At 39.4% G+C, this 72,089-nt stretch overlaps 2 protein-coding genes, 1 long non-coding RNA gene and 1 pseudogene across 11 annotated transcripts; 2 read left to right on the top strand and 2 right to left on the bottom strand.

Annotated features, from left to right (window-relative positions):
• Positions 1–38,099: 38,099 nt before the first annotated feature.
• LOC145798622 (uncharacterized) lies at positions 38,100–38,749 on the bottom strand. Its single transcript, XR_014339788.1, has 2 exons — positions 38,616–38,749; positions 38,100–38,533 (listed from the first exon to the last, which is right to left on the bottom strand). It is a non-coding gene; the product is annotated as an uncharacterized LOC145798622 (long non-coding RNA).
• Positions 38,750–39,209: 460 nt separating this feature from the next.
• Positions 39,210–48,980, top strand: LOC114263575 (ankyrin repeat domain-containing protein EMB506, chloroplastic-like; annotated as a pseudogene). The gene is made up of 9 exons (XR_014339787.1): positions 39,210–41,903; positions 46,091–46,211; positions 47,081–47,160; positions 47,412–47,510; positions 47,611–47,708; positions 47,792–47,890; positions 47,974–48,072; positions 48,528–48,622; positions 48,711–48,980. The product of XR_014339787.1 is annotated as an ankyrin repeat domain-containing protein EMB506, chloroplastic-like (transcript).
• On the top strand, positions 48,774–51,318 carry LOC114263566 (xyloglucan glycosyltransferase 4-like; the record flags this gene model as incomplete). The annotated part of the gene is made up of 4 exons (XM_082889073.1): positions 48,774–49,156; positions 49,549–49,858; positions 49,949–50,350; positions 50,469–51,318. Coding segments are annotated over 4 exons (1,470 nt in total), but the record flags the coding sequence as incomplete, so codon positions are not given.
• An 8,463-nt stretch (positions 51,319–59,781) lies between these two features.
• On the bottom strand, positions 59,782–69,866 carry LOC114263576 (chaperone protein ClpB1). Of its 8 annotated transcripts, none has more exons than XR_014339785.1 (13): positions 69,732–69,859; positions 69,410–69,553; positions 69,054–69,286; positions 68,031–68,327; positions 67,603–67,931; positions 67,167–67,503; positions 66,707–66,910; positions 64,002–64,415; positions 62,404–62,780; positions 62,231–62,318; positions 61,851–62,124; positions 60,699–60,887; positions 59,782–60,087 (listed from the first exon to the last, which is right to left on the bottom strand). XR_014339785.1 is itself a non-coding variant. In XM_028204134.2 (12 exons), the coding sequence occupies exons 2-12, from the start codon at positions 69,549–69,551 to the stop codon at positions 59,977–59,979; spliced, it is 2,910 nt and encodes a 969-aa protein (XP_028059935.2). In that variant the 5' UTR covers positions 69,552–69,563; positions 69,732–69,866; the 3' UTR covers positions 59,782–59,976. The 8 variants fall into 8 exon arrangements, 5 of the variants coding, with proteins under 5 accessions (XP_028059935.2, XP_082743015.1, XP_028059934.2 ...); XR_014339783.1 differs by having other exon boundaries at positions 61,851–62,127; positions 62,231–62,313; XR_014339784.1 differs by having other exon boundaries at positions 62,231–62,313.
• Between the last annotated feature and the right edge of the window lie 2,223 nt (positions 69,867–72,089).

Here is a 72,089-nt window from a genome sequence, read left to right as displayed (position 1 = left end):
AGCTAAAGCTAAAAATAATACAGCTTGAGGTTGGCTGCATTCCATGGCCGGGGTATTCTTCTACCATCCAAGTCCTCCAGGTGATATGCCCCCTTGCCCGCCAGACCGGTTATCTTGTAGGGTCCTTCCCAATTTGTCCCTAGTTTGCCTTCGCCTGGCACCAAGGTATAGCCCATGACCTTCCTCAAGACCCAATCACCTACTTTGAACGGTCTGACATGCACGGATTTGTTGTATTTCCTTGAAAGCTCTTGCTGGTAGGCGGCCACATGGATAAGAGCCTTTTCTCGATGCTCTTCCACTAGATCTAGTTCAAGAGCAATGGCTTCGGCGTTCAACTCGGGTTCAAAACCTTCACGTCTGAGGGTGGGCATGCCGACTTCCAAAGGTATGACTGCCTCCATGCCATAAGCCAAAGCAAATGGAGTTTCCCGGGTAGATCGCCGCGGGGTTGTCCGGTATGTCCAAAGGATGCTGGGGAGCTCCTCAGCCCACTTTCCCTTGGCTTTTTCCAGCCGTTTCTTCAACCCATCAAGTATGATCTTGTTCGACACATCGGCTTGTCTGTTGGACTGTGGGTAAGCCGGAGTAGAGTTGTAGAATTCGATCTTTAGATCTTCACAGAACCCCCTAAACAGGCGGCCGTCAAATTGAGTGCCGTTATTAGAGATCAGAATTTTGGGGACGCCAAACCACGTGACCACATTCTGCCAGACAAACCGCTTCACGTCTTTCTCCTTGATTGTTGCCAAGGGCTCCGCTTTAACCCATTTGGTGAAGTAGTCCGTGGCCGCGATGAAGAACTTCCTGTTGCCTGGTGCGGTTGGTAGCGGCCCCACTATATCTAGCCCCCACATCGCGAAGGGCCAAGGGCTAGTGAGGGGAAGAAGTTCCCTGGCCAGCTGGTGTATCTGGTGGGTAAACTTCTGGCATTTCTCATACTTGCGAACATATTTCTGGGCGTCGGCTTGCATGCACGGCCACCAATAACTCTGCGAAATAGCTCGGTAGGCCAAGGACCTGCCCCCTATATGACTACCACAGATGCCTTCGTGAATTTCGTAAAGGAAGGCTTCCACACTGCTCGGGTGCACACACTTCAGGTAGGGACCGGAGAAAGACTTCTTGTATAAAGCACCGGATGGAGAGAGCCAAAATCGCTCAGACTTTACCCGCACTTTATGTGCTTCCTTCTTGTCGGCTGGAAAGGTCCGTTCTCTGAGAAAGAGGATTATGGGATCCATCCAAGAAGGACCTAGCTCGGCGCAGAGTACTTCTGTCTGCCCGGTTTCCTCAATGCTGGGCCTCGGAAGGAATTCAATCAAAAGAAGGTTGGGAGAGGCGCTGTCGACCATAGAAGCAAGGCCAGCCAACTCATCTGCTCGGCCGTTTTCTTCTCAGCCAATCTGTTGGACCCTGATCGTCTGAAATCGCTTGATGTGGTCTCTGACTAGAGCTTGGTACTTCATCATTCTGTCATCCTTTGCCTCGTAAACCCCGGAAACTTGGTTAACCACAAGCTGGGAATCACTGTAAACCATGAGTTCGGATGCTTGCATCTGAAGCGCGCTCTTGAGACCGGCCAATAGAGCCTCATACTCGGCCTCATTGTTGGATGCTGGGAAGCCAAGGGTGATAGAATGTTCTATAGTCAGTCCGCCTGGCGAAATTAGAACTATACCCAGCCCGGCACCGTGACGGTTCGAGGCTCCATCAACAAAAAGTTTCCACATTTTGCCAACAAAGAGCTTCCAACACTCTGAGGGGTCCTGAGAAGCTTGAAGGTTGATGGGATCACGGTTTCTCGGCTGTTCGACTTCCAGTCCCGTGCTGAGCGGTTCCACTTCAGCCCCCCTTGGTGATTCGACACCGGACTCGGCAAGTTGATCCATAATGCTTAAGTCCGTAGGCGAATCGCCAGGTTACGGTATTATGCCGGCCGCAGGCTTTGTGCTGAGTGGTTCCATTTCTATCCTCCTCGGTGATGGGGTGTCGGACAAAGCGGGTTGGTCAATGACAGCCAACTCGGCCATCGCATCACCGGGTTGTAGTACCGTATTAACTGAAGGGGCTTTGGCGGGGCGCGCAAGCTCCGCATCGCCAATGCCGCCAAGCTGTGGTATGTCGGTCGAGCTTGCATTCATTTCTTCATCTGCCACGGCAATATTGACCGGGTACGCCGGGTGAGTTTCAGGTGAGAACTCAGCAACAAAATCGGCCAGAGTCTGGGCTTTTATGGCTGTGTGCAGCTGGAACTTCACATCAAACTGTCCCAGTTCGACCGCCCACTTAAGAATCCGACCGGAGAAGTCTGGCCGTTCGAACAAAGCTTTGAGAGGGAACTCGGTCAAGACGACGATGGTATGGGCATGGAAATAGTATGCCAACTTCCTTGAAGCCATCATCAATGCTAACGCAAGTTTTTCCAGCGGCAAGTACCTTGACTCTGCCGGTAGCAAGGTTTTGCTGACGTAGAAGATGGGTAGATGTTTGATTCCTTCCGACCGGACAAGCACTGCACTGACTGCATGCTACGATACGGCCAGATAAAGGTAAAGTTCTTCTCCGGATTTTGGTGTGACCAACAATGGCGCGGAAGACAAATACTCCTTGAGCTCGGTCAAAGCCCGATCACACTCTTCATCCCATGAGAACTTTGATTTCAAGGCTTGAAAAAAAGGGCGGCAGTGATTTGATGACCGGCTTATGAATCGGTTAAGCGCGGCGGCCATTCCGGCTAGATGCTGCACATCCTTAGCCGAGCTAGGCTGTTTCAATTCTTGCACGGCTTGGATTTGTGTAGGGTCTGCTTCGATACCTCGGTTCATGACTAGGAAACCCAAAAATTTTCCGGATCCCACGCCGAAGGCACACTTAGACGCATTTAGCCGTAGCTTGTGCTTTTTGAGAATGGCGAACACCTCGGCCAGGTCGGACAAATGGTCTGCTTGATACCGGCTCTTAACCACCATATTGTCAATATAAGCCTCTATTGACCGGCCTAGCAGAGGAGCGAACATCTTGGTCACCATCCTTTGAAAAGTTGCCCCGGCGTTCTTCAAACCAAAAGGCATGACTCGGTAGCAGAATAGTCCCCTTGGTGTAGTAAACAAGGTGGTCTCTCTGTCAGGCCTATGCATGGCAATCTAATAGTAGCCGCGGTAGGCGTCCAAGAAGCTGAGCTTGTTTTGTCCAGCCGTTAAGTCCACAAGTTGGTCTATTCTAGGCAGAGGGAAGTTGTCTTTCAGACAAGCTCGGTTGATGGTCTTGTAGTCAACACAAACTCGCCACTTTCCATTCTTCTTGGGCACCACGACCGTGTTTGAAATCTACCGAGGGTAGTGTACTTCCTGAATTGCTCGCATCTCAAGCAAGTTCTTCACTTCCTCCGCAACGACCTCGGCGTGATGCAGCGCCGATCTCCTTGTGCGCTGAATGACCGGCTTTGCCCCGGGAAAGACATTGAGATGATGGCATATAAAGCTTTGATCGATACCGGGCATGTCGTAAGGTGTCCATGCGAAGACTTCAATGTTGGCCATCAAGAACTCAACCGTGTCGGTTCTTTCTTGGGCTGTAAGGCTTGAGCCGAGCAAGAAGAACTTGTCCGGATGCTCGGTATCAATGCGCACTTCCACCAATTCCTCGACAGCTTTGTCCTCGGCCTTGGTGCCCACATCGTCGAGGACTCCCCAGTCTTCCGGTCCCTCAATCATTTGAACGAAGCCTTTGGCAGCTCGGCTCCCGTTGACTGCCACGAAGCACTACTTCGACATGACTTGATCACTCCAAATTTCCTCGATTGCCCCCATAACCAAGGGGAATCTCATCACCTAATGATAGGTCGATGCTACAGCTTGCATAGCATGAAGCCATCCCCTTCCTAGGATCGAATTATAAGTGGATGGCACCTGCAACACCCAGAACTCCACTTGTTTGACCACGGATCCCGCTTTGACCGGCAGGATAATCTTTCCCAAAGGCCACTCCGGTTGTGAGTTGAAACCAACCAGTGGCGAAGTTGCTGGGGCCAAATCTGTATCCCGGAGCTTGAGCTGTTTGAAAGCGTCGTAGTACATGATCTCGACCGAGCTTCCCTGATTGATCAAGATCCGTTTGACATCAAATTCTTTGACGCGGAGTGTAACCACCAGGGCATCGTTGTGCGGCATCTGGATGCGCTCTAAGTCTCTTGAAGAGAAACTGATCACTTCTTTCTCTTTGGTCTTCCCCCTTTTGATCGCAGGCTGAACCGACAAAACTTCCCTCATGTGTTCTGCCTTCTTGATCATACCTCGGAGCTCGCATACACGCGCCGGTTCCACTATGCCGTGGATGACATTAACCACCCCTTGTGGAGGTGCATCTCGATCATCCGGTCCCCGCGGATCAACCGGAGCTTAATTGGACTTCACGCCACCATCAATGTAAAGGTCCAAGTGTCCGGCTGCGACTAGCTCTTCCAAGTGTTGCCTCAAAGGCAAACAATCCTCTGTCCGATGGCCTCGTTCCTGGTGAAACGTGCAACGGTACCGCGGATTGAAGCCCTTCTGTCCGTCGCCTAACTTAGCAGGAAACCGGACATACTTCTCGTCACGGATTTCACTAAGTATGCGATAGATTGGAATCTTAAAGACCGTAGTGATGCCTGTCCTTGCTTTCAACCTTCTGTTAGCATCGGCTACGTCATCCCGGGGGTAGTCATCCTGGTCATTCCGATGTCCCCGATCGCAGTTTTTGCGATTAGTGCCACAGTCCGAGTCCTCAGCGCGGTCGCTGGATCGGCCGACCTCCTGCCCAACCGCGTGCACTTTGCCAGCTGACCGTTTGTCTGTTACTACCGGAGTTGCCTTCACGGTAGATGCTGACGCATCATCCTCTACTCAGATGTGCTCATTGATGCGCTACATTAGCTGTCCCATGGATGTCGGCTGGTGCATGGTAAGCGAGTCCCGCAGTCTATGTCCGACCGGGAGACCTCACTTGTATTATGTGATTGCAAGGTTGGTCGGGCAATCCAAAATCTCGTTGAAGGTCTCCCAATATCTGGAGTTGTATGCCTTCAACGTGTCGCTCGGTTCTATCTTGATACTCAGGAGGTGATCAACTTCCTTTGGTGTTTTGGTGTTGGTTTTGAAGCGCGTCACAAAGGCTTCGGCCAACTGCTGCCACCTTTCAATGCTCCCCTCCGGTAGCCTCTCGAACCATTTCAAACCCATCTCGCCCAAACTCGACGGGAAGATCAAGCACATAAAAGCGTCATTCTGCCTATGTCCAGCCATGACCTGTCGGAAATGACTTACATGCATATACGGGTCGGTTTTTCCGTCATAGAGTGTGAACTTTGGCTGGTGGAAGCCCGCCGGAAGCGGTGCGGTCTCAATATCCACGGAGAATGTGGTGGCACTCAGCCTTGCCAAGTCTGTATCTACAAGGAGAGGCACGGCTGGGCGAGGTAGAGGCATTCTGACCTCCTCGCTGGCGTGAACCCCATAGGATGGCCGCTGGAACGCCGGCACTCTTTGAGTCTCCCACCGGCGAGCCCGCTCCTTCAAAACTGCCCGCAAATCTTCCGAATGAGCAGAATAAGAATACCTCGACGTCGTCGCCGGACGTGAGGGTTGGTAGGTACTATCTTGCGTGCTGGATTTCTCTTCGTGCGCGTCAAAATCTCCAACCTTGTAACTTCTGGTGATTGAGATGGACGGTGTACGCTGCTGGCTCTGACTGTTTGAACGGCGGGGTTGGGTGCGCTCACTGTGGTCTCCCTCTCCAGCTACACTCTTTCCTTTGACATGCCGCTTTAGCTCCTCCATCTCCGCCGCCATTCGCCGGATGACGGCGTCCTGGTCCCTTAACTTGTGTTCCAGACGTCTGGCATGTGATTCTCTTCGCCGCCGATGACTGTTTGGACTCCGTGAATGACCATAACTTCTTCCGCGCTTATCCCGCGCATCTCTTGAATGTCCTCCTGGAGAAATCTCCAGGTCCGCCATCGGAGGAATGATGGTGGGGTGTCCTTCTCTCCGTCTGCCCGACTCCGGGGTAACTCCGTCGACAGCGGACAGTGAAATCTCCTCGATGTTCGCCATGGATGGCGATCAGATGAGCCTGGAAGACAAGGTTTTGTCTGTCGACTTCCCACAGACGGCGCCAATTGTGCGGGGAGCAAATATTCAGGCAAGCCCGCACTCCTTTCTTCCAAGCTCCTGTCTGTCCGACCGACCTGCGAGCACAACGGCGGTGAGCTACCCAGCGGTGTGTGGCCGGAAAACCCCTCCGACGATCAAATTAGACACACACGAGGATAGAGAGAGAGAGAGGACTGAGTTGTATTTAGTGTTTATCTTACCAAAATGTCATCTGCCTCAGCATGGGGGGCGCAGACTTACTTATATACCTTCTGCGCGCCAAATCCACTCCCATTCGTCTCTCAACACGTGGTGCTACTATTCCAATTGTCAGCACAAATCTTGCTGAATCATCACCTAACTCGACTGTCAGCCCACTCTACTGGGAGCTCGGCAGCCGGGCTGCATCATCTCGGCTGTAGATGGCCGTGTTGTATAGCTGGCCAGGGCGCCGCGCTCGCCGCGCTCCGCTTCGACCGAGCTCGGGCACATCCCGGTATCGCCGAGCTCGGGACAGCTACGCTTGTTTGCCGTGGGCCTTACTGCCGAGCAAACACATGTAGCTCGGTCCAAACTTGTCTTTCCAGGCGCCGGACAACCCATTTGACAGGCTTTGATAACAAGAAGCTATGTAGCTCGGTCAAACCACGCCTTGCATTAACCGAGCAGGATCTTTCAAGACAGGGTCGTATTACCTCGGCCTAACCCTTGTTCGGCCCAAACCCGTCCGGCCCAATTCCAGATCATAAATCTCCCTCTCATTTAGAAATAATTTTCTACAAAAAAAAATATGAAAAGAAGAAGAAGAAGAAGAAAGAATAATAATGAATTTTTGACTTTTTTATATGACTTCTTGATTTTTTTTGAGAGGGGGGCCTAAATTTGCCTATTACTAAATAATCTCTCTTGTATGATATGAGTTTCGATATTGCGATTCATTTATGTATAAATAAAAAAAGAAAACGATTATATATATCACTAGTTTTTAGTGGATGTCATATGTTTTAGTTATTTTTTAATAATTATTTTTAAGTAAAATAATTAATTATGAATATTCATGTAGTGATAAATATACATTTTTAATAAAAAAATTGTGTTTAATATGGTGATTGTATAATTTTATATAGGGTAAATTACATTTACATCTCCTAAGCGTTGAGTTTAGGAGTTGTTTGGGGTGTCATAAATAAATGTACTTTTGTTTTTTTGGACTAAAAAGTTGAGGAAAAAAATATGGATGTTTGGGTTAATTTTTTGACTTTTTATGAAAAAATATGTAGTAAAAAATTGTATAAAGAAGTGTGTAGGAGAAGATTGTGTAGTACGCCGTACGGATTGGCAGATGGCTTGGTGAATATATGGGAAAAGATTGTCTCCTTTTTGGGCTTTGATTGGATGGTATTGTTCGGCCCGTGAGGGCCACCACGGGTCTCGTTTTTCTAATCGAAACCGTTGAATGTGTAGAACTCGTCGACTACTATATGTTTGTAAAAAATCATGTTGATTAGATATCGATAGTTATATGATTGTGTTAGTTTTTGTTGTCAACTGTTAACTATAACACCATTCAATTTTTATACAAAACTAATTTGATCATATAGTTAGCGATATCCGATAGACGTGATTTTTTTACAGGCATATAGTACTAGACGAGTTCTACATTTTGAACGGTTCGGATTATCAAAACAGGACCCATGGTGAGCTTCAACGGGCTCAACTTTACCATTCACATTGATTGAATGTACACATGCAATTTTTTTTTCCTTTTCCTTCACTGAAGCTGGCCTGACGTCAGTTCATTGATTTAACAAAAAATTGATTTATATTTAATATTTGTATATTAATTTTTTTATATTTTTTTGGTGAATAAAGATAACTTTTTAACTTTTTTGATAACTTTTTGACTTTTTGACTTTTTTTACACTTGCCAAACCAGCCCTCAATACATATCACTCCTTAACGTTTGAAAAATTGCACTAATCCTTTGCCATTGTAATTATTTAAACAGAATAAAGATATTGAACTTATGTACTCTTTCTTTTCTTACTTATTTTATTTTCTCTTTTTTTTTTCTTTCTTTCCTTTGTTTTACTTTTTTTTTTTAAATATAATTTTTAAAAATTTTATGAAATGAGATTATTAACCATAAAGATAAAAATATAAATTTTAAAATGTCATAAGATGAAATATAGGCCCTGTTTGGTAGAGTTGTGGGAAAGTAGTTATAACTTATAGCTAAACAGCTTATAACTTATACCTGTGAACATAAGCTGATTTTTAACTTATAAATTAAGCTTCTCCTCCCTCTCTTAAAGAATAAGTTGATTTTTGACTTATAAAAAAGTATAAGCTGTATTATTAACCTGAACTAAATATATTAAAATAACTTAAATTAAATTAAAAGATAAAATAAATTGAAAATAAATCCTACCAAAATAGGGTTATAATTAGATCATATTTTAAAAGTATCAAGTAATTTATCCTTTTATATATTTATGTCATACTTGTTCTGTGTTGGAGTAGGAGCAGGAGTAAGTAGGACCATAGGATTAAGAAGTTGGTGGCCCATGATGGGTCACGTGCGTGGGTGTGATATTTGTTCTTGTATTAGACAGACATTCATAAAATTTTGACACTCCACCTAAATTAATGATTGAGAACGGGATTATTAAGTACAATTAATATGATCCATGTACTAATTGATAGATCTTATAACACCAGAAATAAGAGTGTGTTTGATTGGAGATGGTTTATTATTCGGATTATAATTTGGAGAAATTTTTTTATACGGTGTTTGTTTTTTTAATTTGTTAGATATGGAGTTCGGTCGGACTCTTTATCCTCTTTACGAGGGACTCTCATATCTTAGGGAGGTGTGAGACAATTTTCATCGGATTATTTACTGTTGGGATTAGGTGGTGAAATGATCATTTTGACCCTCTATTGTTGGAAGAGTTCTTTTTTTTTTTTTTTTTTTAAATTTAAATTTATTACCTTTTATATATTTTTTGAAATTCTTAAAAATATTAAATAATCTATTGATTTTTTTTTTAAAAAAAAAAATTTTAACATTAAAAAAAATGGATTAAATAAGCTTTGCAAATAAGTATCAAATAATAAAAAGAATGACGCTGATCCAGAGTAATAAGACATTTACTTAAAAAGAAATGATAAGTTATTTTATGGAAAATGCGTGAGAGCTCGAATGCGTAGAGTTCGAATGGCCCGAATGGTATGGAAAATATTATCTTACCGGTAATAGAATAAAAAAAAAATCTTAAAACGACGTCGTTTTGGAATTTCGAACCATTCGAGCTGTTGATATTTCGAGCTACGTAGCGGAATTGTTATTTTATATAATTAAATAAGTGAGTGATATAATTATGAACCGTAATTATTCACATTCTTCATATTCGTCTATCATTTCTAATAAATCAATGAAATAATTTTCTTAATTCATTAACAACAAAGAATTTATTTGATTGATACTATTGTTTAAGAAAATGGTTAATGTGATTATATATAGAAAAAAAAATGTTATTTATTATCAAATTATATCTTATTGGACCATTTGGTGGAATTTAATATTAATTATCTCTTACTGAATCATACATTAAAATTTGAAATTATGATACTCTTGGGGTTGAAATGGAGCGGGGTTCATTATATAATCAATAACTATGAAAGAGGTATATTGATAAATTTTTACTTTGAATTTAAAAATAATTAGACCTTTTGATTTTTAATTTTAACGCCTGTGCTAATTTCATATAATGAAATAGATATTTTATTATTTCAATCATGTGATGGAGAGGATATAAATAGGCCTCGTTTGGGAAGTTAGCTATTTTAGTATGTCATTTTAGTTGGCTAAAATTTTTATATTTAGAAAGAGAATTGAATTTTTTTGTAGTTAGATGTGATGTTTGTGAGAGAAAAAGTGAAATGATTATGGATTTTGTACGAGCACAGAATAATATTTTCGTATAATCCTGTTGATTAGGTTTGCACCCCTCCAAACGTCGTCGCTTTACCACCTAAAGATGCAAACGTGAGCTAGCCGGCGGGTGTGTGCCGGAAACCTCTCCGATGCCTAAGTCAGTACAATAGACAATAGACACAAAAAGCTCTGCGTATTTGAGAATAAGAATAGTGATACCTGTACATAGGTTCTATCATGAGCTTTTATAAATTCCGATTGGTACAATCCTAGTGAACTCTATTTATTCTCAGCATAGTCCTCCTAGGAATCTCATTCCCAAGGATAATGCCTATCCTGATAACACCATACTTACTATCAACCAAGTGAGATGATCTTAGCTCTTTTACCTCAACTGTTAGTTCGGTCAACCAAACTAACCTGACCTTTCCCTATGAGGGACAAAAATCGAGATAGTATCCGACCGGGCTAGAAAATAGCCCGGCTCTCTGCACTGGTGAACTTTAATATGTCATTGGACTTCATCCAGACACCATGGTTTAGGCCATGGCTCAATATCTGCATGGCCCAAAGCCGAGCTACACAAGCTCTTACTTCGGCCCGTAACTCGGCCCAATTTAATCACATAAATAACCCTCTCAATTGTCCCTTAATTCCATTTGCAAAGCATGATTGAGATTAGTCTTCTTAAGTCATGCTAAGATATTCAAACCAACTGAATCAAAATATTCAACCCAACCGAGCTAAAATGTGTCCACCAGAAGGTAGCTCAGTTTCCAGAAACCGCACCGGTCGTACAACCTGTCGTCCCATGTAACTGACATCGTGTCCTTACCGGGACACGTGGCATGCGCCCATTGCCCCTTCGTACTGTAATAGCCGTCTCACACTTACTAAAAATTTGAAAAGGCCCGTCGTTTTGCCTCCATTATAAACACAGCCCCTTAATTTTGAACAGTCATCGTCTGCTGTTCATCTTCTAACTTCCCCAATCTTGGCAATCAAAACTCTAATCCTACACTTGTCTGTATTCAAGCCCTGGTACCATTGTTTTCGTCATCAAATCAGACCCAACACTGTTGCTGTAATGCCATTTGCGGATCTGTGTCTCCACTCAAAAACTCGTAAGTTTCATATTCTTTCGTGTACTCTTTATGACTCTTTATGTTCTTGGATTGTAAATCCATCGATGATACTATAATAGTATTTTTAGCACTTGTTACGTGTAAAAACGGACTTAGAACTACATTAGCTCCCAAAAAATCCACACCATAGGAAAAACTCCCCCTCACTTGGAACTGAAATCCAACAAGAATTTTGGATTTGATCCAAAATCGTTCTGAAATTGAGTTACAAACTTGTTTGTGCTCATTTAGACGTGTTTCACCGAACTAGGAAAACATCATCTAAACATGACCGTGCTTCCACCCAGCTCTATACATAGACCGTGCTAAAATCTCACATTTTCTCAGGATGAGGCTAAAACCTTGCCTCAATTTTTAGCTGAGCAGACTAATTTACACTGATGCCTTAGCCTGGTCACTAGTTGGCCATAACACATTCTATGTTCTTCACTGTGCAGACTTTGACTAGGTTTTATCCAGGCACACCATTTACCACAACGCCGGACTAAGGAGCCGAGCAGATATTTATAAACAAACTAAGGACACACCCATGGGAAAATACCGGTTCCTCGTGAGTTTGCCCAGTGCCATAGCCGAGTTCCGAAGGGAATACAACATCCCTAACGATGTACAATTCGAGCTAGCCGAACTGGACTCTACGCCCTGGGGCAAACTTGGCTTCGTCTCTTTTACCCTTATATCCATCGTAGAGGCTGGGCTTCGGTTCCCCGTCCAGCCCCTTATCTGCGAGTTTGTTAGGCAAACCAAATTGTGTCCCACCCAATTATCCACAAACACATACAGAATAATAAATAGAATCGCCGAACTAAACCGCCGTCTCGATTTCAACCTTGGATTGGCCAAGCTATTTTATCAATACTCGCTTGGCCAAAATGATGATGATTGGGTTCATTACCTATGTATCAGAAAGTGCTGAAAGAAAATCGTCAAGCACACGCCAGACAAGGATCTGAACGACGACGATTTTCTTTGGGTCTTTGGTAATTTTAAAGATCAGGATGCCCAAATATCGAGCTACAATATCAACTGGAATAAAGGAACCCCTGGTGACCATAGCTCGATTGTTCTAAAAATTTGTATCGTTACATAGCCGTGCTAACACTTGGTTCTTTTTTGTAGATCTGAGTCGGTTGAAAACAGACTACGCTTACGCTAACCAAGCAGTGCTACGAGCTACCCTACGGTATCGCCACCATGACTGGACCGACTTTTTAGGAGTAGTACCGTCATATCGTTATAGTGGCAAAAGAAAAACCAGAGTTACAGACTTCTTGCTTGAGTCTTTGCCTGAACCAAATCCCAACCTACCTCAGATCAACCTTATTCCCCTCACTGAAGAGTAAGAGATGGCCAAAAGAAGGGCTGTAATAACCCACATTCATGTCTTAGTCATGTTCATGAGCATTTGCATGATTTTGTCTTGTTAAGCTTGCATTTGTAGACTTTGACTTGTTTTGCCTAAGTAAAGGTCCTTGTCTTGTTTTGTGCTTATGTGATTTGCCTAAGTGTTGTATGCATGCTTTGTTCCTTCCTTGCTGTCTCAAGCCTAGGTCATGCCAAGCCTAGGTCATGTTAAGCCTAGGTCACGCCAAGCCTAGGTCATGTTAAGCCTAGGTCATGCCAAACCTAAGTCATCTTAAGCCTAGGTCACACCTTTGAACCTCTTACACCTAAGACCATCTTGGAACCACTTTGGTTGACCTCCACCTTCACCTTGGCATATTGGCCGAGATGTCATCATCTAGGCTGAGGTGTGCATCACCTAGGCCGAGATGTGCATCATCTAGGCATCCTAGATCCTTGATCCTTGCACCTAGTGATCTTGTTCCTGGACTGGTATGACCTAGACCGAGGTGTAGCACATCTAGGCCGAGGTGTGGCACGGCTAGGTCAAGTGTTATCTTTCCTAGCCGAGATCATTGAAACCTGCTTGCCGAAGCCTATGTCCTAATTCGAGATCATTACCTGTTGGAGTGCCCATGTCATCTTACTTGTTGTATATACTTTGTCATGCTCTTGTCTTGTTAATCAGTCAGTCACTTTTTTAAGGAGAGCCAACCAGCCGTTGCCACGTGTCCCAGCAGAAGGTTAAGTCAGCCGGCAGAGAGGGAAAACATATCATTTGTCATATCTTTGTCCTAGGAAGAGAGAGAAGCTCTAGGAAGAGGAAGAGAAGTTCTTAGAGAGAGAACTAGATTTCCAAGCTTGATCTTCACACCTTGAACCGTTAGATCTGTGTTTTGAAGTTAGATTCTTGATCTACTCTTGTTATTCTTTATGTTGATTCGATCACTAGGAATGGCAACGGGGCGGGGCGGGGCGGGACTGGGGATCACACTCTCCGTCCCTGATCCCTGACGGTGGAAATTTCCCCGTCCCTGGCCCCGATCCCCGGTGGGGAACCTATTGCTGCCACTGCCCCCGTCACCTAACGGGGATCGGGTTTTCCCGACCCCGCAAATTCCCCAGTGAAAAAAAAAAATTCAGCAACAACAGATCTGCTATTTAACAACACCACCAACAGATTCAATAACAAAAAAAAAATAGCAACAACAGATCTAGCAGATTCAATAACAACCACACCAGCAGATTCAATAACAACAACCACCCAACAAATTAAAAAAATAAAGAGAGAGAGTAGAATAGAAATGGCGAGAAAGAGAAAGAGGGAAAAGGAGCTTCGATGGTGGAATAGCCAGAGGTGGTGTCGTTCTGCGTCGATGATCGGGATGATCCCTCTCTCACCGACTCTCTGCGTCGATGATCGGGATGATTGACTCTCTGGCAGATCGTCTCTGCGATCGTCTCTCGTCTGCGTTCGACTCTCATTGACGATTGGGTTTGAGAGATAAGGGTTTCGAATGTGAGAGAGAGGGAGAGAATAACATAGGTCAAAAAGAGAGAAAGATCCAAATTTAAGAGTAATGTCTAAATCTGAGAGGGATATGTAGGTATATATATATATATATGAAAGGATGAGGGGTATAAAAGTAATTTTACTTCGGGGTAAATTGGGCGGGGCCGGGGACGGGGACCGGGACCGGGACGGGGCCGGATCCGGGGCTGTGAGAGCTATCCCCGTCCCCGGCCCGAAATTGATTGGGGATGCATTTTCGAATACCATCCCCGGCCCGTGGGGAGTATTTTTGGGAAAAAAACCATTCTAATCGGGGACGGGGGGTCGGCTCCCCGTCAGGCCGGGTTCAAATTGCCATCCCTACCGATCACATTGCATGATCTAGCATGATTCATAAGCCATGCATTAATTTAAAGCTTGTTTTAGAAAGAGAAAATGATGTTCTTGTGTTCTTGTGTTCTTGAAAGAAAACCATGTTTTGATCCGAAAGTTTGTATCAAGATACATGTTTTTGTGTTTGTTTTCATAAGATCTTCAAGTTTGGGTACCCAAGTCCATGTTTTCAAATTCATCTCACGAAATCTCAAATTTTGGAATAAAAGTTATGAATCTAGCATTCATGTTCTTCATGTTCTTCAAGGGAGGAAACCCAGATTTCCAGACTTTATTTCCCTAGGTGTGATCACCGAGACTACTCTTGCCTAGATCTCACACCTAGGCCAAGCATCGTATCTCACCTTGGCCTACCTTGCATGATCACTTGCACCTTAGTCTATCTTGCATGCACACCTCGGTAGGCAGCTGCACACTGAAGCCTAGGTAACCACACCTCGGCCAAGAGGTGTGGGACCTCGGCTAAGACCTCCCAGGTTCTCCCAGTTAGGTCATTTTTGCCTAGATCATTTCTGTACATTCATTCTAAGACCTGGTTGGTACCCAGCATGCTTTTCCAAGAAGAAAAAGAGTATTTTGACTTCCAGCACATGTTTTACTTTGTCTTGACTTAGTTTTAGAAAGAAATGCCGGGATCATTTGCACTCATGAAAAGCTTGTTTTAAGAATGCATTTCGCATCCATCTTTGAGCATCTCTTCTTATCTTCTTGAAGTGCATTCAGTAGACTTTATTATGTATTTGTAGGTCTTGGATCCTTGCCTTAATCCCTACACCCGATGAGCTATGTGAGTGGTATTTTTAATAAAGCTATGTTATAAAGTTTTGCTAAAGCTTTGTTTCGTTTTGAAAAATTATTTGATCAAGCATGAATGATTGTCCTCTAATTTTTGTATCAAGTATTATCTTGTTTTGATGACATTGTTGGAAAGTTCTCCCATGCTAGGGGACTTTAAGCCCATGTAGCACCATGTTTGAGAGATCTCTGCCATCGACGGTCTTGTACGGATGGCCCCACCGACGGCCTTGTGCGGGTGGATTTGTCTAATCGATTCCAGGTCGATTATTCCTTTGTTTTGTCCGGAATGTCATCCCCAATGTATTATATAGATGTTATTAAACATTGCAAGAAGATTTGAAAGATTTGATTGATGAACTTGATTCATCCCATGTTTTGTTACAAGCTACGATATGTATTGTTTTGATAAAGATCTCGGATATAATTCATTCAAACCTTTATTAATTATATCATTCACTGAATATCCAAGCTCATCCTTCCCTTTATATATATGTTGGTGGCGAGCAAGAAGGCGGTGACACCTAGATGTTATTTGCAAGTTGTTTTGGATTCATTTTGCTAACCTCTTGAAGATTATGTTTCTTAGTTTTAATTCACTTCTTTTGTATATGTCGGTTTGAGAAGCCTTTTAATCAAGATGTGATATGTACTTTATTTTATTTGTATCCAAGTTGTAAAGCATGTTAAAATGTATGTCATTTCATTTGATCTATGCACAGCTCTTATGGACTAATTAGATTTAAATATATTGCTTCCGCACATGTAAGCCCCATATGTATACTCTGATTGTGAGTGAACCTTTGTAAGTTGGCCTTTGGTAATCTCGGATTACTGGCCATCACGACACCATTCTACTAGGGGTGGAATGGGGTTGTGATAAGGGTCGTGCAACTCTTATCATCGAACAGTCCTCCACTGAAGTCCAAATCGAACAAGCATCCTCCGGTCAACCGCGCGAGACAGTCGTCGCCCTTCTAACCACCAGGGCAACCACGTCTCAACAAAATAAGCGCGAGCGCACCTTGTCGACCGAACAACAACGTTTGGTGGATGAGGAAGAAACTGTGCGTCCTAATCTCGTGCTGCCAAACCTAGAGCCTGTCTCGTTCTAGCCAAGCAAGCCCTTCTTCCTCTCCTGCATGGGCAGTAGCAATGTCCTACAAAAATCGCGATATGTCCACCAAGGATTCAGTGGTTGCTGAGAAGGACCACATGCTCACTTTTAACCTTTCAAAAAGCCTCTGTCTTCTAGTGGACATAGAGTATCACGAACAATTGACCGAACTCAAGGCCATTCAGTCGACTGCTAAGTCCATGGTGCTAGTAAATCCTCAACTCGCTAATTTAAGTCTATTGTGTTCAACCATTTGCTCGATTTGCATCCTAACACCTCTTTATTTAAATTGCAAGCTGTGCAAAAAAGCCACGTAGCCTATAAACGTGTGCTTGAATTGCGAAAGACTGCGCGGTCGACCGTGTTAATTCAAACGCCAAAGCTACTGAGCTGAAAGGGGTAAAGGCAAAACTGGCCGAAGTGGCTACTAAAAGTGAACGAATGACCGAGCTAGTCAACACAGTCGAGGCTGACAAGCAAAAAGCCTTGGCCCAGAAAAAATACCGCTATTTGCGTGAGGTCACCAAGCTAGAAAAGAAAAAGAACGCCGAGATTTAGAAGTGGAAGAAGAAGACGGAGGATGCAGAGGACGAGGGTTTCAAGGAGGGTGAAGAAACCTACATCCAATAGTGTGAAGCAGCCAAAGACATATTCTTTAAATGCGGCTGGAAGGCTGTGGCTGAAAAGCTCGGCCAGGGACGTGACTTCAAAATTTTCCTGAACACTCCTCTCTATTTCATACTGAGTTATATGACAGACTATGCAAACGCAGTCCAGCAGAAGTTCTTCAAGAAGGGGAGGAGAAAGAGAAGGTCCTTGACTCATTAATGCTCTTCCTGCCAACACTAAACTCGGTCTCCAGTCTTCATTACCTGCTCGAGTGGATCTACTCAACCAAACCGTGCCAAGCACGATTGACGGAGTGCCCGTGATTAATCTAACATAGGAAGCAGAAGCCGAAACCAGCCTGCCTAGTGGTGAAGTCCATAGTGACCTAGATGCTGATCTTGATGACATTTTTGCCTGACTAGGATAGAATACGCATTTTTTCTTTTTTTTTTTGTTTGTTTGTTTTCTATTCTTTGTTATGTAACCGGGGCTATATGCCCCACCCCTTGTAATCATCTTTCAATCAATGAATTGCTCGGTCACTACGCTTTTCCTTCATTGTAGTGTATCATTTCAACTGCATACTTGGCTGGGCTCACCAGCTCTGCTTTATCCTGCCAACCTTCCTTAGCCGAGATCCTTATCTCAACTGAAGAGTGAAAAAACTGTTGGTCAAACCTTCCAATTTTCTTAAGCCTAGATCCTTATCTCGGCGAGAGAGTGCAAACCGTTGGTCAAACCTGTCAACTTTCTTAAGCCTAAATCTTTACCTCGATTAAAGAGTGCAAATCGTTAGTCAAATCTGCCAGCCTTCTTAAGCCTTGATCCTTAGCTCGGCTAAAGAATGAAAAGGTGTTGGTCAAACCTGCCAACCTTCTTGAGCCTAGATCTTTATCTCGGCTAAAGAATGAAAAAAGTGTTGGTCAAACCTGCTAACATTCTTAAGCTTAGATCCTTATTTCAACTAAAGAATGAAAAGCATGTTGGTTAAACCTGCCAACCTTCTTAATTGCTTCCCCCAGTCGAGCAATGAGTACGAACAATTTTACAAGCAGGGGAAAGAATTTTTACAGAAAAAATGTTTACTTGTTTTATTGAATATAAAAAAGAAAAAATTACAAGTGTTTAAGAAAAAATAAAAAATAAAATACTTTGAGATTGGCTATATTCTATGGCCTTGGAATAGCTCGGCTGTCCACATCTTCTAAGTGATATGCCCATTTTCTTACCAAACCAATCACTCTGTACAGTCTTTCCCAATTAGGTCCTAATTTGCCATCTCCAGGCACCAAAGTGTTTCCCATTACTTTGCACAGCACCCAATCTCCAATCTTGAATTGCCTTGGGTACGCCACTTTATTATATTTCCTGGATAACTCCTGTTAATACAAGGCAATGTGTACCAATACCCTTTTTCTTCTCTTTTCTGCAAGGTCTAATTCTAGGGCTATGGCCTCTCCATTCAAGTTTGGATCAAAGTTTTGGCTTCTAATAGTGGGGAGGCCAACTTCTAAAGGGATTAATGCCTCCACATAAGCCAAGGAAAAAGGTGTTTTGCCAGTCGACCGCCAAGGTATAGTTCGATAAACCCATAAGACGTAGGAAAGTTCCTCAGCCCATTTACTTTTTGTTTTTTCCAGCCTCTTTTTCAGACCATTTAAGACTACCTTGTTAGAAGCTTCATCATTGGCTTGGGGGTACGTCGGCGTAGAGTTATAAAATTCTATCTTGTATTCTTCGCAAAAACCCCTAAAGATTTTTCCATCAAACTGAGTGTTGTTGTTAGATATCAAAGCCTTGGGAATTCTAAACCGGGTTATGATGTTCTGCTAGACAAACATCTTGACGCCTTTTTTTTTTTATGGATGCGAGTGCTTCTGCTTCCACCTACTTTGTGAAGTAGTCTGTTGCTGCGAGAAAGAACTTCCTGTTGCCCGGCACGGTTGAGAGTGGTCCTACTATATCCAAGCCCTACATTGCAAAGGGCCAAGAGCTAGTCAAAGGTAGGAGCTCTCTAGCTAATTGATGTATTTGATGTGCGAACTTCTGATATTTCTCACACTTCTTGACATACTTCTCTGCATTTGTTTGTATGTATGGCCATCAATACCCTTGTGAAATAACTCAGTAGGCCAGGTTCGCCCTCCATGATAGCTCCCACACACGCCTTCGTGAATTTCTAACAAGAATGCCTCGACCTTGCTAAGATGGACACACATCAAGTATGGTCCTATGAAAGACTTCTTACACAACACCAGGGATGGGGAAAGCCAAAATCGCTGTGATTTGGCAGGAATTTTGTTGGCTTCCTTTTTTTCTTCAGGTAAAATGCCGTATTTTAAAAACACTATGATGGGGTTTATCTAGGAAGGACCTAGATTGGCGCAGTATGCTGTGGCTGCTTCAGGCTCTTCAATATTTGGTCTTGGAAAGAATTCTATTAACAATGGGTGTGGGATAGACGTATCTGCCATTAACGCAAAACCAGCTAGCTCATCTGCTTTACTATTTTTCTCTTAGCCAATTTGCTCTATCACAACCACTTCAAATTTCATGATCTCCTTTCTGACTAACTCTTGGTATTTGGCCATTATATCATCATTTACTTCGTAGTTGCCTAAAATTTGGTTGACTACAAGTTGGGAGTCATTGTATACCATTAGCTCGGTGGCCTCCATGCGAAATGCTGACTTCAAACCAACTAATAATGCTTCATACTCTGCCTCGTTGTTAGATGCTGGAAATCCAAGGTTGATTGCCTGTTCAATGGTTAAGCCATCTAGTGAGATAAGGACTATGCCGAGTCCCACACCGTGCCTGTTGGACATTCAATCTATGAAGAGTTTCCACATCTCTCCTACAAATAACTTCCAACAAATTGAGGGATCTGATGACGTCTTCGGATTAAGGGCGTTAATGCTGACGCTGTCTTCTTCTAAGTTGTTGTCCGTCGTTATAATCTGGTCCTCATTTCCTGGCTGTCTTAGGACCTCACTTTCAATCGAGTCCTTGCTTGTCGTAGTGCAGTCAGCTTCTTCTTATCTTTCTACAAGGCTGAGTGGTTTGCTGCGCAGTTGAGCGACTTGCTACGGGGGCTATGCTGTCCCGACGGCACTTTCTCTCTTTCGTTCAGTTGCCTCGGTCAAGTCGACTAGGCAAACATGATGACTTCCTGGAGTAAACTCGGCCACAAAGTTTGCCAAGGCTTGGGCTTTTATTACGGTTCTTGGTTGAAACTTAATGTCGAACTGTCCTAACTCTACGACCCACTTTAAAATTTGCCCAGAAAAGTCCGCCCTTTCGAACAAGGCTTTTAAGGGGAAGGCTGTTGAGACGATCACTGTGTGGGCATGGAAGTAGTGCGGCAATTTTCTTGAGGCCATCATCAAAGCTAAAGCTAACTTCTCTAATGGCAGGTACCTCGTTTTGGCGCCCAATAATGTCTTGTTGATGTAAAAGACAGGCAAGTGTTGTATTTCCTCCGCTCGTACCAACACTGCACTAACTGCGTGCTAGGAGACTGTTAAGTATAGAAGAAGTTGTAATGATTCAGAATTTTTCCCTCTGCTTGAACAGGGGAGTTGACGCTCGAGCAGACTTGAGAGGTTCTCAGTATTTTTACAGACGGTCTGAAATTCTGAGAGTTGTGAATTTTCGCTCGAGCGTAGTAGTGGTCGCTCAAGCGGACGACTTTGTTGGTCTGCGCGCTCGAGCGTGGGAAGCGACACTCGAGCATGGAAAGTGAGATTGCCCTTAACATTTTTATTAGTGTATTTGGAACCTCCTTATTTTATTTTGGGTTATTGATTAAGGTGGTAACATGACGGTAAAGTAAGATTGGACCAAAAACTTTAATTCAAATACCTTATCTACGATTCGCCGTCACTCTTTTGCCCTTTTCTTTTTCCACACTTTGAATTTGGATGTGAGGATAGAATCATTGGAAAGCTTGTTTCCGGGGCTTCAATTTGGACACAAGAACGACCAAAAATGGAGTTTGGATGAGAGAGTTACGTCTGTTTGAAGTTTTGAAATCTGTGTTGGAAGTAGGTATGCTCGAGCGGAAAAAGCGACGCTCTAGCGGACTGCGCGAATTCAGCGACTTAAAAAGTGATTTTCTAGATCATTCTTTACACTTTATTTCTCCCTTTTCCTTCCTCTCATCCTAGGTCCGAAAACCTAGCCCTCAAAACCTTGATTTCATCCATTTTTACCAACAAATCCATCATGGACCTTGCATCAAGGATGAAGAACAAGAGAAGCTCAACATATTCAACTGATTGGAATTCAGATTTGTGAAGGATTTTTCTCAAAGCTTTGCTCCTTGCTTGATTCTTGAGGTAAGGGTCCTAGTTCTTCTTCAATACTTGCATTAATAGATAGATTTGTGGTATTTTGATTATATAACTACAAAATCTCCATTTTTGGTGCATGTAGTGTACATCATGAGATTTGGGGGTTTAGGGTTTGAAGTGTTGGGGGTTCAATTGTTGGGTTAATATGGTGGATTATGGACCTTAGGTGTATAATCAAGGGGAAAATTGAAATTAAAAATAGTTGTGAGAGAAGTTTCAATTTTTCTTGAAATTCTTGATTTTTCTTGAAAACCCTAAGTTGATTCATGATGATAATTAATGATTTTGCCCAAATTCAAAGTAGAATCATGAAATTGAGGTATTGAATTATATATATACAAGTTTAATTGTATTTTGGAAATGTTTGAAAATTATGTTAAAATTAGTGATTGAACTTTTATTATGGATAATATAAATCATGCTATAACATGAAATGAAATTTGGGGGAAAAGATGTGTTAATGATATGGATGACATAAAATTGGTTATGGAATGTTGAAATGGGATTCAAGAATTTTTCTTGAATTATGTTGAATTACAAATAGTGTTGTTGAATTAAGTTGTGTTGACTTAAGTTGAATTCAGTTGTATTGAGTAATGTTGAATTGAATTGTGTTGAACTATGATGAATTGTATTTGAATAAAGTTGAATTGTGTTTGAATCAAGTTGAATGGTGTCGAGTTGAGTTGTGTTGGGTGTGTTGAGTTTGAGTTGAGTTGTGTTTGGTCGTGTTCAGTTTGGGTTAAGTTGTGCTGGGTGGTGTTGTGTTGGTACCCATGCGGGAAGTTAAAAAATGGTTTTTCAGTATCTACGACTGTTCGTATAATAGCCAGTAAATGTGGGGGATGGTTTTAAAAATTGAAGAAAAAGGTTTTTCTGGAGGCCTACGTCCCGCCGTATAGTAGCCGGCAAATGTGGGGGTGGTTTGAATTAAAGGTGCCAAATTGCCCTGTTTAGGCTTATCGTTGGACGAATGTGGGAAAATGTTTTTGGGTGTCGGCACAGTCCTGTCGTATAGTAGACGGCGAAAGTGGAAAAATGATTTTTGGGCGTCCACACAGTCCTGCCGTACTGTAGGCGACAAAAGTAAAAAAATTGATGGTTTTCGAAAATGTTTTGGATGCCCACATCCTGCCATATAGTAGTCGGTAAATGTGGGGAATGGTTTTAAAAAGTTGAAAAATGGTTTTTGGAAGAAAATGACTTTTGAGAAAATGGTTTTTGGGAGTTCACTTCCCGCCGTATAGTAGCCGGCGAAAGGTGGAAGTGTTATGAATTGGGTGCCCGCTGTCCCGCCGTAGTAAGTCGGCAAAAGGTGGATTGTGTTGATCTATGTATAAAGAAGTGTGTTGAATTGATGATGTTATTTGTGACTTGTGATGAATTTGTGAAATTGCATATTGATATGTAATTTGGTTTAAAGAGGAAATGTGCACAGACTTTATTTGTAAAGAATGGAAACCAAAAATGGGTTTGAGGATTATAGACTGTGATGGTAAACTTAATGAAGTGGTTATGGCAATAAAAGTAAATTGTGAGCGTTTCTGTGATTACATAAATGATTGAATTGAAAGGGGTTTATTAATTTTGCGTTATCTTGAAATGAAATTTTGAGTGCGTAATTAACGGTGTGAATTGAGTATAAGAGAATTATTAGCGAGTCAAAAAGAAACTTGAACTTGAAGTTATGGGGTTCTAAATTAAATTAATGAGTAGGAAAGAACCATGAAAGACAAAGAGGAATATTAAAAATGGAAATTAAATGAGAAATATTTTGAGAATTCATTAATAACTTTTAAATGGATATTGTTTCTTAAATATGTTTGTTTCATAAGGATCTATGGTTTTTTAAAGTTAAGGAATGATTTTTAATGGCTGAAGGTTTTTCTTAAAAAGTGTTTAAATAGTTTTTGAGAAAAAAGTACCCTACTTATGATATTTTGAAATTATAAAATGTCACCCTTCTATATGGTATCACCCTGCATGCATAATCATTTCTATCTATGTGTTGGCTATTAATTTAGAACTATGAGATTCCTACTGGGCATTAGTGCTCACCCCGTTGTTGTTTTATCTTTTTACAAGAAGAATGTTTGGATTCTTTGATTGAAGATTTATGGAGTTCTTGAGTCCCTTTGTATAACTTCATAGTAGATGTAAAGGAAATTGATTTTGTGTTTGTATTTATTTATTTATAGCACAGTAAGAGATTGACTTGTATTGTTGTTATTATTGTATTCATTGAGAGAGAGAGAACGTGTATCATTGTATTTCTATTACTCAAGGGTAATGGATAAAAGTACAAAAAAAAAATGGACCTAATTTAAAGGCTTTGGTAATGTTTCCTAGTAATTAAAAATTGGGGCGTGACAGAAGTTCTTCTCCGGGAACCGGGGTAGTCAACAACGGTGAAGAGGTCATATAGTCTTTCAGGCTTTGCAGAGCTCGATCGCACTCGTTATCCCACTCAAACTTGGCCTTCATTACTTGGAAGAACGATAGAAATCTGTCAGACGACTGACTTATGAATCAGTTAAGGGCAACAGCCAGGCCTGTGAAATGTTGTACTCCTTCGACTGTGTTGGGCCTTTCCAGCTCTTGAATGTCTTTGATGTGTGACGGATCAGCTTCTATTCCACAGTTTGTCACTAGAAAGCCCAAAAACTTTCCTGATCCCACGCCAAACGCGCACTTGGCTGCGTTTAGTCGCAATTTGTTGATTTTCAAAATTCGAAACATCTCAGCTAGGTCTTTGAGATGGTTTCCTTCATTCTTGTTCTTGATCACTATGTTGTCTATATAAGCTTACATTGTTCTGCCTAGCAATGGCTCGAACATTTTGGTGATCATTCATTGAAATGTTGCCCCTGCATTTTTTAGGCTAAAGGGCATGACCTTGTAGCAATATAATCCCCTGGGTGTTATGATGGATGTGACCTCCTGGTCTGGTTCATACATAGCAATTTGATGGTAACCGCAATATGCGTCAAGAAAGTTAAGTCGGTTGTGTCCTACAGTTAGGTCCACCAGTTGGTCTATCCATGGCAAAGGAAAGTTGTCTTTTGGGCATGCTTTGTTAACCGTTTTGTGATCCACGCAAACGTGCCACTTGCCGTTCTTCTTTGATACCACCATGGTGTTGGAGATTCACTTGGGATAGTGAACCTCTTTGATTGCCCTTGCTTCCAGTAGGTTTCCCACTTCCTCAGCCACTACCTCGGCATGGTGGAGTACTGATCAGCGAGCTCATTGTATAATTGGTTTGGCAGTTGGGTGAACATTGAGTCTATGGCAAATGAAGTTAGGTTCGATGACCGGCATATCGTACGGCATCCAAGCAAACACCTCTATATTAGAGATCAAGAACTTTATGATCTCTATTCTTTTGGTGTTGGACAAAGATGAACCAAGCATAAAGAATTGCTTTAGGTCCTTTTAGTCTATTCTGACCTCTACCAGATCCTCTACTGTCTTTTGTTCGGCTGCCTTACTGACGTTTGCGAATAACTCGTTGCTTTCAGGCTCCTCCACTATTTGTACGAACCCTTTGGTAGCTCGACTGCCATTTATAGTTTCAAAGCATTGTTTGGATTGATCTCCTAAGACCTCTTCAATCACTCCAGCTTCATTAGGGAACCGTATCACCTGATGGTAGGTTTATGCTATCGCTCGCATGGCATGCAACCATGCTCTTCCCAAGAATATGTTGTAAGTGGAAGGGACTTTCAACACCTAGAACTCCACTAGTTTCGCCATTGTTCCAGCTTTCACCGGTAGAATTATCTTACCAACCAACCATTCTGTCATTGAGTTGAAACCGACCAAGGGAGATGTCACGGGCACTAAATCTTTGTCCTCCAATTTAAGTTGCTTGAAGGTCTCATAATACATTATCTCGCACGAGCTCCCTTGGTCAATCAGAATCTGTTTGATGTCAAAATTCTTGACACGCAATGTAACCACTAGTGTGTCGTTGTGAGCGCTTTGTAACCTTACTAAGTCCTTGTCAGAAAAGGTGATGATGTTAGTCTCCTCCATTTTCCTTTTTTTCACGACAGGCTGTGCACTTTGTACCTCCCTTATGTGCTCAGCCTTTTTGTTCACGCCCCTGAGCTCACATACTCGTTCAAGCTCAATGATCCCATGTATCACATCGATTATGCCTTGGGGCAAACCGTCGATTGGCATTCCATCTAGCCTGTTGCGGTTCTGGGGGGCTGGTTGAGCTCCCCCCTTAATATACTGGTCCAGGTGGCTTGTGGCCACTAACTCTTCCAGATGTTACCTTAAGGGAGTACAATTTTCAAGTCAGTGCCCCGCTTCATTATGGAAGGTGCACCGATACCTAGCGTTATAACGGCTTTGGGCTTTTCCCAACTTGGTTGGCCGCCAAACGAAGGGTTTATCTCGTATCTTTCTAAGAATTTGGTAGATAGGTTTATTGAACACCGTGGTGATGGCGGTGCGGACTCTCAACCTCCTCACCTGGATGTCCTTGTCGCTTGGTCGCCTGCCTCGACCATTCTTGTTTGGTTGGTCATCACGGCCAATTATGTTAACCTTTGCAGTGGGCTTTTTGTCCGACATTGCTGTTGTGCCGAGCTTTGAATTGGCACGAGTGCCATCTTCATTTACCCTGATATGCTGATGCACTCTTTCCATTAGGGCTTCCATTGTAAAGGGTGGCGTCATTGTCATTGAATCCCTCAATTGATTGTCCACTGGTAAACCCCGTTTGTATTGTGTAATAGCTAAGTTTACGGGGTAATCTCCAATCTGATTAAAAGTCTCCCAATATCGGTTGTTGTAAGACTTTAGTGTTTCTTTCTTGCCCATGTCGATGGAGAACAGTTGGTCTATCTCCACCGGTGTCTTGGTGTTTGTCTTAAACCTGGTAACAAATGCCTTTACAAGTTGCGCCCATGAAGCTATGTTGCCTTCTAGCAACCTTTCAAACCATGTCAAGCTTAAGTCACCTAGGCTTGAGGGAAACAAGATATACATTAGAGCCTTATTCCGTCGGTATATAGCCATGACCTGGCGGAAGTGGCTCAAGTGCATGTAGGGGTCTAACTTCCCCTCATAAGTGGTGAACTTGGGGCTGATGGAATCCTAAGGGTAACAGTGCGTTCTCAATTGCCGGAATGAATGACGAGCTTTGCAACCTTGCTAACGCTTTGTCTGCTAGCTCGTAAGCAAGGCGCGGAACTGACATTGCAACCTCAACACTTCCATGTGTCATAGGAGCTAACCGTTGCAAAGCAGAGACGCTTTGGGGGTCACGTGCCTGGGCTTCTTCTCTCCTTTGAGCTCTCTTTTCCTGTACTGTCCGTAAGTGCACCGACCTAGGCAATTCAATGTGCCTAGATGTCATTTGGTGTGTATGCGAGGGTTGATAACTACTTCCATCTGTACAAGACCTTTCAGTCCTCGTTCTCTCAGACCTGGAGAAACGAGTCCTGGAAGTCCTTGATTGTGTCTCGCCTGTCTTGAGGCTTCTGCTTTCAGTCTGGGATGGTGTGACTTGCCTGCCACGATCTCTTGAGTGGTAAGAACGCGTTCTACCTTTGTGAATCTCTTCTCCTGCCATCCATTTACCCTTTATTTGGCACTTCATAGTATCTATGTCAACCGCCATTCTCTTTATTAATTCGTCTTGCTCCCTTACGCTATCTTCCAAAACCTGAGAATTAATCCTCCGCAATTGCCCATCAGGGCTTTGAGAGCGACGAGGACTAATGCCTCGCCTCGTTTGCTTGTCTCTCCGTGAGTTCCGTTGCTGGGGGTCCAACTCTGCCATGGGTGGAACAAAGGGCAAACCTTCGCGCCTCGTGCCCCCCTTTGGGGTATGTCCATCAATAACAGTTTGTGGCAAGTCGTCATTGTGAGCTATTTAGTTGAAGGAAAATCTGATCAAAAGGTTCGTTCTTTGTCGTACTTCCTGCAGACGGCGCCAATTGTACAAGCGTAAAATAATCTTCTCGTATAATCCTGTTGATCAGGTTTGCACTCCTCCAAACGTCGTCACTTTACCACCTGAAGACACAAACGTGAGCTAGCCGGCGAGTGTGTGTCGGAAACCTCTTCGATACCTAAGTCAATGCAATAGATAATAGACACAAAAAGCTCTGTGTATTTGAGAATACGAATAGTGATACCTGTACATAGGTTCTATCATGAGTTTTTATAGATTCATCGTGGCACAATCCTAGCAAGACTCTATTTCTTCTCAGTAGAGTCCTGCTAGGAGTCTCATTCCCAAAGATAATGCCTATCTTGATAACACCATACTTTTTTTTTTGGTAAGTAGATAACGCCATACTTACTACCAACTAAGTGAGATGGTCTTAGCTCTTTTACCTCGTTTGTTAGTTCGGTCAATCGAACTATCCTGACCCTGCCCTATGAAGGACAAAAACTGAGATAGTATCCTACCAGGCTAGAAAACAGCCCGACTCTCTGCACTGGTGAACTTTAATCTGTCATTGGACTACATCCAGACACCAAGGTTCAGGCCATGGCTTAATATATGCAAGGCCCAAAGCCAAGCTACACAAGCTCTTACTTCGGCCCATAACTCGGCCCAATTTAATTACATAAATTACCCTATTAGATTTGATATGACATTTTATCTTATTAATTATTTTAATCTATTTTAATTTTTTTGTAAATTTTAACCCAAAAAAAAAAAAAAAAAAAAAGAGCCAAAACCTAACTTGCCAAACAAGAGCATAGAGTCATCTAGGGATGTAAAAATGACCCGTGATCCGAGGTTGGCCCGACCCCAACCTGAGCCCTTGGGCCATCATTTTGAAGCCTGGCTCGGCCCATGGCCCGACCCACTTAAGACCCACTCAAGACCCAGCCCACCTGAGGCCTAATTTTTTTTTAGTGAAAAATAATAAAATTTTGGTAGAAAAAATAAAAAAAACAAACAAAAAAAATGTTTAGCCTCGCCCAAGCTCGAGCCCGGGCTTAGGCCCACCCAGGGCCCGAATACCCCCTGTGTCTGTGCCTATGCCCGTGCCCGTGCCCGTGCCTAATTGTTTGGCCTGTGAACCGGTCTAACTCGAATTTTAATGGAAGCATGCGAGACCCAACATGGGTCACGCCAAATTTACACCCCATCATCTATATTTAAAATATGAACACTTAAAACGACCAAACCACCATTTTAACTCCTCATACTATGTATATCATTTTGTGTGTCACTATGATACATAAAAATATAATTATGTTAATATTATTTTTGTAGAATAATATATAGGAAAATAATAGGATTCAAACCATTCCCTCAACTTTTTATTTATTTAAAATCACAGTTTACATGTAATAAAAAAAATATAAAAAATCTTCAGGTGGGTTCAACTGACGCCATTGGACGGTGAGTAGCGCCGCCCTTGGTTTTTTTTTTTTTTTTTTTTGAACTGCGCCGCCCTTGGTTAAGATATCAAAAAGAACACGACGTGTATTGTAACAAATGGATTGCTAATGTGTTTGAATTTTTTCAAGTTAGATCATTTTAATTTCAAAGACGATTTGTGTTTAAGAAGTTTATTTTGAAATTGTTGACCTGGATCGTTTATTAACATTATTGGGGACAATATTTATATAAAATATTAATAAGAATAAAGCTTCCTCGCTCGAATTTCTCTCCCCCTAATCCCCCGAATGCCCAAAACGACCTCGCTCGAATTTCTCTCCCCCTAATCCCCCGAATGCCCAAAACGACGTCGTTTTGGGCATTCTTTTTTTTTTTTTTTTTTCCTTTTTCTTGTTCTTCTTCAACAAGTCTGAGACAGAGGGAGAGGGAGAGGGAGGGAGAGGAAGAGAAAGAGGGAGAGGGAGAGAAGAGAGGGGAGCAGCAGCTCCGACCGCCGTCGTCGCAGCAGCAGCTTCGATCGCCGATCGTCAGCTCGTCGCAGCCGGTTCGTCGCAACAACAGCCCGTTGCCCGTCGCAGCCCGTCAGCTCGTCGCAGCTCCGGCCCTGCCTTCGCCTCCTCCTCCCCCTGTGGTTATGGCCCCCTCCAGTCCTCCTCCTCCCTCCTCCTTCCTCCTCCTCCTCCTTCCTTCTCTTCTCTTCTCCTTCTCTGCTTTTGAAAAAAAAAAAAAAAAATTAGGGGGATTCGGGGGAGCTCATTTTCGAGCTCCCTAGCATTACTCTATTAATAAATCAGATATAAATAGTTATGTGTTTCAATCATATTTATATGATAAAAAAATAAACAGTTACTCTTGAAATTATAATTATTATCTATCTTTTTAAAATAAATATGATTCAAATATATAAATACTAATATTTGATTATTTTAATTTTTTGTATAAATATTATATTCTCAATGAGTCTTAAAAAGTAAACAGTCTATTTCATTACATTTAGTTCAAATTATTTTTTTGTGTTTCAATAAATTATACCAGTGACATAATTACTAAAATACTTCTAATAATAATATTCACATTACAGTGACTCCATTATATATTGCCGTCCAAACTAGAAATAGTGACATAGCAAAAGTTTCACTAGTCAATGGTGCAGACATTCACTTATTTTGCAGATTGTTTAAGTCGGAAATTCTCATGCTAGGATCATCTAGGTAAATTTTATCTTCTTTCGTGCCTTGAGGAACAGATGAACTTTCAGATTTTAAGCTTATTGGCTGACCTTCATTTAAGTCTCTGTTATTATGTGTTTTTATGAAAAACCAAATTATTGTCAAGTTGTCATTCTAACAAATTGTACACTTCACTGGAACTCCCACTTTTAACCCTTACATTTTATCATCAAATTATCATTAGTTGTCATTATTGCAATGACTTGGTATTGGGACAGTTTTTTCATTTTTTTTCATTAAAAAAAAATAAAATAAATAAATAAAATAAAAACTGAATGATTGATGCAAATGTCTTTGAATTGTAAACTAATTTGTTTCATAGAATATTGCGGAATATTACATTTCTTCTTCCAACTCTCGGGAAAGTGGATTTGACATTATCACCTCATTATGTTTCAGGATGGAAAAACACTCCTTGATCTAGCCTTTTCAGGATGGAAAAACACTCCTTGATCTAGCCTTATGTTATGGGAAATACTTCAAGTCCTATGATCTTGCCAAGTTACTGAAGCTTGTACCAGCTAACAGATTGTATGAGAGGTGTTCAAGAACATTGTTGGAAAATTCGAAGATCTTTGAAGATCTTTAAAGAAAAATTTGAATTCTCTAGAAGATGATGAGAGACTTAGATTCTTCAATAGTCTCAACTAAGAATACAAAAACAAAGAGATAATGGAGATAAGAGATTGGGTGAAGAAGAAGGCAAAATAGTTAGAGAGAGAATAGTGGCAAGGCTCTCCCATGGATCTCCCACTTTCACTCTAAGAGGAGCTAATTTGAGCCCACTAAATTAATTAGGCCCAATAGTCTAAGGTTGGTAGGCCCGAATTTAGCGCAAGTCCAAGATTGGTGGACCCGGATTTTATCGCCACCAAACGGGCCGAATCGCTCTAAGCTTTGAAAGTGTTCGGATCCATGAACTTAGGGACTTACTCGGGCTCGGACTCAAAAGGGTTCGGATCCACGAACCTAGAGATCCAAAGCACTTGGCTTTGAACGGATTCAGACACAATCTAGAAGCCGCTCCATTAATGAGTCCCAGAACACTTGCGGACTCGGAACTTTCCGGGATCTACATACCAGAACCATGGGCATAATGGAGTCCGAACAAACGAATCGATCCCGAGGACGGTTAGTGGAGACAAATTCACTCTTCGGTTAAACTAGCCTATACCCGGGTCGAGGTGGCATGATCTAGGGGGTCCCTGAGACTCGACAATATTTGCGACAGGGCGTTCTCTCAAACTATCCCTGACCCTTATGCGGCAGGACTGTCACGACCCAAACCCGCCCCTGTGGGTTTAGCACTGTAACTGGCCAGTAATCCGTGGATTACCAAAGGCCTCTGAACAGATTAGCAAATAATAAGGGGCTGCGGAAACAATAATACAAAATAGACAAGGTCCAATGAGCTGTGATAACGTACATAGGACAGAACATTTTAAAACTTATTTATATACACATAAACATGCCAGTCCAGATACACAATATTTATAAGGTATTTACAGAATGTACTTCCCAAGACCTGACTGTACAGAGTATGCACAAAGACTAGCATGAATATAAAAAAAAAAAACAGCCATGGCATTAGGCTTGGTTCGGAATCTCCTCGGGAGGCACAATAGTTGGCTGACAAAAACAGAACAGAAGGCCATCAACTCTGGCCCTAGTCATGTGCCGGCTCACTTACATACATAATATAAACTATGAGCGAAAGCCTAGTGAATAATAATAGAGTAAAGGGTTTCAATGAATGAGTTTGTACAGATTCAGAAAATCATTATTCAGATTTGTATCAAATTCATCATTTGTCCAGATCATATACAGACAAAAATCATAAGTCATGATTAAATTTACGTGATACATCCATTAGCATTAACAGAACAGAACAGAACAGAACAGAACAAAATGTATACACGTGAGGTTACGAATAACCAGTTCCATAAGGAACCTCCGGATCCGGGCAACAGAACAGAACAGAAGCTGAGCCCCCGTGATAGGGCCTCCGGTACGGGTAACAGAGTGCAGACAGAAATAAGTTCCATAAAGGAACCTCCGATACCGGGTAACAGCTAACAGATATCATATGATGCTAAGGATATCACGAATACATATCAGAAATTGAACAATCATTCATTGTACAAAACATATCATTTCGGAAAACAGATCTTGTTTTATCACACAGAAAGTAGATACAGTTTGAACATAACTTTACTAAATTATTTCTCACAATTGACCTTGAAATAGACAGACGGAGTAGATTGATCACACGATACGCGACACGTGACCTACATAGCACATAACGGACACACACTTGAAACACACATTCTAATTGCACAAAACTTACGTCGTTGGTTCTTAGTGTGTTTCTAACCTTAAATCCTCACTATGGAGTCTTAAACATGGCCTAGGAATGCCTAGGATGGAATGAGGATGCAAAGATGTCTTGGAAAATATTTTTCAAAACTTGCTGAAAATAGGGGTCTTGCTCGAGCATAGCTTCCTTCGCTCGAGCGTAGACTCCTTTCTCGAGCGGTCTGTAAAAATGCAAAAGTAATGGTTGTTGAAATTTTACGCTCAATACCTGCTCGATTCTTGCTCGAGCATGAGACACAGCTCTTCGCTCGAGCATAGGTCTCGTCGCTCGAGCGTGTGTCTGCGTGCACCAAAAACCTGAGAGCTTCTAATTTACGCTCGAGCCACCATTCCTTCGCTCGTGCGGAGCTCTGAACAAACGATGGTCACTCGAGAGTGGAATCCTTCGCTCGAGTGAGGAAGCCAAATTCTGGAATTTTTAGATTTGCCTCCCAAGCTCAAACCAAGCATTCAACACCTTAAAACTTGACCTCTTGGGCCCATTTTCTGGAAACACTTGTAAACTCATAGTATAAGATGTTTCAAAGATCAATTTGTAAAATCAAAGCTCAAGGGTGAGTCAATTGAACACAATTTCAAATAAAACTTCAAGAACATAATTTAAATGTAATATGCATGAATTCTCATGACTTCTAATGCTCCAAAACATGACCCAAAGCAAGATTAAACTCAAGAATATGATGAATTCATGGACTATAACAAAAATGTGGACATGCATGTGGAAATTCATGAAGAACAACTCCAAAATCCAAGAATATGTGCATGCATGCATAAATTCACTCTTAATCCAACTCTTAAAACCAATTCTTGACTTTAAACTCTAATCTTCCATGAACCATGCAAGAATTAATCTTAAATTCACAATTGAAAGGGAAGTCTCCTACCTTACGTCTTGAATTCCAAGTCTAGGAGCTCAAATTTGCAAACTACTCTTCAATTCTTCCAATTCTCTAAGGAATTTTGTTGAAACCAAAGTTTCTCCTATCTCTAGCTCTCTCACCTGTGGTTTTGGCCAAGAAATGGATGATAGATCAAGTCTCCAAATGTTTCATGAAGTGGCCCACTAATGGCAAAATGGTAGATAAGTCAAACTAATGTGATTTAGCTTATTTAATCCAATTTACTCATACCAAATCAAATTTCTACTAAATTTACCATAAAATCACATTAATTCTAATTAACACAAAACACTAATCAGTTTCGGATTCGGCCGCCGATAAGGCCTTTAATTTGTAGTTTAAAACATAAAACATGAACAGATCATTTTATGGCAACAGATAAAAACACAAAGAGAATGCAATATATATGCAATTTAATTCCAGATTTCTTCTAAATTACTGGTAGGCATAACTAATCATGGTTTGACATTAATCGGAGATCGGGGTTATTACAAGCACGTCCTCTGGGACTACCCCTGATCCTTTGGGATGGTTGAGGATCATTGGTTAGGTGTGGCTAAGAAGAAGGGTTCGCCGAGAGGTTGATCTCCTCTTCGGAGTTTTCCTCATCCTCGAAGAGGTCACCTCCTCGGACAAGGTGGTTAGAGAGAATATTCCCCATGTGCGTTGCACATAGGCTCCATCCTATATCATGAGGTGCTTATAAATAGCACCCACCCATAACTTTACAAGGGATGGATTTTGGAGAGAAAACTCTTGGGAAAGAACTAATTTCCCTTTTCCAGTATCAACCTTGAGAGTGAAAGTGGGAGATTCATGGGAGAGCCTTGCCATTATTCTCTCTCTAACTATTTTGCCTTCTTCTTCACCCAATCTCTTATCTCCATCATCTCTTTGTTTTTGTGTTCTTAATTGAGACTATTGAAGAATCTAAGTCTCTTATCATCTTCTAGAGAATTCGAATTTTTCTTCAAGGATCTTCGAAGATCTTCGAATTTTCCAACGGCGTTCTTGAACACCTCTCATACACAGATATCTGTGAATGGAAGTGTGCATGCATCCCCCAACTTGGGAATAGAATCCTGTTTGGGTTTGTTTTAATTTTAAATTATGATCCCAGGAGCGATCTGAAACGGTTGCCATAATATATCACAGAGAATCTGGACAGACCCTGGTCTAGCCAACATCAAGACATTTGAATGAATCTTTCATCAATGAAAGTGTCATCAATGCCATGAAGACTCTCCGTTAGAGACATATTCAACAAGAAATAGAGAGCCATGGAAAAGTCAATTCGCAACTTGAAAAACCTGTCTTTGTAATTGCACTCGAGATTGCAACTGAACTATCAGAAATATTGGGCCTGGCCCCTCCTCAATCATCTTCTGGAGTTTCATACAAATAGACATGGATTTCCTGTTTGGTTTTGCTTATAATAGCTTTAGCTCAAGATAAATTTTGAAAGACATTTAAATTATTTATTTTTGTGAATGCCTCTCAGATTGATGTGGGACAAACCTAGACTTACATACCTATTTCGGGCTCCCATATAAGTCCCTAGTTGACTGGCTCCGAACGCCAAGGGACTTACATACCCATTTCGGGCTCCCACATAAGTTACCCATTACGGGCTCCAACATAAGTCCCCAGTTGACTGGCTCCGAACGCCAAGGGACTTACATCCGACGCAAAATGAAGCAATCAACCCAACTTCTTTAGAAAAGGCCTCATGCTAGTTAGGAGGAGTTAGTCAACTTATTAAGTGGATTGTGAATGCCTCTCAGACCGATGTGGGACAAACCCCTTTCGGGCTTCCACATAAAATGAAGTAGCTAACCCAACTCCACTAGTACAACATTGTTCATTTTGGCTAGAGCCTTACGGTTTTGTTCTTCTTTAGAAAATGCTTGATGCTAGTTAGGAGGAGTTAGTCTACTTATTAAGTGGATTGTGGATGTCTCTCAGACCGATGTGGTACAAATCCATTTTGGACTCCCACATAAAATAAAGCAGCCAACCTAACTCCATTAGCACAATATTGTCCGTCTTGGTTGGAGCCTTACGGTTTTGTTTTTCTTTAGAAAATGCCTCTTGCTGGTTAAGAGGAGTTAGTCAACTTATTAAGTGGATTGTGAATGCCTCTCAGGCCCATATGGGGCAAACCTATTTTTATGATATTTTTTTGTATAAATTTTTATATACAAATAGAATTTTTCATTTTTATTTCTACCATTATTTTTCTTTCTCGTTTATTTACCTACATTTACTAAGTATTACCAAACACTGTCATTCACATTTATTACAATATTACTGAATTTTTGTATTTAGTTTTTTGTATTTGGTGAATTTAAAATAAAAAAATTCACAAAATATTATATTTCTAAAGTATATCTAGATTAGTTGTATTTAAAAAATTAAAAAAAAATTAATTTTTTTTGTGAGTTAAATTGAAGAGGATGATTGTTATTTCAATTGAAATGACATGAACAAAATATCAGCATTATTTTATTATTTTACATGTATAAAGACTAAAGGATAAACATGTCATTTTAATATGACAAGGGAGTAAGTGTAATTTTTTAAACACGAGGGGAAATTTGTATTAAACAGAAATCTCATGAGGTGTCAGTGTAATTTACTTTCTTTTTTTATTATTTTTTAATGCCCAGCAAACCCTCAAGGGGGACCTTTAGTATTCACCATTACAAGCTGAATTGTGGAAAGTTACCATATTCATCTATACCGTTGGATTTCTACTTGAGTAATAGAGGATTCGAATCCTGGTTAGTAAGAGGCGAGCAAACTCCCTTACCAACTAAGATGGCCCCTTGGTGGTGCTTGATTACATTTTGGTTCCCAAATTATTGTGTTATTTTGGTTTTTAATATTTGAATTGTGTCAATTGAGATCCTAATACATAAAAGTCTTTCAATTTGATCTTTAATATAAAAAGTGTCAATTTGATTTTCAATAATTTAAATAAAAAATTTATTAAAAAAATTAAAAAAAAGCAATCATATGCATGTTTTTTTCATAAAAATTAAAAGAAATCATTTCCAAACACAGTAAAGGAGATAAGTGGATAAAAATAAAAAATAAAAATAAAAATGATACAAGTGGTATTTGAAAGAATGAAAATAGTGTTTAGGTGATGTCTATAATTTACCAAATATAATGGTAAGAAAATGCAAATACAAAGTTAGGGTAATTACCAAAAAAATCCATGATATAAATCTTGAATTTTTAATTTTATTAATCTAAATTTTAATCTTTTAATTTATTTTTAATTTAAATTATTCGTTTATTTTTATTAAATCAGAAAAATAGTATTTTAGTCATTAAATTCAATAAAAAATATTTTAAATATTTTATGTATATTTACATTTAATTTAATAACTAAAATATCATATTTTATCAATTTTACTTAACAAAAGCTACAAATGATTTAGATTAAAAAAATAAAATTTAAAATTTATTTTATTCTAGGAAGGGGCGGTTTTTTTTTTTTTTTTTTTTAAAAAAAAGAAAAAAACAAAACAAAAGTTCTAGAGTGTTCCGGGGTGCGACAAACAAAATGGCAATGAGCCCGTTTGGTGTGGATTATTGGGAATTGATTATAACTTATTTTAATTTGTGAATCTATATTAGATTATTTGGTATAATTTTTATTTATAGCTTTTTAGATTAAAATAATTTAAATAAATTGAAAAAAATGATTATTTAAAAGATAGGGAAGGGATGCAATGTAGGAGGATCCAATCCAACTGGAGGCTTCAAGAGCAAAAGGGACCGTCAATTCGTCTCCCTTCTATAAACCCAATCTCGCTCAACCCCCTCCCTAAGGTTTCATTCTCAGCTCATGTTAGCTGCTGCCTCCTGTCACTGTTTCTGCGATTCGCGTACCCTGCTCTGCTTTTACGTAAGGCTTTCTGTTCTTCAATTCGCTTTCGTATAATGTGATATTTTGTTTGTTTGCTTAGAAAATCTTTCTCTAGAGGTAAAAGAAACAGAAATAGTAAGAGTCAACTGTGTGCTTTATAGAGTGATTTTTTTGTTGTGAAAGAATTTGATTTCACTTCTTTGAATTCTATTGATATATAGATAGATATGGCTTTTTATGTAACTGTGTTGTGAAGGCAGCTATTTCATATGTCATATCATTTTTTTTCCTCTTATCTGTTTAATTTCTGAAACTACTGATTTCCAACATGTTTGTGAGATTGTCAATAATTTAAGATATAGATTGCTGTTGGCTGTCGAGTAATCTTGTGTATTTATAGTGATTATTGATATTTATTATTTGTTTTGGATAATGATTCATCATTCGAAAAAGAATTTTTAAATAGGATAAATCATCAATAAGTTCTAATAGTGTTGGGCTTAATTCCCATAAAGCTTTATTGAAAATATGCCTTAGTACAATCGTTATTAAAAATAATCTTTTATGATAATTTTTTACATGTCGTTAAAAATTGACAATTAGTGACTTTTTTTTTTTTATCGTAGTTTTTATAAATTGTCTTTAAAATTTATAATTAGTGGTGTTTTGTTGTGAAGAATTTTTTAAACTGTCGCTGAAAGTTGAAAATTAGTGATGCTTTTTTGTGACAATTTTTTTTTAAACTATCGCTGAAAATTAACAATTAGTGACATTTTTTAATAGCGTACGATGAAAAATGCTATTAATTATGCCGATCAAAAAAAAAACAATGTTGTTAATTATCATAGAACCTATTGGACAATAAATTCACTTAGTAAAACCTACACATAAGTCTCCTTTTAAATATATATATATATATATATATATATAAGGAATTGTGCCATAATTAAATACAAAGGCAGTACACTGGCTTAGACCATCTCCAACGGTTCAACAAACTTGATATCAGATTTGAAATTTGGTGAAAAATACACTTTTTGAAGCTCTCAACGGTTTTACTAAATTGGTATCAAAATGAGAATTCAACAAAAAAAATCATCAAACTGAGAACAGAATACAGGTTTCATCAAATTACTGTGTGTGACCGTTGGAGGAGACCAACCGGTTGACCGGTTCCTTTTCAAATAAGTAGGTTCAAACAGGCCAAAAGATTCAAACAGATTAAAAAAAAAATTAGTCTTACCGGTCAACCGGCCGGTTGACCAACCGGTCGGCCCTTCAAATTGAGAGAGAGAGAGACCCAGACAGATACAGATTTTTTTGCAGGGCTTGAAGGTGTATTTTCTTTGATTTCTTCTGCTCTGTTTTCAGACCCAGCAGAGCTCGAAGGGGTTTTGCTGATCATGTCTTCAGACTCTGATCCCTGCATCGCACAATCAAATCAAAACTCTATCTCGAAGATCAATTGAAGTGAAAAAATGAGAGAGAAGCTAGTGATCACTGACTTTATCACTCAGATCCACCATTGGAATAGCCTATTTCGAAGATCTGAAATAAACCCAGAAGAAATTGATGGCTCGAATGAGTAAAAATGGTAGTAGCAAGTACTCTGCTGAAAAACAGAATATCAGTGTGCAAGACCTAATCGACCCTCATAAGAGCAAAACTATTGGGATTTCAAGACACCCAACTCAGCAAATCAATACCCAGAAAATGAAAGAGAGATAGATCGGAATTCGAGGAAAAACAATGGAACCCAAATAGCAAATCAGAGGCACAGATCAGAGTAGATTATGAGCTTCCCTAATAAATCATCTAGTGAGTCAGATAAAGATATACAACTCCATTTAAAGTTACATAGATGTTGGTCTCTTTGCCTTCCCACTTCACATTTTTCGTGCAATTCTTCTTGAGGAATTGAGCTTCTAATCTTCATTGCCGTTAAGTGTCTTAAGGTTAGATTTCATCTGGGTTCATCTGGGTTGTCCTTAATTTCATCTGGGTTGTCTGCAATTCTTGATTAATTTTGTTCTTCAATTTGGCCATGCACTGTTAGTGGGTGAAAAAAATAATAATGGCCTTACCGGTTGACCCGTCGGTCGACCAACCGGTCGTCCCTCCCTCTTTTGATGCTCACCGTTGTTCACCGTTGGAGTCAGTGGTATCAAATTGAGAAAATCGTCCTTTTTTTCCTCAGATTTGATGAAAAAAAAAGTTCACCGTTGGAGATGCTCTTAAGTAATGAGCCACAGAGTTAGTTTCCGTAAGTTGAATTTCATTGAAATTTGGGAACACTAAACAATCTATTTACTAATATTATAGAAATTGTATTCTATCTTATTTTCTCAACTCTATACAACTCAAGGTATATTTGAATCAATTGAACCTTTCCCATGACAAAACTAACAGATAGAGGTGTACACTAAGGGGAGATCAGATCAGCACTCATCAAAAACAAACTAAATCTGTTGACTTGTCCGGGTTCCGATTTGGATGACTTTCTAAACTTGGGCTATTCTAAAAACTGACCTATTTTGTTAGAATTGAAAAAAATCATGGTTAAACCGGCATAACGCTCGAACCGCAGTTACATTCTTTACAATTTCTTTTTAACATTATGTTTGGGAACCTAGAACAGAAAAGAAAAGAAATGATTACTTAAGTTATAAGAGAAGAGAAAAGAAAAGAAAAGAAATGAAATGATTGTGATTTCTCTTCTTTTTGTTTGGATAAGGAAGAAATAAAAGAAATTAAATGATTGTGATTTCTCTCATTCTTCTTTGGTTAGATTTCATTAAGAGAAAAAAAAAGAAATTATTTTATGTTATATTACCAAAATAACTTTTTTATTTTTTTAATTATTTTATTTCTTTTATTTTATAGGAACAAAATTGGTATTATGAAAATAGTGGTTTCTTTTCTCTCCCAATCTCTCCACTTTTGGAAAGATTGAAAATGAGGCTTATAAGAGAAATGAGTTTCTCTCCATTTCTTCCAATTTCTCTCCACTTAAGTTATCTAAACAAGTAAGAAAAATACATATCTCTTCATTTCTTTTCTTTTCTCTCCAAATCACTCGATCCAAACATAGCGTAAGTTCCCTTTGGATATGATTTTGTTAGCTTTTTCATTTCAATTGTGGTGAATTGATATCTCATAATACTAAAAAGTCAAATGTCTCTTATGAGTTGGTTGTTAACAACAGCTCTCATGGAAAAAGTGGGTGAAACAAAATCAAACATGGTGGAATTTTTCAGCAAAGTAACCACGGTGGACTTTGGCTCCACTTGTCGAATATAAGTGATTTGCAGATAAATATACTTAAATGATTTATTGGTCAGTCAAATCGCCTGATTTATTGGCATAAATCTCAAATCAATTTGATCATCATAATTTTATTATATTTATTTAAAAAAAAATAGATTTTTTAAAATAAGTATATTAAAATTATATCACTATGAACGTTGAATCAATTTTTTTCCTTATATAATCTATAAGGCCTATCTTGACAATGAGAAAAAAAAAGTCAATTTATTTGCTTATTAGTTTATTTGGGTCACATCATCTTTTTATTTTTTTTAATATTTTTTTTTCAAAAGAAGTCAAGAAAAATAAAAAAATGACTCTTTTTTTCTACTTTCCAAACTAGGCCTAAATACGTAATAAAATATGAACAATTCAGGGTAAATTACACTTTGCACTCCTCTACTTTACACAAAATCTTACTTTAGTTCCTACCCATCAAATTGTGACACTTAATCCCTTGCACTTTTGGTCAAGTGTCACATTGGCCCTTCTGTTAATAGTGAGGCTAACAGAAGTTACCCTTTAGGGGGTTAAGTGTTACAATTTTGATGTGTATGAACTAAAATGGGATTTTGTGTAAAGTGCAGGGGTGCAAAGTGTAATTTACGCTCACATGTTTTTCATGTGACTAACCTCTGTTAACAGTGAGGCTAATAGAAGAGCCAAAGTGACGCTTGACCAAAAGTGCAGGGGTTAAGTGTCACAATTTGATGTGTAGGTGCCAAAGTAAGATTTTATGTAAAGTATAGTGGTGCAAAGTGTAATTTATCCAACAATTCAAATAATTAAAAAGATTACTCGACAATATTCACCAATCCGTTCACAAGAGAGGATCTTGTCCCATAATGTAATGTTCTAGAAAATAAATAAATATTTTGCCATTTTAAATCAGGACATTTTTACTCTGATCTAATAAGATTAGAGACATATTTACATGTTTGTTTAAGGTAGAAAGGTTTTGTTGGCTTCCAAAATTTGTGTGCAATATATTTACATGTTTTATAGTAATTACAAATGTGCTGCTATTGGCAGGATCAATTTAACAATTTACAAGGCAAAGTAGTTAATAGTTTGGCAAAAGCCAAATATGCCTTGGCAAATAGATTTATCCAAACTCAAACAGGGAAACTATTACGAAAACTGAAAGATCAAACTACCCTCCAATTCTGTTTGCAAAACCCTAGCAAGAGAGAGCTTTTGTTTCTGGACGAGGAGGAGGAGGATAATGAAAAACAATGATGGTGCCAATTGCTTCTGCAACTTTTCCATTAAAGAAACTGTTTCCAATTTCTAGTTTCACCAATGCTATGTCCAAAGTAATCACTGCTGATCCTAAAAGAACAAGCTTTACTTTTCCTGTTGTTGATGATCGCCAAAAAGTGAGTGGAATTTATGTCTTTGAGTTGAACCGGGTCTCTTATTCGCCGAGGAATCAAGCACTTTGGGAAGATCCCGATGACGGTAGTGGCAGTGAATACGATGATGACTGTATGGGGAGCAAATATTCTGCAGAGCCCGTACTCTTTTCGTCCAAGCTCCGTGTCTATCCGATCAACCTGAAAGCACAACGGCGGTGAGCTACCCGGCGGTGTGTTGCCGGAAACCCCTCCGAGCTACCACGGCCCAAAGCCAGATTATGAAATTTCCCTCACAGTTGCCCCTTAATTCTGTCTGCATTTGCGTAACCGGAATTACATTACAAGGCCGGGCTAGACTTTTCGCTCGGGGGTTCACTTTGCTCGGTCGGCGAGCAAGGTCAGCTCGGCAAGGAACTCCAGGGTCGGCAGGCAAGGTCCACTCTGCGACTTGTTTCTTGGCAAGCAAGATCAGCTCGGCAAGGAATTTCATGGTCGACGAGCAAGGTCCGCTCCGCGACTTGCTTCTTGGCGAGCAAGATCAGCTCGGCAAGGAACTCCATGGTCGACGAGCAAGGTCCGCTCGGCGACTTGCTTCTTGGCGAGCAAGATCAGCTCGACAAGGAACTCCATGGTCAATGAGCAAGGTCCGCTAGGCGACTTGTTTCTTAGCGAGCAAGATCAGCTCGGCAAGGAATTCCAAGGTCGGCGAGCAAGGTCCGCTCGGCGACTTACCTCTTGGCGAGCAAGATCAGCTCGGCAAGGAACTCCAAGGTCGGCAAGCAAGGTCCGCTCGGCAACTTACTTCTTGGCGAGCAAGATCAGCTCGGCAAGGAACTCAAAGGTAGGCGAGCAAGGTCAGCTTGGCGACTTTCTTCTTGGCGAGCAAGATCAGCTCGGTAAGGAACTCCAAGGTCGGCGAGCAAGGTTCGCTCGGCGACTTACCTCTTGGCGAGCAAGATCAGCTCGACAAGGAACTCCAAGGTCGGTGAGCACGGTCCGCTCGGTGACTTACTTCTTGGTGAGCAAGATCAACTCGGCAAGGAACTCCAAGGTCGGAGAGCAAGGTCAGCTCGGCGACTTGCTTCTTGGCGAGCAAGATCAGCTCGGCAAGGAACTCCAAGGTCGGCGAGAAAGGTCTGCTCGGCGACTCACCTCTTGGCAAGCAAGATCAGCTCGGCAAGGAACTCAAAGGTCGGCGGGCAAGGTCCGCTCCGCGACTTGCTTCTTTGCTTCTTGGCCAGCAAGATTAGCTCGGCAAGGAACTCCAAGGTCGGCGAGCAAGGTCCGCTCGGCGACTTACCTCTTGGCAAGCAAGATTAGCTCGGCAAGAAACTCCAAGGTCGGCGAGCAAGGTCCGCTCGGCAACTTACCTCTTGGCAAGCACGATCAGCTCGGCAAGGAACTCAAAGGTCGGCGAGCAAGGTTCTCTCGGCGACTTTCTTCTTGGCGAGCAAGATCAGCTTGGCAAGGAACTCCAAGGTCGCGAGCAAGGTTCGCTCGGCGACTTATCTCTTGGCGAGCAAGATCAGCTGGGCAAGGAACTCAAAGGTTGTGAGTAAGGTCCGCTCGGCGACTTGCTTCTTGACGAGCAAGATCAGCTCGGCAAGGAATTCAAAGGTCGGCGAGCAAGGTCCGCTCGACAACTTTCTTCTTGGCGAGCAAGATCAACTCGGCAAGGAACTCCAAGGTCGTGAGCAAGGTCTGCTCGGCGACTTATCTCTTGGCGAGCAAGATCAGCTCGGCAAGGAACTCAAAGGTAGGCGAGCAAGGTCAGCTCGGCGACTTTTTTCTTGGCGAGCAAGATTAGCTCGGCAAGGAATTCTAAAGTTGATTAAAACCATCAACAAACCTCTTGCCGAGTAAAATCCATCCGGCAAGGAATTTCAAAGTTGATAAAATCATCAACAGACCTCTTGCCGAGTTAAACCCGTCCGGCAAGCAATTCCAAAGTTGATAAAATCATCAACAGACCTCTTGTCGAGTAAAATTCACCCGGAAAGGAATTTAGATCTTTCCATCCAAATGATCGTTAGTTGCCCCTTGGACCATACTAAATCCGCTTGGCGAGGCAAAAATACAACAACTTTTAAGAAAATGGTCTACTTGTTTCATTACGCCATTGGCAAAAAGGGTTACAAAAACAGAAGTAAGAACAAAACTTTAGATTGGCAGAGTTCGATGTTCTGGAAATGGATCGTCCATTTACATTCCGTGAGTTTTATGCCCCTTTTCCTCGGCCTTCTTATAGACGTCTTCCAAAAACCGAACTCTCTATATCTTTTCCATGGCGGTTTGTATGGCCATCATTTTGTCCGACTACGTGAACCTTTCGCACTACTCTCTTATTCTCTACTACCGGACTTGTTGTCACGATAGCTGTGGCTGCATCGTCTTCGACTTGGATGTGCTCATTGATGCGCTGCATTAGTTGGCCTATGGATGTCGACTTGTTCATGGTAAGCGAGTCCCGCAGCCTATGTCCGACCGGAAGACCGCGCTTATATTGGGTGATTGCCAGGTTGATCGGGCAATTTAAAATCTCATTGAAGGTTTCCCAGTATCTGGAGTTGTATGCCTTGAGTGTGTTGCTCGACTCCATTTTGACACTGAGAAGGTGGTCCACCTCCTTTGGCGTTTTAGTGTTGGTCTTGAAACGAGTCACAAGGCTTCCGCCAACTGCTGCCACCTTTCGATGCTTCCCTCCGGCAGCCTCTTAAACCATTTCAAGCCCAGCTCGCCCAAACTCGACGGGAAGATAAGGCACATAAGAGTGTCATTGCGCCTATGTCCGGCCATGACCTGTCGGAAGTGGCATACATGCATGTATGGATCGGTCTTTCCGTCGTAGAGCGTAAACTTGGGCTGGTGAAAGCCCGCGGGGAGCGGTGTGGTTTCTATCTCAAGGGAGAAGGGGGTGGCGTTCGGCCTCGCCAAATCTGTGTCTAGAGGGACAGGCACGGCCGGGCGAGGTGGCGGCATTATGACCTCCTCACTGGCGTGACCCCCATAAGATAACCGCTGGAGCGCCGGCACCCTTTCGGCCTCCTGTCGGCGAGCTCGCTCCTTCAGGACATCCTTCAAGTCCTTTGAACAGATGGAGTAAGAATATCCCGAAGTGGTCGCCGGACGTGAGGGATGGTAGGTACTATCTTGCGCGCTAGACTTCTCTAGGCGTGTCTAGGTCTCCACCCCTATAGCTTCTGGTGATAGAAAGGGAGGGAGTGCGCCGCTGGCTCTGGCTGCCTGAACGGCGGGGTTGGGTGCCCTCACTGTGGTCTCTCACTCCAGCAACACCCTTCCCTTTGACCTAGCGTTTGAGAGCTTCCATCTTTGCCGCCATTCTCTGGATGACAGTGTCTTGGTCCCTTAACTTGTGCTCAAAATGTCTAGCGCGCGATTCTCTTCGCCGCCGGTGTCCGTTTGGGCTCCGTGAATGACCAAAACTTCTACCGCGCTTATCTCGCGCATCTCTTGAATGTCCTCCTGGGGAAGTCTCCAGGTCTGCCATGTTCTGAATGGCGGGGAGTCCGTCTCTCCATCTGGCTGATTCTGGGGTAACACCGTCAATGGCAGACAATGGTATTTCGTCGTTGTTCGCCATTGAAAGCAATCAGATGAGCTTGGAAGACAAGGTTTTGCCTGTTGTACTCTTCCCACAGACGGCGCCAATATAAAGCCATCGGTCCCCGTGCCTTGCACATATTGTTCGCTTTGGCATTCCGACCGCACGGTTTTGTTCCTCTCCCACTGGGGGAAAAGGCCTTGCATGCAAGGTAAGAGGAGCCAGCCTGCTTATAAGGTGGGAAAGTAGTCCCTCACAGACTGATGTGAGATTTCCCCGCACATTAGCCCCCAGCTGCATTGGCTCCGGTCACCCCGGAGGGGGTTCCCACAGACGGCGCCAAAATAAAGCCACTGGTCCCCGTGTCTTGCACATATTGTCCGCTTTGGCATTTTGACCGCATGGTTTTGTTCCTCCCCTACTGGGGGAAAAGGCCTATGCAAGGTAAGAGGAGCCAACATGCTTATAAGGTGGGAAAGTAGTCCCTCACAGACCGATGTGGGATTTCCCCGCACATTAGCCCCCAGCCGCGCTGGCTCCGGTCACTCCGGAGGGAGTTCCCACAGACGACGCCAAAATAAAGCAACCACTCCCCGTGCCTTGCACATATTGTCCGCTTTGGCATTCCGACCGCACGGTTTTGTTCCTCCCCCACTGGGGGAAAAGGCCTATGCAAGGTAAGAGGAGCGAGTCTGCTTATAAGGTGGGAAAGTAGTCCCTCACAGGCCGATGTGCGATTTCCCCGCACAATGACAATGAAGGAAATAACTTGGATTTTGAAGAAGATGAAGAGAGTGTTTCTTCAGCTACTGCTTCTTGTAGTGTCGATAAGCCCTCAACAACAACAGACAAATCTGCCGAGGATCTTCTGAAAGGTTTTTCATCGCCTTCTCTTTCTTTCTTTTAATTTTTTTTTTTTTAATGTTTTGGTTGAAATTCATTGGCTTCAAAAAGGTGCAAATCTGGAGCATTATACAATCTTTTTGGAAGATTTATTTATGTTGTTTATTAGAAAAGAAAGAAAGAAAGAAAAGTTTCTCTGAAAAATTTCGAGCTTCTGTTATTGATGATTATCTGTTGTTAGAACTTAGAAGTGTGTCTGAGTGTTGGCTATATAATCTTGGAGAGACTGTTTCATGTATACCAAATTTTTTTTTTAATCTTTGTACCCAATAAAAATGAGAGCATATTAGTAATCTTCCTGTAAAAAGTTTACTTTAAAAAAAAAAAAAAAAAAAAAGCAGTATCGTTATATTATATGTTAGTGTGGAGGATTTTATTTGAGAAGCAATGGGGTTGCCTTCATAAAAAATCCAGCATCAAATGCTTTACGCTCAACATATTCAAAAGAGGTGTTTTGTGGTGCATATAGTGATTGGCCATAGACAATTTAAACACCCACTGTTGATCCCTGGAAAAAATTACAGGTAAAAAAACAACCAATAACTTTGTCCTGTTTTGAAATGTACGTGTTCCCACTTGTCACCATTTATGACCTTAATTTTACGTGGACTTTCCTAATCACTGGATTTTGTAATAATCACATTCAATGCATTTTGTGGCTTGCTTTTGTTTTGTGTTTTTTTTTTTTGAGTGTGTGGTGCACCAAAGCATGTTTCCTCATCCTACAAAAGAAATCAACGACAATTCTAGTCTTTGTGCTTCTAGTACATATACAGGAACTTGAAATTTCTTTGCTATTGGGCAAAGATCAATCAACTGTTGTATTGTCTAATTCTTGCAGAGGTTGAACAGCTTTTGGGACCAGAAGAAAGAGATATTTTGCAACAGAATGCAACTCCTAACCTGGGTAAAATATCAACAGTAAGTGGTCAAAGTAATGAACAACCTATTATTAAATAATTATTTTTTTTCCCATCTCCTCCATGGGTCTGGCAGTAGCCTCTCCTAGTAATTACCTGCTTCTTGGTTAGTATTATTTACTAGAGAGTACATTCTTCTTATTTATTTGCTACCTTGGCATTTTTCCTGTGAAAAAGGAATTGAAATGCACATTTTGTTGCTGATTAATAGGCTAATTAATCCTGTAAACTCTTGTGACTCTTTTATCTCAGGCGAAATGGAACCCTTTCCATTCTCTTGGGCTTGCGGGACAGATACATTACATGGACATGTTACTTGGAAATGGGCTTCACATTGACCTTGCTGATAAGGTAAGACTTGTCAATTTCTCAATTCCATGCTTTCAATACTAGAATTGGGGAAATATATATATTTACATGGAGCAAGTGATTGGTTACTTTGATCAAGCAGGATGGTATTACTGCTCTTCACACCGCAATTATTGGTAAAAAGGAGCTGTCGTTAGTCATCTTTTAAGAAAAGGTGCAAATCCTAACATTGGAGATCGGGTGAGGCATGTTTCATTCTTTGGAGCTCCATTTTTGTTTAGTTTTGGTTAGGCTATGTTTGATCTGTTGTGCTCTTTTAACAGGATAGTGCTTCCCCACTCCATTATGCTGTTCAAGTTGGGGGCATGCAAACTGTGAAGCTATTAATTAAGTACAATGTTGATGTGAACGCTTCTGATAATGTGAGTGCAGAGAGATAGGCTGTATTTTTTTCCCCTTGTTCCATATATTCAATTTTAGTTTTGCTTAAAGTTCTTTTTCGCAGGAAGGATGGACTCCATTACATATTGCCATCCAAACTAGAGATAGAGACATAGCAAAAGTTTTACTAGTCAATGGAGCAGACAAGACCCGAAGAAACAAGGTATTTCACTTCTTTTGCAGATTGTATAAGTCAGAAATTCTCATGCTAGGATCATCTAGGTAAATTTTATCTTCTTTTGTGCCTTGAGGAACTCATGAACTTTTAGATTTTAAGCTCATTGGCTGACCTTCATTTAGTCTCTCTTATTATGTGTTTTTATGAAAAACCAAATCATTATCAAGTACAAGTTGTCATTCTAACAAATTGTACACTTCACTAGAACTCCCACTTTAACTCTTACATTTTATCATCAAATCATCATTATCGCGATGACTTCTGGTATTGGGACAGTATTTCCATTTTTTTCATTATAAAAAAAAAAAAAAACTGAATGATTGATGTAAATGTCTTTGAATTGTAAACTAATTTGTTTGATAGAATATTGCGGAATATTACATTTCTTCTTCCAGCTTTCAGGAAAGTGGATCTGACATTATCACGTCATTATGTTTCAGGATGGAAAAACACCCCTTGATCTAGCCTTATGTTATGGGAAAGACTTCAAGTCTTATGATCTTGCCAAGTTACCAAAGCTTGTACCAGCTAACAGGTATCTGTGAATGGAAGTGTGCATGCATCCCCCAACTTTGGGATAGAATCTTGTTTGGGTTTGTTTTAATTTTGAATTATGATCCCAGGAGTGATCTGAAACAGTTGCCATAATATATCACAGAGAATCAGGACAGACCCTGGTCTAGCCAACATCAGGACATCTGAAGAATTTCTCAAGAGTTTTTCTTGCTGTTTCGGTCTTTGCTTTGGTTGTAGAAATTGTTGCTCATTTCAAGAAATGGAATTTGAATCTGATCAATCCATGGGAGGTTCAGGGTCTTGTGCAGTGGTCTTGCATGGCTTGGCTATCTTTCAGAGTTAATTATATTGCTCCTTCTGTTGTGTTTCTTTCTAAATTCTGCATTGTACTTTTCATGATTCAATTGCTCGATTGGCTAGTTCTCTGTTTTGGGTTTTTTTGGATGAAGTTCAAGAAATTGAAACCAGTGATTGAAGGAGAACCATATGACATTGAGGATTGTTCAAGTTTCCCAATGGTTCTTGTTCAGATTCCAATATGCAATGAAAGAGAGGTGATCAAACAACAAAAAAAACTACTCTCTCCTTTTCTTTTCATACGTTTCTGTTCTCAATTTGTACATGTTAACCGCTTTAATTACATCTGACAGCTCAATTTGCATTTTTAATCAAGAGCAATTAGTTGCATATTGAAAGGGCTGTTTGGCCCAATGATAAGGCTTGCCCTGGTGGCACGAGTTCAAATCTTGTGATTTCCAAATTCAGTCTGCATTGAGTCATTTTTTTTAGCACGTAGGTGCATATTGGTGTTTTTTCTCTCTTCTAGATCAAGAGTTTTGTGCACTGGGTCGCCATTTTTTTTAGCAGTTGGATGCATATTGGTGTTTATTGATCCATTTACATTTTTTTGTGTGGATCTGATGTGAAAGATTTGCTTAGAATTTTGGTATATGAGCAATCAATCTCTGCTGTCTGCCAGTTGGATTGGCCAAAGAACCTATTTCTAGTTCAAGTCCTAGATGATTCAGATGTTGAAAGTTTACAGAATCTAATAAGAAATGAAGTATTTTCATGGAAACAAAAAGGGGTGAACATAATCTACAGACATAGATTCATAAGAACAGGGTACAAAGCAGGCAATCTTCAATCAGCCATGGGCTGTGACTATGTCAAGGACTACGAGTTTGTCGCAATCTTCGATGCAGACTTTCAGCCCAATCCTGATTTCCTTAAACTGACAATACCTCACTTCAAGGTAACAAATATATCCACTTGACTAATGTTTCTTTTGAATCTTTATAATCTTGTTAATCTTACCTATGAGGTGTTTGTGAAATTGTCTCAGGGAAATCCCGAGGTGGGCGTGGTCCAAGCACACTGGTCGTTTGTCAACAAGGATGAGAATTTACTCACAAGGCTTCAAAATGTTAATCTGTGCTTCCATTTTGAGGTAGAGCGGCAATTTAATGGCATGTTTATTAATTTCTTTGGATTCAATGGAACTGCTGGAGTGTGGAGGATTAAGGCCTTAGAGGAGTCAGGAGGTTGGTTTGAAAGAACAACTGTAGAGGACATGGACATCGCAGTTCGAGCCCATCTGAACGGGTGGAAATTCATTTTCCTTAATGATGTGAGGGTGCTTTGTGAATTACCCGAATCTTATGAAGCGTACAAGAAACAACAGCATCGCTGGCATTCAGGTCCAATGCAGCTCTTCAGATTATGCCTTCCTATCTTGACTTCCAAGGTCTTTTTTTTTTTTTTTTTTTTTTTTTTTTTACTCCCGAGTTAGATGTTGAATTTTAAGAATCTGTAGTAGTTCTAATATTTGTTCAAATCTGATTTATCGCTGTCTCTATGTGCAGATATCAATGTGGAAGAAGGCCAACATGATATTTCTCTTCTTTCTTCTGCGAAAACTGATACTTCCTTTTTACTCATTCACACTATTTTGCGTCATACTTCCATTAGCAATGTTCATACCTGAGGCAGAATTACCTCTTTGGGTGGTTTGTTATGTCCCAGTTTTCATGTCTTTTTTGAATGTCCTACCTTCTCCGAAATCTTTCCCATTCTTGATACCATACCTACTGTTTGAGAACACAATGTCTGGAACAAAATTCAATGCCATGGTGTCGGGGCTATTTCAACTTGGAAGTGGTTATTCTGTCATCAATTCTGGTGTCATGAAGAATCGCGAGATGCCTTTCTTTGCCCGACATATTCTGTCATCTTTGTAGAGTAAGTAGTGTAGCTGGCTGTAGTCATCTACCCCTTTGTTCTTCTCTTGTTAGAAGTGAATCAAACCAATGCGTACAAATTGACAAACCAAGAGGATCCAATTGCAATAGTTCAGTTAAAAAAAATGCATAGTTAATTATAGATGAGCAAGTGTATTGCTTGATTACAAAACACAGAAAAAACACGAGCAAAAAGCATGGCTTGATGGCTAATTCGCCGGCTTGCTTAAGGAATAGTGGTAGGTCACTAAATGTACACATTTAGGCTCCCAACTACATTTGTTAAGTCGCACTACAACAAAATTGAATTTTCACGATTTGCAATTCATGTTGTAAAAACTCTGATCACGGCATGTACACAAATGTCGTTATATGACATGTCGTGAAAAGTTGATTGTTATTTACAGTACACAGGTAAAGTTGTAAAAAATAATAAATTAAACATTAAATATTAATGATATACTTTGTATGTCGTATATAATTTTTTATGACATTTTTTTGCATGTCATAAATTATTATTTTTTCAAAGCCTAATTTTGCATGTCGTAAAGGGTTATTTTTAATAAATTTATGGCATACTTTACATGTATATAATTTTGTACAATATTTTTTTGTATTTCATAAATCATTATACTTTTCACAGTCTAATTTTGCATGTTATAAAAGGTTATTTTTAATATATTTGTGACATACTTTGCATGCCGTATGTAATCTTACGATTTTTTTTTTGCATGTCCTAAACAATTGCACTTTTCACAGCATAATTTTACATGTAGTTATGACTATTTGATTATTCTAATGAATTTGCATGTTAGGTAGGTTATTTGAGTCCTTGCAATGGAAGTGAGTTTAAATGAGTAGATTAAAGGATCGCAAGATGGGACCAAACAAAGCAAGAAAAAAGTGTAGAATGTTCTGGTGAGCCCGGGTGCACGAGCCCAGGCACACAACACGTTAGTAAGTCCAAAAAATTGAAGTTTTATGCTCTTTTTGAGCCATTCCAACCCTAATTGCGATGGAAGTATAGAAGGATGGCATAGTGTCACGGGTTGCCTTGCAAGGCTAACACCGTGACGTTTCGCTCGCGGTGGTGTGGCCATTTGAGTGCTCAAGAGTGGCCGTTGGAAGTGTCCCAACGTGGCCTAACATTAGCCCCAAGTAGCCCAAGTCATGTAGGCCACAAATAGCCAGCAAAGGCCGCAGCCCATGCTAGCAGCCAAACAGCGCAGCCAGCAGCAGCAGCTTGTAGTGCAGAATTTTGGCGCGTTGTTTCGGCATCCAAGCGAAGGAGTTTCGAGTTGAAATTTTTATTGGAAAGAGGTCTTAGGGGAAGTGTTTTCCCGACCAAGTTTCGTGATTTTTCTCAATTTGTGAAATTTATGAAAAATTATTATGACTCCTCAGACATAGATGATGTTTCCTCCTGCCAGAGGACAAATTGCTTAACAAGCATATATAAGGGGGCAAGGTGTGCTACCTACCTACCTCCCCGCCCAAATTGGGCTTCAAGTGAGCAACCTTAGGGCAACTCAAGGGCAGGCTTTAGGCATCCAGAGGGGTGTCTAGAGTCTCCACGTGGGTTTGGGAGCCCCGTGGACGGTGCAATAATGTAAGCACTGTGCGTGTCCTCCCGAGGGAGAGGTCCATTACGTTGTTTCCAATATGCCACGCAATATGGCTTTTTTGGGACTCGTTTTGGACCGAATGGGCTATCGAGGCACCATCGAAGGCCTCGTGTGCCAACTAAAGTGCTTAGTTTGGGTTCAACCTTGCACGAGGGGATCCCGTGGCTTAAGCTAAGCAATTGGAAGGTGACACTGCATATATGGGCTATCGAATGAAGGCATCAAGCTATGCATTGACCATGTCTATTGAGGGACTACATTATGCTACAAGCAAGCTATGGATTGAGATATCGCCTTACTCATGCTACACGTTGGTGCAATGCTAAGGTGCGCAATGGCCTTAGGCGGAATCTAGCACACGTGTTGGCACGTGGATTACACAGTGGGCAAGAGATTGACCCTCGGTGGCTTGTGGGCTTCACATGACCAAGTGGCCATCCAATATGCATCTATTGAGGCATGCTTGACTCTACGACACTTCGAGATGCTATCAAAGACCCAACATGCAATGTTGGCTTGTCGGCTAAGTTGAGGACCTTCGCTAGCACATTGTTGTATGGTTAGGCACCTTGATGACATAAACCTAAGTTGGGCGAGCACCTTGCTGGAGGTAAGCTTGGCGCTATGAAGCGACTTATGCCGTGCTTGGTGCACTTAAGGCATTAGGCCTACTTGTGGCATCCGAGGGAAGACGGAGCTTCCTTGTGAAGTTATTTTGCTTGACAAAGCATTGGGCCTTAATGTTCAAACGGGTGAGACCATCAACATCAACACTTGATTTGTCAACGAGCTATGACGAGCTTAAACTTGGTGGAGTTTGAGCGCCACACGGGCGAAAAATTGATCTGCTGCGCCTCTAAAGGAGTCGGCCCATGACACATAGCCTTTATAAAAGGGAGTTCCTGATAGGTCAAAAGATGACACAAGAGGCAAGAGCGGAAGCTCCAGATTTCAAGGATAAATTTTTCTAGTTCTCCATAGACAACTAATCTTTGTGCTTAAGGTGTAGATGAAACTCTAACCAAATAACCTTATTTTGTACTTTACTTTGGGATTGATTTTAATACAATGATTGTATAACTTTGAGACAATTTCTATTCGATCAAATTTATTCTTTCAATCATGTTTGATGTATTTAATTTCTGTGATTTTTTAATACATGGTCTTATAATGGTAATCTTTGTACATATATTTGAGAGTTGAGATATATAACTCATGCCTAGAAAAGACGAGATGTCATGCAATCTTAATTTCGTGTAGATGTTTGGTGCTAGTCGAAGATGAGTTATGCCTAATTTTGAAGTCCATGAATTCTCTTAAAAGACACCGTTAGCGCTTGTAGCCATAGGATGTTACTATTGTGTAAAGCAATCAATTCCTAAATTGATACAATGATTATGGTTACGAAGCTAGTGGTGAATTCAAATTCTTAAGTATTTTCATATTAAATTACACATTTAACTTCTGTTTTTAATTACTTTCATATTTTATTATATAAAATCTCAATATCTTTTGAATTAATTTAAGAAGGAATTTTCGGATTTAAAACAATTCAGTCTTCGAAGATCGATATCTAAACTTCTTGTTATTTTATTCATTATTCTATTCAAAACTCGAGAATTTTCATTAAAAGACAGATTCCCTCCTATGATCCTACAGGAACTAGATCATAGTGTTGAAACTATAAAGAGACTTCTGAATTGCAAAGTACCATTAGAAGCTCAATATATATGAGTGTTATAACCGAAAATCATTTTATTCATAACTGAAGTTATCACAATAAGGCTGTGGTTCAATTGGTTTGTGATCTAGAAAAGTTCACCACTGAACTGAACTCTTCAATTTTTTTGGCTAAGAAATTGAAAGTGACCACATTATAGTTCGATTTTGTTGATTAATGTAACAGATGGATTCCCTCAAAAGGTTTTAAGGGGGTTTACATTGTAAAATTATACATTGGGAATAAATTAAGAGAAAGGGTAAATGTTGCTCCATATATACCTCTCCCAAACTTTTATTACAAAATATGTATCATTAGTCATCTTTCTTTAGATAAATTATAAATACACCCCCTGGGATTTATTTAAAATACGAATTGTCTCATGTGGTTTGAAAAATTACAAATATCTCTCTGTCAGAATTTTTTATTTAACAGAATTAATTAAAAAATTAAAATTTCTAACTGTTCACCTATATAATAATAAAATTATCTGAATTATTAATTGAAATAACATTTTAACATTAATAAAACTGTTAATTAACTTAATGATTTATTAATAAAATGACCTATTCGTTATGAAGTTAGAAATCTTAAGGGACATAATGTAATTTCTAGAATCACTGAGGGTAATTTATAATTTAAGTAAATCTCATGGAGTGTGTTTGTAATTTACCCGATATAATAAGTCTTAAAATAAAAACAAACCGCACCTTATGACAAATTGACCCAAAATTAAAATTTTATTTGATATTGAACGGTCGGTTTGGTACTATCATTTTCCTTTTTTAACAATGCTAGGTAGCTCAAAATTTTGTGGCTCAAATGACTCAAATCACTCAAAACGACGTCGTTTTGAGTGTAAAACGATATAAAACAACGCCGTTTTGACATATTTGAGTCATTTGAGCTACAAAATTTTGGGCTACCAAACATTTTCCTTTTTTTTAACATTTCTAATTAGAATAATACTTGGTTGCTCGAAATTCAGTGTCTTGTTTTTGGCTCGAAACCCAAAACGACGTCGTTTTGGGTTTCGATATATATATATATATATATTTATTTATTCTTTTTCTTGCATTCGAATACAGAGAAAGAGAGAAAAGAGAGAGAGAAAGAGGAGGAGGAAGACATGGAAGAAAAGAGGAAGAAAAGAAGAGAAAGAGAGAAGACTACGGAGGAGGAGGAAGACATGAAAGATCTGTGTGTGTATACACAGATCTGTGTATACACACACAACAGACAGTGGCAGATGGCACACAGCAGACGGTGATGCCTGTGGGTCTCTCGCCTCTACTCTCTCTACTTTTTTTTTTGTTCTTTTCTAGTTGATCTGGATCTGGATCTGGATCTGAAGATGTTGATGATTTGTTGATGATTGTTGTTGTTGATGATGATGTTGTGTTGTTGGATTTTTTATTTTTTTTTCAAATTCGACAATTTTAATTTTTTAATTTTTTTTTGTAATTGCTGTTGTTGATGAATGTATGATGTTATGTAGTTGAATTTCTTTTTTTGTCATATTCGAAAAAAATTATGATGTTGTGTTGTTGATGAATGTGTTGTTAAATGTGTTGTTGTTGTTGTTGTGTTGATGAATGCCCCTTTTCCTTTTCTCTCTTTCCTCTTCTTTCTTCTTCTTTGTTGAAGAATAGGCACGGATCAGAACAGAGAAAGGGGGAGAGGGAAAATATATATATATATATATATATATATCAAAACGACGTCATTTTAATTTTAGGGCCAATCGAGTCACTGATTTTCGAGCTACGAAATAGGATTGTTCTAATTATACTTGACATCACTTTCAAACACTACAAAACATCATAATAGTTGGCGAAAAATGCTTGGGAGCACTAATTAGTGCTCCCACTAATTAGGTGGCAGTGGGTCCCGCCATTAATGATGTGATGTTTTGGTCTTGGAGTTGTATTTTTTTTTTTTTTTTACTTTTTTAATGCATTAGTGCTATTAGTGGTGATATTTTTAGTGGGATGAATCATTGTTAAATAGTTGGCAGCCAATATGAATTTAGATGATAACTTCTATGTGACTATATGCTGTAGATTTTAGATAGGGATGTAAATGAGTCAAGTCGAGCCAAGTAATAGATTGCTTAAGTTTGACTTGAAAACTTAATGAGTTTTAGAATGTGTTCAAACTTCACTAATTTACATAACGAGTAGATATTAAACAAATTTTTACTTAAGCTTGAATAATTTGATATACAAATTAAGCTTGAATAATTTGATATATTTTATAGCCCTAATTGTAGATACAACCCAAAGGGCCCCCTATTCGTTTGATAGTCTTAATCTAAAAACATAAATTGACAAATTGTACTGGCAAAGTCACATGGTCCATGTGGTTTGATGATGCCATATGATTGTTTGGCAAGAGGAAAAGTATCACAACTTATTTCCTTGTTTTAATTTAACCAAATACGACAAACATTAAGGTGCTGTTTGGTAACACTTATATTTTCAGTTTTCTATTTATATTTACAAAAATTTTAAAAACTCAAATAAAAACTTGTTTGGTAAAATTTTTGATTTATAAATCAGTGGTCTCAGTTTATAAATTTTGCCAAAAAATGAAAACACAAAAAATGTGTTTTCATTTTGAGTTTTCAGTTTTTTTTTCTTTTTTACCACACAACACTAGCCACCACCAACTACCATTTTCCACCACCGTCTTCCGCCACCACCACCACTACCACCCACCCCCACCACCACTACCACCCACCACCTACCTGCCATCCAACCGCCACCACCCACCACCCGCAACTACCATCCACCGCCCGCCACCACCACCTACTTGCCACCACCACTCACCACCCACCTGCCACCACTACCATCCACCACCTACCACCACCAGCCACCCACCACCACTAGCCACCTGCCACTCATCCGCCACCACCACCCACCACCACCATCACCCACCACCTACCTGCCACCACCACCCGCCACCACCACCACCACCACCCACTCGTTACCACTTATCACCCGCCACCGTCACCCACCCACCCACCCACCACCACCACCACCACCATCCGCCACCTACTCGCCACCACCCGCCATCCGCTACCCACCTGCCACCACCACCCGCCACCGTCACCCACCCACCCACCCACCATCACCATCACCACCTGCCACCACCCACCACCACCCACCTGCCACCACCATCCACCACTCGCCACCATCACCACCACCACCCGCTCGTTACCACCCGCCACCATCACCCACCCACCCACCATCACCACCCGCCACCATCTACCACCACCCGCCATCCGCCACCCACCTACCACCACTACCCACTCGCTACCACCCACCACCCACCATCGTAACCCATCCACTCACCACCACCACCTACCCGCCACTACCACCCACCACCCGCCACCACCACCCACTCGCTACCACCCGCCACCATCACCCACCCACCCATCCACCCACCCACCCACCACCACCACCACCACCACCACCACCCACCGTCACCACTTTCCACCACCGTCTTCCGCCGCCACTCGTCATTTCTCATTCTTTTTTATATTTTAAATTTTTTTTAAACATTTTGTCAATTACCAAACGCGTTTGTAGTTTATATTTTTCTAAAAATAAACAAAAACCAGTTTATAAAATTTTTGTAAATATAAACTGAAAACGTAAACATTACCAAACACACACTAAAAAAATGTTTTTCAGTGTCAATTTTTTTTTTTTTTACAGATAAAATACACTTTATCCCTTCCATGTTTGGTCATATTTTCACGTTGGTTGAAATTTATTTTTTTTGCTTTTTTTTTTTTTTTCATGTTTCAAACTGTGCCTTACCGTAAAAGTTAACTTATGTCTAAAATTAGACAAAAAATAATATATTGACAGTTACGTGACATAAAAATATTTTATTATATATAACTTATACTTCTAACACAAACCTAAATTTCAATATAATAATACATTTTTTATTGGGCAAATTACATATACCCCTCGAGGTTTAACAAAATTACAGATACCCCCTTGAGATTTAAGAAATTACAGATACCCCCTGAAGGTACTATTTGCATAACAAATTAAGGGGCAAATTGTTATGAAAATATAAATTTCAAGGGGCAGTTTGTTATGAAAATATAAACCTCAAGAAAGTATTTGTAATTTTTCAAATCTCAAGCGATATCTGTAATTTAGCTAAACCTCGAGAGAGGTATATGTAATTTGCCCTTTTTTATTTTATGTGACAAAATGTCATTTTCTGTCTAATAATTAATTTTAAAACTAAATTTAAAAAAAAAACTTAAAACATAAAAGGTCAAAGTAGTAAAATAAATAAATTTTAAGGGTTATAGTAAAAAAATAACCATACATAAAAGGAATAAAGTGCAATTTACCTTTCTTTTTTTTAACTAAACGGTGTGAACATTTGATGAGTTTGTTAGGAAAATCAACTAGTTTAGAATTTACAATTATTAAAATTTAAAATTCTGAAATTAAATTTTTTTAACTTAAAATAAATAAAAAATCACTTAAAACAAAAATAGAATAGCTTATGACTTATTTTGACAACTCGACTGAAAGCCGCTTTTTTTATTTATTTTTATTTTTTTAAATCACATCATTTTTTTATTTTTTAAAATATTTTTTTTTAAAAAATAAAATCAAATAAATCAAAAAAAATCAAAAAATTAACTTTTAACCTATTTTTCAAAATCTTTTCTCCAGATGAGTTTCATCTTTTACCTAGAGAGATGAGTTTCATCTTTTACCTAGAGGGAAACCGTCAGCAAATAAGGAACCATTTTTTAAGTCTCTGTACCAAAACCACCCAAAAACAATCCTTACAAATTCATTATCAAAGTAATTTTCTCCTATTTTCAAAGATAGTATAACCCAAATTGCTGCCTTTCTACTCTTCAAGTAGCTGCTAAGAATCAAACAAAACAATTCTTCACAACATAATGCTTTTTTTTTTTAAGTAAATATTTTCAACACGGTAAAACTCATAACAATCTGTGACTATAAATTGATGCATATTTTTTATTTCAATAGTATTACATGCATCAATTAGTGTACCAACATATGTTATGACATTATTACTGACCCACCCATTATACAAATTACAAATACCTAAAATCTTTAAAATTGTGCCACATCACCTATTAGTAACTAATTGGTATACCTATTAGTAACTAATTCTTTTGTTTTTAGTGATATCTAGCAACAATTTTGTCGCTCAACCAGAAAGCTCACGAGCTTTCAAACAATGAACTAAAATTACAAAGCCAGCAAAGGCCGAGGTTCTTGTGGCTGCCGCACCTTAGGATGTGGCGAGCAGAAGGTTTGAAATTCAAATCGATAGACCGGCGACGGCCTCTTTAAGTTATAACCTAATTTTACTAACATAATAACATTCTATCTTTGACACACACACACACACCAAAAAAAAAAAAAAAAAAAAAAAACAGCAAAAGGTAGTTCCAGCGCACAAAAATAACAGAGTGGCAAAGTTTAAAAGGTCTGCATAATAACCAGACATCACGGCAATTCCAAAATTTTTGGTCAATGGATCTAAAATATCAAAAAGCACAGAATAGAAGCATGTATTTAAGTTAGACACTGCCATACTGAGTTATATATTGCTTTTAAATATTTCAGTTGCAATGTGTTAGAACTAGCCTACGTACTACCCTACAAAATTACTATTAGGCACCTTATAATTTCTGTGCATCAACACCACCATTATATGTACATAAGAAGTTGTTTTTGGCTACCACATGTATTGTCAGTGATGGTAATTTCTACAACTTGAGCGAGCACTCTGCACTGCTGCTGCTGCTGCTATTATTGACGAATCCCTTTGCAAGAAAAGAGGCTGTATCTTCCATGGCCGATGGAAATTGTTCATAAATCTATAGAAGATAATACATTACATGAGAAATTGCTAGCTAAGTATGCGTGGTTTTGTTTTCGTTTTTTGTGTTTTCATAAATAAATAATAATAATAATAATAATAATAAAAATAAAACAATGAAAAGTTCACAGCAGACATTGTTTTGCATATTTGCCTTCATTTTTGTGCAAAAATTAAAATTTTGAAAACAATTTACAGGTGTTTCCTTTCAGAAATTTTCCCCAAAGCTATTTTCAGAAATAATTTGCCAAACAAATCTTCAAGTTTTCCAGAAACAAAAACAGAACCACACAGACATATTTATTTGGTTTTGTTTCCATTTCTTCATTTTTTTGTATTTTGTGTTCTTGGGAACAATAACAATGCAAAGCTTGAAACAACCATCGTCATATCATTTTCATTCATGTGAAACAATATTTGAAAATTCAAAAACCACCTGTTGATGTTTCTTAAAAGTGGGTTGTTTTCAAAACATTATCCTGAAAACATTTTTCTGAAACAATTCTCCAGACATGTTTTCCAAAAAATGAAAATAGAAAATGAAAACACAACCAAACAAGCAGGGAGAAAAAAACAAAACAAAGAGTTGGGGCTCAAGTGGATACTTACTGGATCACTAGCTGCATTGAACAAATCCAAAAATGCTGTGGATAGTGCAAGAGGTGGCCCCTCTTTCAAAGGAGAACCATCCCTCATCGACAACCTAGCAACTTTCCTCAGTTGCTCACGAGCAAAAGGATTAAAAAGTACAATCTCATCAACCCGGTTCAGCAACTCATACCTAAAGCCTATTTTCTCCTACAAATAAGGCAGAACAAAATTAGTGCCACAACATTTAAAACATTGGGTGAAAAAAGATCCACAACAAAAACAGGGAAAGGCAATAATACACACCTCCAAAAAGGTGTGTACCATGTGCCCATTTATAACCAAAAATGGTCTTTGGTTATAAATCAAAGTGGTGTTTGTTATGAATTGAAGTTATGGTGGCGGTTATAAACTAAAGTGGTGTTTTGGTTATGACCCAAAGCGATGTATGCCCCCAAATGGTGTTGGTTATTATAACCCAAAATCATGTTTGGTTAGGAGACAATTTTGTCACTTGTGAGGTAAAGTGGAGTTTGGTCCAGGGAGCTAGGGCATTCCAAAATAGGTGCTGTGTCGACGTGGACATGCGTATCCATGTACCATGCCAGTTTTTAAAATTATTATCATATTGCTAGACATGTTGGGACACTTCATAGACACACATCTGTGTCTGGACATGTCTCCAAACACTGTTGAGTTTATATATTTATTTTATTTTATAATTTTAGAAAGTTTTTTGGGTTCAAAGTAAAATATGTGAAAATAAAGACGGAAAAGTGGAGAAAAAAAAACCATGCCTCACATATCTTTGTACCCTAAATTTATATTACATATATAGCAAATAAAAGCATATAAAAAAATATTTATTATTTCCATATACTGCGGTGTCCGTATCCTAATTTTTTGAATATGGTTGTGTCATATTTGTACCAGTGTCTGTGTCTGTGCTTCTTGTTAAATTATAAGGTAAAGTGGTGTTTTGGTTATGAGCCAAAGTGGTTTTTGTTATGAGACAATTGTATTGTGCCATTTGTTTTGGAAACATGAACACTTTAGATCGTAACCGGGCATGCGGTACACATCTTTTGAGGGTACCATAGAATTAGCCAGCAACATAATATCTCTGTTTAGCCACATCCAAAAACACTACTACTATTATTTCTATTTATTTACCTGCTGTATAACTTCATGAGAAGCACCATCTTGAGAAGCATGTCCAACAAGATGCGCAAGAAGCCTTCTGTTACCCACATTCGAGGCAAAAATAACCACAGTGTGTCTGAAATCTACCGTATGTCCATCAACATTACTCAATGTACCTTGATCAAGGACAGAAAGTAAAGCACTGAAGACAGAAATGTGTGCCATCTCAACTTGTGAAAATAGAAGAATGCTGTGTGGCCTCATCTGGACAATTTCTAGGAGTGGAACACCATGTTGGCTATGGCTACTACATCAGAATATCACAAACGAATAAGTCATTCAAGCTAACAAACAGTAATACAGAAGTCGAAGGACACATAACCAACCACATAAAATAATATTGGCCATACACATTAGGTGGTGAGGCCTTCCATTAAAGAGACTGTTCCTCTTAGATTGTGCCAACTGTTTTTCTGTGGCTGGTTCTGTATCCCTGGACTTATTGATGGTAATATAACAAGCAACCTATGATTAGCAGCCAAAAATTTAAAAACAACCAAATGGAAGTGTAAAGAGACCATACAATGGAAGCTCTAGAGGCCCATGGATCAACTGGAAAAGCGAGTCTGGGTCTCTGTATTTAGACAAGTCAATTTGAATAAGTAGGTCCGTCCCATCATCACATATAAAATTCTCAGCTACACTTCTTACAAAATCAGCCTGACCAACCCTTGTAAGACCCAAAAATAGGAGTGACATAGTGGGTCGATGTGGCAGATCATGTGGTGCAAGAATTGATTTCAACATTGCCTCTGCTACGACATCAATTGCTTCCTGATTTTGACCCACCACTCTGTTGCACAATACCATGCAAAGACCCTGCACTTGATTCTTAGCCCTCTTGGTAGACCTTTCAGTGTCCGTAGGTTGTGTCTCCTCATTGGAATAGTTTAAAGGTGCCTACAAGAAGACATTGGTAAATAAGAACCAAAGCAAAATACCAGTGAATCCATTCAAGAGCAATGCTACCTAAGCAGGGGCAGAACCAGGATTTTGTAATGGGGGGTGAGCTTGGAAGACAAACTTTCATCTATTGATATAATCATATTATTTTAAGTTTTCTTTGCTGGTGTTTCTAAGTCCTAGCATGAGAATATATAAGGATGCAAAAAAAAAAAAAAAAAAATGTACGAAAAGTAAAACAATTTCTATTCAGTCTCAACAAAATTGGGGAAAAAAGAAGACAAAAGTAATTGTTCCTTTGTAATTTCAACTCAATTGGGTCACGTCGCAAGTGAGTAGTTGATCAAAGCCTCCCATTTTTATTTTTTTTTCCTCTTTGCATTTGTTGATCAAAGCCTCTTGATTGCCAGGGGAAAAAAGAAATAAAAAAAATTCAAGTCTTGATGTTGTTCTATACAAAGAAGTGGAGTCATTGAGTAGTGAAAAACATATGAACTTAGAGCATCTCCAATTACGAGAGAAGTAAAACTAAAGAGGGTGGTCAAATTTTAGTTATAACTAAATCTGGTATCAAATTTGACATAAATTTAAGAACGCTGAAATATAACACAAAATTTAGTCAGTCATTACAGAGCTGAAAATTGAGCTTCATGTTATTTTTTTTTGGCAATAATAAGCTTTTTATCATATATGATTAGAGAAAGTCTAATCAAACAGTAGCTAGAAAACAAAACTAATGAAAGAGTTGCTGATAAGCTTTTTATCCTATTTTTTTATTTCATGGAATCCATTTGCTTCTATTTGGTGGTAGATAAGGTCCACTTTTTATCCTTTTTATCCTATTCACTGATATGGATTTTATTGAGTAAGAGAAAAAGGGTAAGCCTCATAGCCCACTGTAAAACAGGAAAATTGAATCTTCATCAATTATATACAATACACACAAGAGGGTTACTGGAAAAGTGGGGGTGCCATGCCACCCTCCTTACAGAAGATAGTTCCGCCCCTGCACCGAAGTACTCAAAAAATACTCAAAGAAATGCTTCAAAATTGCAATGTGTGGAAAAGGGTGTGACACACCACAAAGTTCAAATTACACTACATATTCAATTTCTAGACATTTTTCTAAGTATTTTTTTGGGCACAATGGCATTTTGTTAAGCAAATTGTGTTATTTATCCTACAAAAGCAAATGCGAAAGAGCAGGATAATGAGTACCAGTTTATTCTGACTGGGTGTCAAATTGACATCGACTGTATTCCTTATGAGATCATCCACTGTACTAAGCAACTTTTGGACTACTTCAGCAACACAGCCGAAATCTGCCACGGCATTTGCATTCAGGAGATTCATCAACTGAAAAAAGTTTCGTCTCAAAGTGTAGATCATATTGATTCGTTCCTTCTCTTTGCGGTACATGATTCTCAATTCCCTAAAAGATTCTTTGAAGTGCTTCAAGAACAGGTCTTCCACGTAAGAACCACGCTTCTCCAATCTATAAGACAGTTCCTTTGTTCCCACCAGGGCATCTATGTAAACCGCAGACATATCATCTATTTCATTCTTTGTAAGCATATCAAACAACAAAGGGACCACATTCTCCTCGAGCAAAATCCTCAAGACCTCTCCACCCTGAACACAAAAAATGGAAACAGTTGTTTTATGTCTATCACATCAAACATCTTAGAAAAGAGACTGCATACTGATTTATACAATAATACAGAGGCGGCTCCACCATATGGTTTGGGTATTCAAATGTTTTTAATATAATTAATAGTAACACAAATATTTTTAATTTAGTCTAATATTGAATACCCAACTCATCAAGTCTGCATACCCATTAGCCCAATTTTGAATATCCAACTCATTTGTCCACCCACAAAGATAGTCCATCGCCAAAAACAAAACGTTAATGGTAAAAAATATATAAGTAATAATAACACCGAAAGTTAAAACGGTGGATATGTTACTTTTAAGTTCTATTTAGTTTACTAAAATGAGATCAAATGGAATGAAATGGTCATTCTTTGTGCTTCCCTATGGAATGATCATTTTCTTATAATAATGAATGAAAATTCCATTTGTAATCTATTTATTTATTCAACCAAACATGAGTGTCAGGGCAGATATGACTGAGCAGTTTGGGCCAAATGGACCACTGGGCTCATGTGTTGCTAAACCAAGGGGACCCATTATGACCTAACACATTTGGGCAGCCGGACTAGAATTTGGCCATGGATGTGTGTGCACCTAGGCCCAACTTCTGCGTTTAGTTATTGGGCCAAGATGCTAAAGGAATGCCCGGTGGGTTGCGGTTCACATAAGTGACTGGGCAGGGCAAGGCATATGGTAGTAATGGACTTCAACTGGACAAGCATTCACCAAAAGTATCTTGCCCACTTAACGGTTTGGACCGGCTAGGCAAAACCAGCGCGAGCATATTTGCTAGGTTGGTTTATCCAGCTCGGTCTAGTTATCTGATTAGCTAGTAGTGGAGGTGTATACAATGCTGGGTCTTTTGGATAGGCATTATCTGAAGGAATAAGAGTCTAAGATGGACATAGAGTCCTATTTCGACCCAAATGGATGTAAAAAACGATTATAAAAGAAGTCAATAATGATGTGGAAAAGGATTCAACCTTTTTTCACTTTGCTTTGTGCCTTCCTTCCATGTTATTGATCCTAGTTCTAACTTAGGCATTGGAGGGGCTTTTCCGACACATACTCGCCAGTTAGTTCACCACTACTATTTTGTAGAGGCTCAAAAGAAGGTTTCGATCATGTATTGCTCACGTGTGGAGAAATCTGTGTCCGTACAATGAGAATCCCAATATTGATAAAAAGACCATTCCATTCTATTCAATTTCAGTGAACCAAACACTATCTTTAAGTAAAAAGCCAAAAAAGAGAAGATTTGTGGGGTCAATGTGTTGTATCTCTATGTGTATGTGATTCCATGGATAGATGATGCCTGTTAGTGATTTCATGGTCATAGATGATATTTAAACTTTGTCGGATGTGTTAGGAAAAAAAAAATGGAGATGATACTTTGCTGTCAAATACTTTTTCTTTCTAGAAATTACAATTTGTTTAAACTTGATAAGAAACACTTTCAAATTATACAAACTAATTTGCTAGTTAACCATTGACATAATGATATATATATTTTGAAGATTGTTCACTTGAGTTTATAATTACTCTTTTAATTGTATTTTTTCTATGACATATTTAGATAGTTCTTCTTCTTTTCTTTTCTTTTTTTATTTTATTTTATTTTTTTATAATTGAGACTTTGAAGTCCAAAATATGCAATCTCGTCGAGAACCGTTGTAATATTTTATGTCTTGCAAGTTTTTTTTGTCAAAATGTTAATATCAATATATTTCAGTTCACTTTTATATATGATTTTTTAATAAAGTTGGTAAAGTTTATTTTAACGAATAATACCACAGATTAATTAAAACATGAATGATGCTGATGTTCTTAGCTTTAGATTAAACTTTGGGTTGTAGATGAGCAGCTTGAGCAGACATTCAATCAGCACTGATGATCAAGGCCCCTAATCTAAGTAATCACACAAAAGATTAACGTGTACCAAAAAAAATATAAATTTGCAGTTCACATAAATAAGGTGGCATCACATTTGTGCTTCCTTTCCGTTCTCTTTCCTAAGGCATCAAGGGAAAGCAAATTCATCCATTCTGCTACCCTACCAAGCAGCTATGAATGAATACATCAAACAAACTATATATATACTACCACATATGGTACCACCATTACTATAGTTTAATACCTCAGAATCAAAGTTTAGTGTGGCCCACAGAACCCAAACCTAGTACTTAGAGTAGTAGAGTGTGAGAACAAATGTAACCCACCTAAGGGAGAATGTATTGCATTGTCATTAAAGGAGTATAGAAACTTACATGCAGTCCTAATGCCCCCTTCATTACCATACAACGCAATGCAGCTTCAGATGGGTACAGGATAAGTTTTTTTTCTGTGATGGAGCTGGCTATGTCCCTCAGCTGGAGCCTACCAATAGTCATAGACTGTTCAGGGGAGAGGCATTTAAAGACAATCACATCATCCAGTTTCTCAAACAACTCAGGTTTGAAATATCTTCTTGCCTGTATAATGTGAGACGCAGAGAGTATCAGAATAATTTGGTTAAACAACATATACACAATTTAAAATGACATCCTAGATGTGTTCCTGGAAACCAAAAAGCAAAAGAAAACTACTACAGAGTGAGGAAAAAGCAATGTGTGATCGCATTATTTTCGAATCTGGGCCACATTATTTTTATAGGTGAATTTCCGATAACAAGTTCTGGGTCTGTAGCTTTACTGAAAGCATAAATCTCTTTCTTTCTACTAAACTCACCTCTCTCAAAAGAGAAGGATAGATGCATCGATGTTTCTGTTCCCATCGATCACTATACAAGTTGTCTTTCACAGGGCAATCTTGAGACCTCCATATACAGTCGCAGCCCCACAATCGGAAGTTACCATCTATAGCATTCGATGTCAAGACAATCAATGTTTTGGTGAAATCAACAGAGTTTCCTTGGTCAACTAATACTCTACCATGACTTAAAATTTCGATCAGAACATCAACAACAGCAGGATGAGCCATATCAACATTGTCAAACAAGATGACGCTGTATGGCCTCCTCCTCACAGCTTCTGTAAGCATTCCTTCCACGCCACATTCTTTGTAACTATTGGATCAAAAACCAACATAGAACAATAGACAATTAGCAACTAAGATAAAAATTCAGTAAAAATAACTCAAAGAGAACAGCCTAAAAATGATAAACCTGGAGGGAACACCAATCAGTCGTGAGACGGAATCAGAATCCATGTACTCTGACATGTCAAATTCTGTGAGCAAGTCACTATTATCAAAAATTTGTTTTGCAAGAGCTTTTGCGTGCTCTGTCCTTCCCATTCCAGAGCCATATAGGAAGAGAAACGAGCCAACAGGTCGAGGCCCAGATCTTTGCCTCAACAAGGCATTGCTAATCAGAAATCTAACATGATCTTGTCCAATTAGCCTCTCAGCTAATCTTGATTCCAGGCCCTGCAAAGGAGGCTCTGAACATCGAAGGAGCCATGAAGCTGGAACCCCAGTCAAGGGGCCTGCTACCTGCACCACCAGTCATCAAAAATAGAAGAAAATTATCATCAGACAACAAAATTAACTGCCCAAAGAACAACTCATAGCTCTAAGCACACTAGTTCGCACCTCTGCCACTAAACGTGGAGTAACAGTCAGGTTTTCCTTGAGATTTTCATGAGTTGATAGTAGAAGCTCAGAAATAAGAGAACTAAGAGATTGAGCAACCCCAAAGATGGGTTTCATTTTAGTCTTGTTATTGGGTTCAGCTTCCTGTAATGAAGAAACTAGCCCATGGCGCAGTTGTTCTAACATGTATAGCTCTTCAGCTCTCCTTGTAGACCGTGTCCTCGACATCATTATTGGCTTTGACTTTCTCGTAAACCTATCCCACTTATCCATCAAATCTTCATATTCCTTTTGTACCTGAAGCAGTTAGATAAAAACAATTACAACTATAATACACATTAGCCATATTCATGGTCTACACTATGTTTAGGAACCTAAGAGAGAAAAGAAAAGAAATGATTACTTAAACTATAAGAGAAAAGAAAAAAAAAGAAATGGTTGTGATTTCTCTCCTTCTTGTTTGGTTAGATTTCATAAGAGAAAAGAAAAGAAACTGTTTTATGTTATATTACCAAAAACGTTGTGGTGGATATGAAAAGCACTTGAAGACATGGGTGTCAATCATTTTATTTATTTTATTTTTATAGGGACAAAATTAGTATCATGAAAATATAAAAATTTGTTAGTTTCTTTTCTCTCCAATCTCTCCACTTTTAGAAAGATTGAAAATAAAAATTATAAGAGAAATGGGTTTCTCCCCATTTAGGAGTTGTTTGGGATGACCTAAATAAGTGTACTTTTTGTCTTTTTACGAAAAGATGTGCAGAAAAGTAGAGAGGTGATGTAATGGAAAAAAGATAAAAAGATGGATTATTTTGGGTATGCCAAACTTGGCCTTAACACCACTTAAGTTATCTAAACAAGTAAGCGAAATACATATCTCTCCATTTTTATTCTTTTCTGCTCTCTCCAAATCACTCAATCCAAACATAGTGCTAGTCTTTTTAATGAAAAAACTTACAATGCATTATTAGGACCAAAATAGACTAATATCACAATTTAACTAATCGGTTCAGTACTCACACGAGGAACCCAAAACTTTTTCCCGTGGACCTTCTCCTTATTGATTTCTTCCAATTCAACAAGCGCACGACACAAGTAGTATTCATCCATACCCAATGCATCCTCCTCTGCATCAGTGTCGAGGTCATGCCTCAATCTCACACAGGCTTTCTCTACCAGCTCTGCCGCCTTCTCTCGGAGAAGCACCTCATGATTATTAGAACCCCCTTCTTCATTATCATTAGCCAATAAAACTGTAAAACAATAATAAATACAAATACATTATCAACCATTATTCAACAACAAAAACAACAACAAGAGGTTTTAGTTTCAGAGAATTTAAAAGCAATCAATAAGGACCAATAAAAACAACAAACCATTGGAATATCTTAGGGCAATCACACAAGCTAGAAACAGAGCTTCCGGGTGAATTTCAACACCATGAGCCGTCTCCAACTTATCCTTGCACTCAACTTCAACATGCCTCCGAATTTCAGTCATCAATGGCTCCAAATCCATACCTACAAAACCCTTTACATTCAAAAATTAACAACCACAAAACACCAACCTTCAATTATTACATAAACAAAACATCGAGTTGATAATGCAATTTTTTGGTACACAATATACATATAAATAGAGGGCAAATCAAAATGAAGCTCCAACAAAAAAGGTATTCAGATCGAAAAAAACCCTAACCTATCGCTTGAACTTGAAGATGAATCGATTTCCTACGTTTCGCGTTAAGGGAGAAAGAGAAAGAGGAAGAGGGAAGGAAAACCCCGCGCAGTGAAATCTGCTATGATTCCGAATGTTTTTATTTATTTATAATAATAGGATTGAGAGGTGTTTGGGTTTGGCAAGTCCACGATTTTTATTTTTTATTTATTTATTAGGATTGGGAGACTGCTTGGATTTGGTATATCTATTTTAAAATTAATTTATGTGATATAAATTATTTATTTTTAGGATTCCAAAATAATTGTGTAAAAAATTAAAATAATCAGATATTAATAATTATGTATTTAAATTAAATTTGTATTATAAAAAATAAAGAGTTATTTTAGAAATTATATTTGTTGTTTATTTTTTTAAAAAATAAATATGACTTAAACATATAAATATCTTATTATCTTAATTTTTTTGTATGAATATTTTACTCAACGAGTCCTAAAAAATGAACAGTTCAAATCACCGAAATCGATTCTAAACATTCTCTCAAATTGATATGATAACTTGAGAGAAACCAAACCCTTTTTATGATAAGAGATTGGAAAGTGTTTTGTGTTTAACCGTATTTATTAGGTAAATCTTATTTAAGAGTGTAGAGAGGTAGAATATTAAGGGTTAACCTAATTGCTAAGATCTCCTTGATTAGATGAACAAATATGATTGAATATGGGTGAAAACCTAAGAGAAATGGGACAACTAGAAGGTCGAACTAGATCCGATCGAGCCGCCAGTAGTGAAAGTACCTAAGGAAACCTGAAGTGCTACTTGCCGTGGGCCAGTGGCTGAGGTAATCCACTTCAATGCTGTTATCTCACTAGAAAATTTCTCAACAACAAAATTCATCCATCCCATGGATATCTTAACAACATAACAACATGTGAAAGTTCATCATTATCTCAAAGAAAATCCCAACATTTGCATAAGTCTTTCACAAAATCCACTTCTTACCAATTTAAAAAAATCTAGGGTTTGATCACAAAGAGAATTTCTCTCATTTTCAAAAGATATTTGCCCCAATGTACCTCCAAGAATCTCATAAGTTCATAAAACAAATCAATTTGAGTAATATCATAAGAAAATTACTTTTTCAACATTTTCAAAACTTAATACCTCAAATCCCAAACCTTCAACATAATAATCACATCAAAATAGACAAAGACATGCTAGAATCATATATATATATATATATATATATATAACTCTAAGAAACTCTCTACCTTAAGCTTGGAGAAGAAAGAATGAGAAAAGGCTTATAACAGTTTCGATTTTGACCCGACCTTTTTCTTGCTCTTAGATATGAGATTCTATACCTTTAATTGTTGTTTGTACCCTTTCCATTCTTGTTGTTAGTTGAGTTTGGTCATTGGGAGTTATTGGTTGTGTTTGAAACAGGTTAGGAGTTAGTTTTTCAATAAAGTTGTTATCTGTTTCATTTCTGGTTCACTCGAGTGATGCTTTTGTCGCTCGAGTGGTCTTTGAGATCTCTCAGCATTTTTGCAAGCCTGTAAAACTTATGCGAATAGGTGATCTTCACTCGAGCAGTCTTTTGCAGATCTGAACTTCTAGGAAGCGGTCATTGTGCGCTCGAGTGGTGTTTTGGTTGCTCGAGTTGTGTCACTTATTGTGTCTTACACTTGAGCGGTGGTTTGATTGCTCGAACGGTTTGTGTGCATATCAGTTCAGGAAAAAAAGGGTTTTTGTCACTTTTTCATTTATTCTCTCTCTTTCTGAAACACTTCTAACGCTAATTTCTTCACTCCCTTTCTGTTGTTCTCGCTTTAAAACCTTAAATACACCCTCACCCATTGATTTCTCCATCATAGCTCCTTGGAGAAAATGAGATGTGTACCTTAGTGAATCTGGTTAGGGGGTGCGGTTGTGGTTTATTATGTTGGCCTGTGTGTCTTTGGTGAAAGTCCAGAAACTCGCGCAGTTAAGTGCTGATCCTTTTGGTTAGTACCGGTAAAATGATTTTGGTAATGCTTGTATAGTCTACTGGTAGACACATACCTAGAGATTCCTAGTGTTTTGTATCCACTGCCCTATTTTCTAATATAACCCAGCGTTTTGTATCCACCGTCCTATTTTCTAATATAAACTAATATTTTCATGAATTGATACATAATATTGGCATTGCATCGTTTTGAGATGGAAAAGTATGATGTTTGGTAAATGGCATGCATATGCATACACCATATGACTTTGTTAAGTTTTATATATTGTGTTTAAATATCTCTATTGGGTTGTAACTCACCCTATGTGGAAAACAACTTTCAGGTGTTGATAATATCCCTCCACCAAGAACATAACTTGGGAGGACTTGGA

The sequence above is a fragment of the Camellia sinensis genome, chromosome 9 (assembly GCF_055761805.1).
Source record: "Camellia sinensis isolate YWXY chromosome 9, ASM5576180v1, whole genome shotgun sequence".
NCBI classification, from domain to species: domain Eukaryota; kingdom Viridiplantae; phylum Streptophyta; class Magnoliopsida; order Ericales; family Theaceae; genus Camellia; species Camellia sinensis.
This window is presented reverse-complemented; position numbering and strand designations above follow the sequence as displayed.

Excerpts from the sequence above, each read along its gene's own strand:
- LOC114263576 (XM_028204134.2), bottom strand. The coding sequence starts at position 69,551 with ATGGATTTGGAGCCATTGATGACTGAAATTCGGAGGCATGTTGAAGTT. Across the intron at positions 67,504-67,602 it reads CTGATTGGTGTTCCCTCCAG|TTACAAAGAATGTGGCGTGG; the intron begins GTTTATCATTTT and ends TTGATCCAATAG. Across the intron at positions 64,416-66,706 it reads AGGGGGCATTAGGACTGCAT|GGTGGAGAGGTCTTGAGGAT; the intron begins GTAAGTTTCTAT and ends TTTTGTGTTCAG.